General features: G+C 35.1%; 1 protein-coding gene across 39 annotated transcripts; it reads right to left on the bottom strand.

Moving 5' to 3' along the window:
• Positions 1-14,986: 14,986 nt before the first annotated feature.
• On the bottom strand, positions 14,987-71,442 carry LOC105420883 (E3 ubiquitin-protein ligase RDUF2-like). 39 transcript variants are annotated; one of them, XM_088871841.1, is made up of 11 exons: positions 71,305-71,442; positions 70,919-71,112; positions 55,499-55,757; positions 55,218-55,369; positions 54,931-54,993; positions 38,151-38,229; positions 37,182-37,255; positions 31,508-31,563; positions 22,860-23,009; positions 21,894-21,967; positions 14,987-16,859 (listed from the first exon to the last, which is right to left on the bottom strand). In XM_088871841.1, exon 11 carries the CDS (start codon positions 16,680-16,682, stop codon positions 15,804-15,806), a length of 879 nt encoding a protein of 292 aa, XP_088727967.1. In that variant the 5' UTR covers positions 16,683-16,859; positions 21,894-21,967; positions 22,860-23,009; positions 31,508-31,563; positions 37,182-37,255; positions 38,151-38,229; positions 54,931-54,993; positions 55,218-55,369; positions 55,499-55,757; positions 70,919-71,112; positions 71,305-71,442; the 3' UTR covers positions 14,987-15,803. The 39 variants fall into 39 exon arrangements, 24 of the variants coding, with proteins under 24 accessions (XP_088727967.1, XP_088727963.1, XP_088727965.1 ...); XM_088871837.1 differs by having other exon boundaries at positions 70,923-71,112; XM_088871839.1 differs by having other exon boundaries at positions 38,151-38,225; positions 70,923-71,112.
• Positions 71,443-72,089: the final 647 nt, after the last annotated feature.

Here is a 72,089-nt window from a genome sequence, read left to right as displayed (position 1 = left end):
TTTCAATGCATTTTTGAACAATTAATTTTCAAGATTTTCAAGTTTTCATAGATATGTCGATGTACACTATTTTTGAAGCTTTAAAATTTATAAATAAAGATGAAAATATATTTTAAGACTATCACAAAAATTTCCCGTATTGAAACTACATTTCACAATACTATTTGAAGATAGGATCTAATTTGATTGTTTAGACCTTGGGCTCTATACAAACCACACCCAAATTTGATAGAATCTATATTATCAGCATTCTTTGTAATCAAGTTGTGGTTATATATATATATATATATATATATATATATATATATATATATATATATATATATATATTGTGGTTCAAGTTGCGATGGGGGGTTCATTTAGGGTTAAGAGAAAAACGTAAATTTCTTTGTAATCAGATAGAACAAAGAGGCGTGAAGAAGAGAGCTATTGTAACCCTATTCTCCATGGCCAGTAAAGAAGCTCTCATCTCTCGTGGACGTAGGCATGTTGCCGAATTACGTATATCTTTGCATTGTGGTTGATTGTCTCTTTTTTTTGTGTTTGTGTATTCTTTCTTGTTTTCGTGGATTGCTTTTTGTTTCTACACTTGAGCTGGGCAGAGTAATTTGGTCTGTGTCCGAGTAACTCCGCTGGAGTTGTGCAAGTCCTAGCCCAAAAAAATGTGAAAAATATGTTTAAAGTAAAACTAAACAAAACACATCAAGTTAGATTAGAAGTAGTGAAACATAGAGTTTTAAAAATAATCCAAAGAAAGGAAAAAGTAATTATTCATGGCCCAAGCACTTCCAATCTTTGTCTAAACGATAGAAAACATTAAAAAAAAAATATTACAAATAATTTTTTTTAATTTTTTTTTTTAAGATTCCTCGACCACAAAAGTCGATAACCTGGCGAGAGTAGTCAATTACTAGTTACAGTTCTCTTTAGTCCAAATTTTTGCTGAATATATTTCTAAAAAATTAAAAGTGTTTTTCAAGAGAGAAATATTATTTTAAGGAAAAATTTTATATAAGGATGCGACCTTTTAATGTAGAACTACGGATGCCCTTTAAAAATCTATCGGAAAGGGTAATTTTAATGTTAAAAAACTCTTTGATTGATCATCTCGACATCGAGATGTATGACTATGACAAATAAAAAGATTTTAAGTCTCAAAAATAGTGCATTTTATAACATATTATCTACACCGTCCATTTTTAAGATTTTCATATGTTTATAGATCTACTTGATTTTAACCATTTTTTAAATTTAAAATTTTATTAGTAGATATAAAAATAGATTTTGAGATAATCTTAAGAACATTTTACATCGAAATTATATACCATGATAAAATTTGGAAGTGCACCTTACCTCTACATTCGTATGCCAACTGCACCCTTATTTTAATCCTCAAAGCGTCATAAACAAATACTAAAGCTGTCAATTTATCCCAATTACCCCTATTAATGTTTTTTTTAAAAAAAATATTACACTTAGGACCTCCTCAAAAAGTTTTATTTATTCATTGTTTTTTAAAAAGTTTCAAGTGTACCTTTATTTAAAGGTGAAAACCTTGAATTATAAGGGGGCATTTTGATAACTTAGCTCCACTTGAGTGGCCTAGATTAAATGACGTTCGTATGCATGGTTGACTCCTAAATGATGATAATACGACGAGTTTTGAGGGATAGCAACATGAACTTAACCCTTTTCTTTATAAGCCCATGTTTCGTTTCCTAACCAGATTAACTAAGGTTATTATTTCCACTTAAGAGTGACCAAATTACTGAAATGTCTATGGTTATTTAAGGTTCCTAACTATGAATTAAGGGACAATTTGGATGATTTTTTTGAAGAAAATTTTTAGCAGCCACTTGAGTGATAAAATCTCGATTCTATATCTGGCATACACTATAGGATCTCACTCTAAGATCACCATTCTTTCAGTCCAGTGTACACTCGATAGTCTCTATTGAAAGTTTCATTTTTTTTCTCTATAGTAAACTAAGTTTTTCGGTTAGACTCTAGAAAAAATGTAGATTCTCGGTATCTAAAAGCTGATAAATTCTTGGATGAATTTAAGGCAACATGATGTCTTAAATTTTATTTCTAAATAGGTTGGAGCTTTAGCGGTAGTACCTACGAGCTCTATGATGAAGTCTTTGACTCCATTCTCACCAAAAGAGTAGATGCCTAAATCCCCCTTCCCCCAAAAAAAATGAAAAAAGAAGAAAAAAAAACTAAAAAAAAATAGGGGGTCCTATTATACCCATAAAAGGAAAAAGAAAGAAAAAGCTAAAGGGTTCCTATTATACCCATAAAAGCAACCATCATGCACAATTGGGAGAAGAGAAAGGAGACCTTTATTTTGTTTCTTTCCAAAATGGACGGTCTAGATGTTTAGAACTACTTATCCAACCCTTTCTAATTTTTTTTGGTTTTCTATCCTTGTCTTTGGGTAGGTAAGCTTGAAGGATGAACTGGGGAGATGAATAGGGCCCTAACCTGGTCCATGTAAATCGGGCTTCATGACAATGAACCAAAGGTCACATTTGTGAAATAAATACGTGTCCTACCACTTGATCAAAGGCCAAATGAGAATAACGTGGTTTTCATAGAAAATATATATCACTAGTCATTGATAACACCCCATGAGCATTGTATAGTAAGCTCAAGAGGCATGGATCTATGAACATTAAAGGGCAGTTCCTTTCCATCATGAATTTAATGAAAAGTGTTAAGTACATTTTTTTTACTTTTTTTTTTTCATGGAGCCCACAATCACTTTTGGTCTTTGGATATGAAATTGGGCTAAAAAAAGTATTTGAATTTTGTAATTCACTGCAATTAGTTGGAAAAAAGCTTTGATGATGATGACTATGATGAGTTGCAATTCACGTGTGCTATGTAAGAGTGATTGTGACCATATACCAAAGGCAACGCTTGTATAGTTAAACAATGCCAATCATTAGAAGGCAATTGAACATGGCCTAGTGCTTTGGTGGTAGTATTACCAAGCCCCATGATGAGGTATTTGACTCCATTCTCACCAAATGGTAGGGCCCCAAATCCCTATTGACTTGCCACTTTTTTTGAGAATGGGGTTAAGGTCGTGGTAGTAGCATTACTTGTGCCCCAGTTAAGATCTAGATTTCCATTCTCACCTAACGTATTAAAACACCATTGACGATTTCAAAAACAGGTAGAGGACTCAACATCCGCACTGAATCACCCAAAAAAGAGAGTTAGTAAGTACTCAAGTCTTCTTAAATAATGGCAATACTCTTGTAATCTCTGTGGTTTAAGGAGATCCATATTGAAAAATTGTGATAGCTTGGATTTACAATCATTTGCTCCTTTGCACTTGAGTTCATGATTTAAAGAGTATAAAATATTTGGGTACAAAGCAGCATCTTGAGACTTGGCCGAGTAACTCTTATGGGTGAGGCGAGTTTTGGGCGAGTAGGTTGTTTGTACATCAAATTTTTTTTTTAGTTTAATTATATTAATACGTAAAATCTAAATCAAATGTGCTAAAATGTCATTTTGGTTAATACTAACACTTAAAAGTTCAACCTTGTCGGGGTTTGAATCCCATAATACAACACTTTGTCTTTATGTTAATTTTTGAAACTTTGGGCGAGTAGGTTGTACATCATTTTTTTTTAGTTTAATTATATTAATATCTAAAATCTAAATCAAATGTGCTAGAATGTCTTTTTGGTTAGTACGAACACTTAAAGTTCAACCTTATTAGGGCCTGAGTACTTTGAGTCGATTTTCTACACGATGGTATAAAAGCCTGGAATTTGAATAATGGGCAAGTTTGTAAATGGGTGTCTCAAGGTAGAGTGTTGTTTTTATTACCTTACAAGGAGATTATAGATCCAATTACCAAACAGAAAAGCAAGAGATTGGGTGGTAAGCTATTGACAGTTAGGTTGCTTGACATGTTCTTCATTTAAAAGTCCTAAAATCATGGTATGTTGTTGACAGTTTTCCGTTGGTTTACAATCATGTGGTATACATATATGTGTAGTGATCGATTGGTGAAAAATCAACAAGGGTTTATAATATTCAGAACTACTATGCACTCATATTAATATAAACAAGTAATATAAACTACACAATATCAAAGCAAGAGCATAAAATGAAAAATCTAGCAAAATACATCACAGAGCACCACAATTTAATATGGTTTGGTCACAAATTGGGACCTACATCTACGGGAAAATGACACGAGATTTTATTTACTGATTTGAGAAGATTACAAAGTGAAATTGAGCTCAAAACATGAATTTTCAGCAGCCATTTCTCACTCTTAACATGGCCCAAAAACAAGACACCAAGAACATACAAAAATGGGTTTTTTTTTACACTTTATCTCATTAAAACAAGGCACAATGAAAACCCACAATGGGCTCATGCTTTTACTCGCTTTCTCTCTCTAAAACATAGCATAGAACATCCCTCAAAAGAAAATCCAATTGCAACCCAATCTCCCAATCTTTTTTCTCTCTAAACAAAAGGGTTTTAATCTCTTTAAAAGAGTAAAATTTGGATTAGATGCAATCCAATGACCCAAAATAAAAGAGATAAAAATTAAATAAAACACCCACATATGTGATTTGTCTTCACACATGTAATACATATTTCACAAATAAATTTGAATTTATACCACATTCGCTAAAACCAAGAAATCTTTATCCCTCTTCACCACACTAAGATCATAAAACTTTTCTCTACTAGAGCAACTCCTCATTAAAACAGAACTTTAGTTCTGGCTAGCTTGAACAATGGATTAACATAAAATTTCGGCAACTCTTAGCAATAAAACCTAAGGAATAGAGTGCTTTTGGCATCTTTTTATTCGAAATTTCAAACATCCAAATGGTAACTAATGATAGAGTTATAATCAATCTCTAAGAACTTACTATATGCATTAGCAATATCTTTGAATACTCTCCAGGCTATAGGGTTTTTGGGAACCCTTAGCTTACGGAACCCGGATTCCAAATACCAAGATCCCACCCAAGATCTTGTACATGATTGGTTAAATGCGAAGTGGATTAATACAATTATAAATCGAGTGTAAGAAATAAAGCAAGCATAAAAATCACACCACAACAACACACAATTTATGTGGTTTACCCATTGGGCTACATCCACTGCTTCGGCAAGTCGAAATCCATTATCATAATGAAGATTACAGTTTTGGGTTACAAGAGATAATACCTATATCTAAACATCTGTAAAAGACCATCATCGATCTTCCTTCTAAACTCGCTCTCGTGACTGAGCAACACCATCGATCAATATCTTCTTTGCCACCGCGATACCGCTATCGAAAAGATAACCTCTAGAGCAACTAAGAGATTTTATTTCTCTAGAAGTGGAAGCCTTACCAATAAAAAACTAATGAAAATACCACCTCTTTCTCGGAAGCCATGTCTCTCTCTCTTGGAGACCAATTTTCATCTTTGGAGATCCGTTCCCATAATCCCCAAAGGGGTGACCCTTAAAATGATGATTATTATGTTTTATTTATCCATTTTTACAGTGATTACCTTGAGCTTCTTTCTTGCTCTTCAAGAAACCCATTATCTTTTTACCATACTACCTTTTGTCTTTTAATGAAATATAGTTATAGTAATTTTGACTATCCCTAAACCTAACAATATGATAATTCAAGAAAGGTATAAGAAAAAAAGATATATTATGCAATCCTAATATCCTTGTGGTATTTGAAGAGTCAAAGCAATGGGCTCTTGTTCTGGAGCCTCAACCTTAGCCTTTTTTATAGGCCTTTGTCAATCTGATGGGTGAATCATGCTGTATGGTTAAGGCAGCACGACGCAAATGGAGGTGCTAAAAAAGCTTTAGCCAATTGCTATGGCACTTCAAGGAGGCAATAGTAATATTGACAAGGTGGAGAAAATCATTTCATAAGAGAATGTCAAAGATATAATGAAGCCATGAGAGTAACACCTAAGGAACCTTGGAAGAACTGTTTTTCAGAGGTGGAATGTAGGGATAAAGGGTAGAGTAGATGGTAAATCAATTCGAATTGTTCAGGTGAAAGAGTCATCACCAAGCGTGGATGTCATCCTCTTTTGAATGTTTGTAGAATGGGAGATGATCGAAGGATCAAGATAACCTTCCTACTAGTTAGGCTCATGCTGAAAGAAAGACTAATGTGATCTTGTTAGGGAATATATTTTGTTTATTTTTTTTCTTTTCACCTTTTTTATTTTCTTTGGCAAAGATCACTTACAAGTAGTCTTATTACAATTACTCTTACTTCAAAGAAAATAAAACTAACAAATTCAATATCTTAAAAAAATTGATGTCATTAAACCAATTTTTTTTTTGACAAAAAAAAATATCCACAATTCTTTTGTTTGGGTACAAAGATAATATAATCAAATATGACAAGAAACAAAAAGAGAATGTTGGAGATTACCTCAATCGGGCTTAGTACACCTCACACCGAGTCTCCTCCTTCCGATGACGCTCAGGATCTATGATCGGTTTTTTGATTCTCCTACATATGACACAACCCTCTCAATGACATATGGATCTCGATCTAAAACCAACTACCTAAAGCTTTAATGTCTTAGTCTTGCTCAAGCCCCTTTGGCTTGATCTTTTGAAAGATGAGAGATACATCAAAGAGAGAGGGAGAGATCTACTAGTAGGGATCCTCCCCTTTGCTACCCAAAAATCAAACCACCACAAGCTAACCTTAGCTTGGGTGTGCCATCTAGAAACTACGAGAGAAAGATGACTTGAGCGTGCCCCCTTAGAAAACCTTGGGAGAGATAGATGATAAAACTTGGGATGTGCCTCAAAATTGAGGAGTGTCATTTTGAGGTGTGCCGCCCCTTTGGTAATCTAGAGAGAGAACTAGATTTGAGTAGGGAGAGAAAGAGAATTCTTAGAGAGAGAGGAGAGAATACGTACATAAGTTTATGAAGGGGGAGACCTCCTTTTATAGATTTTCTATACCTTAAGGTTTGCCTCATAGGGTTAAATATTGACCGTCGATCTAAGCAGACTTATGGGGTGAGAGATTTAAGCATCCATCTCTTTGATTCACCATCAAGATTCAAAGAGATGAACTAAAGTCTTATCCTCCATTTCCTATATCTATTCTCATCAAATCTTTAAATAAAAAAATTATATATCTTATTTTCTATTTTAGTATATCAAATCTTTATTTATTGGATCAAGCAATCTTGATTCAAATATTTATTAAATATTTCAAATATTCAACATTATCATATAAGTTGGCTATCCCCAAAAGATAAGCCAACAAAAAGGATAAACATCCACCTAATCCACATGTTTTTAAATTTTGGACCCTATATTTTATAGAGGTCCCATATATTTTTAGAAAATATTTTATTTCATATTTATCATTTTTAAATCTTATATTTTATTTAAAACATTGAAAAAATAATTTCTCTTAATTTATAAATCCAATTGACAAAAATAAAATATCATAAGATTTACGAAAAATCAAATAACCATTCTAAATATCATATATCATAAAATTAATTAAAACTAATTAATTTTGATGGGAATCAGATCCGTTAGATCTAGGAATTATCAATACATGGGAGCACTCCACCTTCAACTACGAATCACGATTCGCCTAGCTTTCTCAAATTGACCCAGCAGTTTCCATGACCCACAGTCCATTGCAGGGGCTCATGATTGGATCACCAAAGTCAGCCAATAAACTAGGGGACGCAATCCCAGTTTATGGATTCAAGTTCTCCCTTAGAGACAAAAAATCATGGTCCTCCAGACCATGATGCAACTATGATTATATGGTGCATAGGGGTAATCTCTCGTACATATACACGTTTTACCTTCATTGGCGAATATTCAAACGGTTATCTGTGTACACGCCGTGTGATGATATAACAATGAGGTTTTAGCCTTGTCTTTAAAGGCTATTCATCATACGCAACGGCCACACAGTCCCTCGGCCCTCATCTGGGCATTACTTCGACCTCATCAAGGGCTAACCCACTAAACCCTTTTCGGTAGATCCCTATTCCCAAGTACCTTGGGGTTTTCCAAACTCGGCTAGCCTAGCACATAGAGCCTAGTTCGAGTATCGGCAAATCGTATTTTCCTAGTATGGTCTACAAGAAAACCACACTCCCACTAAGTTTATGCTCATACAAGCTCTCATAAAGCTTTTAAAAGCTACATAAACCCAACACAGGCATCATGAACAGTTGCAGGAAATCAAACTCCTAAATCCAGATCTTCCAAGTGTTGTAAAATATAGATTCTTCTTCTAGAGGATTGTGAGTAATTTGGGATCTTTTCACTGTTAAATGATCAAATTTTGTTCTCATGGAAAAATCTCTATTTGCTGCTTAATTTCGAATAGCTGCCCTCGAAAGTGTATGGGTCGAACAATCCCTTTAATGGAAGTTTGTTCATTCAAGAATGATCAAATATGGTGAATGATGTGTGTATAACTTGGTGCGCCATGACGAATTTTAATACCATGCAATGGCTAGATGATTTAAGTAGTAAGATTCTTTCCACACCAATATGCTAGATTTTAATGATTTTATTATGAGAACTGATTAATATTCCTTTTTGTAGAAGCTAAGTTTAGTTGACAAATAAGTGTGCTCAATTCCCTATTTTTCTTAAACGTAGAAGGTTCTTGCTATCTAACAATGAAAAATGTCTTTCAACTGTGTTTCTTTCAAGGCCTTGCCTAAATTCTTTGGAACCCAGCCCTAGGTTTGATACTAATATATTGCACAATAAAGAAATAAACGATATTATTAATTGTTAAACATGCATGGTCTCTCGGGGCCCATTCCTAGACCTGTACCTTCCCAGGCCCACTCCTAGACCTGCACCTTCCTGGGCACGCTCTTAAACCTGCACCTTTCCGGGCCCGCACCTAGATCTGTACCCCTAGACTTGCACCTTTCCAGACCTGCACCTTCCCAGGCCCACTCTTAGACCTGCACATTCCCATGCCCACTCTTAAACCAGCACTTTCTCGGGCCTGCTCCTAGACCTGCACCTCCCCGGGCTCGTTCTTAAACCTGCACCTTCCCGAGCCCACTCTTAGACCTGCACATTCCCATGCCCACTCTTAGACCCGCACTTTCTCGGGCCCGCTCCTAGACCTGCACCTCCCCAAGCCCGCTCCTAGACCTACACCTCCCCTGACCCGCTCCTAGACTTGCCCCTTCTTGGACCCGCACCTAAAAGTGAGCGTAACTCCCTCTCTCTCTCTCTCTCTTGTCTCACCCCCATTCTTTTCATTCTAACTCTCCTTTTTGTTTTAATTCATGCCACTCTCATAATTCATTCCATAACTAGTTTTAAATCCCCATCTTTCCATGTGGTCGTGCACCATGTTAACATCCTCCTCGTGTTCTTATTTCTTTCGTGTTTTGTCTCATCCACCTATCTTATCTCTCATCATCACCTCATAACTACCTTACTATTACCTCATTTCCCTCATTTTTATAAACCCACTTCATGGGAGCTTTGCATCTCACCATGTGCACCAACCATCATGCCACATCATGCTCCTCATGATTTGTCTTAAAATGCACACCATCCCATGACACCTCATATACTCTCTTGTTTTGTCTCATTCATTTCACCTCAATTTTCACCATCGCCACAACTATTTCATGCATATATAGCTCATTCCGCACCATCTCTCCATCCCATCCTACTATTTTGTCCTATACTCATGAGATCCCGCATCATCAACCTTGTCTCATAACCCACCCTCATGAAACCTTCACTACTCATGCTTCCATAAATTTTACATCCACGTTGATTTTATACTATGCCAATCCATTTCACAATATTGTATTGGGCACAAATCGATTGTCTTTTCCCTCTCTCTTTTCTCGTTTAACTCTCTCTCGCTCCACTGTACTTAGGCTGTGGGTAATCTATCTGCCCCGAATACTTCACTCTCTCGTCCCGGTCATCCATCTCTATCCCTCTTTTTCCTGCTCTCTTTTACCCCTCTAACCTTTAGACTAGAGGAGATCTCAAAAGGTATACCCTGAAGGTCATTTTTAGTGTGTGGATTCGAGTGCTATGCAGTGAAGTGAGGGAACCAAATTCAAACTGTGTTGCAAGGACAGCCGGAGGGTTTTCGAAATGATCTAAGATGGCGAGTCGCTCGGACGTATCTCCTGAACCCAAAACGACATGGTAGGTGCTCGAGCGCTTCTTTGTTGATTAAAATATATCTCTTTATTGGTTCCTATCTATACTACAAGCACACACACGCATATAGGTGTGGGCCCCACAGTTGTTTGAGAGAGGATTCCTCCGACCGGATCACCCATATTCAGGCCTACTTGGGACAATGAGAAATCAAGCTTGACCAGTGCCTCCTGTAGATTGAGAGACTGGTTTCTTATAAAGAAGCAGTTCCCATGTAGATTTTAGGTGGCTGCCCTTTTAGTGAGAGAAAGTCTCGGTTACTCTCGAGGTTCTCCTCCTAGACAGTGGTTTAGCTGTGGATTGAAGATGGTCTCTTCCTGGATAGTGTTTTATTTAGGGAATAGAGATGAGAGATCGACAAGTCTTGTCAATCAGGAGAGCGAGTCTAAAAGATTTTACTCAACTGGATTTTGTCAAGGGTTATAGAGGTAACTCTGTCCCAAAATCTGTAATATAATTTTAATTGGTATCGGATCCTTAGGGTTATTTAAGATCCTTGTTAGGCATAAGGTTTGTGGCAGATCGTAGATCTTTAAAGATGGCTGGAGGAAGTTCAACCAGATTTGAAATTCTAAAATTTGATGGTTTAGATTTCTCAACTTGGAAATTAAAGATGCATATGGTGTTGGTAAAAGATGGTGTGTGTGTTTCATAATTTATTTCTCGTACTATGGCTCGTGCTCTCCTATTTTATTTATAGCTGGATGAGTACATGGTCTTGGTGGGAACCAACTTTTGGGATTCCTGTTTCCGCATCTGAGAGGGTTCCTAAATCATAACAAGTGGTGTTAGAGAAAATGGTTTAGTACAAGGCTAGTATTCATATATTTAGTTGTAGAAAAGCACATGGCAAATTATGTGAGTGTTTTATTTGCAGTAGAGAAATATGATGGCAAACACTATTTTTCAGCAAGAATGATGGAGATATTTATTTGGCAATAAATGAAAAATTCATAAAGTTATCCAATTGATGTTGGCACGGTGAGCAAGTGATTTTGATATCAATGTGGAAATTGTTGGATATGATGATATCCAAAATCACCCATATAAAGAAATCCCATATTATGTGGGATTGTGATTGGTATTGATAAGTTTTCCCTAAAAGAAATAGAAATCTAAAAATAATAGGACTCTGTGATATATCCCTTAGTTCTTGAGATATATGTAACACATATAGGAAGTTTCTTATTTGGTGTGGACTCGCCCTAACCTTATATATATGAGATGAAAGTATAAAGAATTTGTGTGCCCTATTTGGGTCACCAAATGGAAAATGTGGCTTCCTCTAGAGAGAGTCAGGGCCTCGTCAGCATCGGCAAGGCCTCCCCTTAGAGAGAAGAGTGCTTTCTATGGAAAGAAATGCCTCGATGTACCTCTTATAGATTGAGAGGCTAATTTTTTATAGAGAAACAGTTTCTATGCAGATTTTAGGTGGTTTCCCTTTTAGTGAGAAACAGTCTTAGTTGCTCTCAGGGTTCTCCTCTTGGCCAGTCGTTTAGCTGTAGATTGGAGATGGTCTTTTTTTGGATAGTAGTTTAACTGTGAAATAAAGATGAGAGATTGACAAATCTTGTTGATCTAGAGAGCGGGTCTAAAAGGATTTACTCGACTGAGTTTGTTGAGGGTTATAGAAGTAACTCTATGTCCCAAAATCTATAATGTAACTTAAATTAGTATTAGAGCTTTAGGGTTGTTTAAGATCCTTGTTGGGCATAAGGTTTGTGGTAGATGGCAGATCTTTGAAAATGGCTGGAGGAAGTTCAATCAGATATGAAATTCTAAAATTTAATGTTTTAGATTTCTCTACCTGGAAATTAAAGATGCATACGGTGTTGGTGAAAGATGGTGTGTGTGTGTTTGATGCTTTATGTTTTGTACTATGGTTCGTGCTCTCTTCTATTTTGTTTCTAGCTAGATAAAGACACTATCTTGGTGGGATCCAACTTTTGGGAGTCATGTTTCTGCATCTAAGAGGGTTCCTAAATCATAACAGTAGAGGCATTAGATTTGGCGTTGGCTCTCATCTTTTCACTTTTCTATCCTGATGATTTATGGCATCTTAAAAAGGGTTCTCTCAGTCATCTATAGGGTTGAGATAGGGGGATCTCCTATCTCCCTTTTTAGTTACTATCACTACTGGAATTTTAATATTACTTTGAAATGCTTTGAAATAGTTGGTCTTTCATTTGGATTGCCTATTTCAAATCAGGGGATGGCAATCTTGCATTTATGATGATACCCTTATTTTTAGTGATGCTTGTGAACATAAAATTCAAGATTTGAGTTATGTTTCAAGGTAATTTCAAGTCTTAAAATGAATTTGGAGAAAAAAGTCGGTGGGTATAACTTGCTTCAAAGAGGTGGTTTGCAATTTAGCTGGCATTTTGCATTATGGTCTTGATAACTTTGCAATGAGATACTTGTGTCTTCCATTAACTGAATCACAAATTACCCGAACTATCTAGATCCAGTGATTCAAAGATTTTCAATCAAATCAGTTTTGTGAAAGGCCAAATATTTATATGTTTACTGGAAGATTCACTTTGTTAAAGTCCACCTTGGCTTTATGTCATCGTTGCAACCTTAAACAATCCAATTAAGGCGCACCTTCAAATTTTATCATAACATATAATTTTGATGTAAAATATTTTTAAGATTATCTCAAAATCGATTTTTATATCTAATTATAAAATTTTAAATTCCAGAAATAGTTAAAATCAAGTATATCTATAAACATATGAAAACCTTGAAAATAGACGGCCTAAATAATGTGTTGTAAGATGCATTATTTATGGGACTCAGAATCCTTTTTTTTTTTTTGATCATAATCATACATCATCTTGATGTCGAGATGATCAATTAAATGGTTTTTCAACATTAGAACAACCTTTGAGGTGCATCTATAGTTCCAAATTTTAAGGTTGCAACCTTATATAAACTTTTTCCTATGTCATCATTTAGAAGGAAAACGTTTATATAACGATGCAACCTTATCATGTAGAACTATGGATGCCCCTCAAAAATCCATCAGAAAAGGTAATTTTAATGTTGAAAAACCTTTTGATTGATCATCTCGACATCGAGATGTGTGACTATGAAAAATAAAAAGAATTTAAATCTAAGAAATAATGCATTTTACAACATATTATTTACACGATCCATTTTCAAGATTTTCATATGTTTATAGATCTACTTGATTTTAACCATTTTTTAAATTTAAAATTTTATAATTAGATATAAAAATAGATTTCGGGATAATCCTAAGAACATTTTACATCAAAATTATATACCATATTAAAATTTGAAGGTGCATCTTACGTCTACACCTATGGATGCATCCGTATGCCAACTGCACCCCATTTAGAATGCTAAGTAATGTTGTGAAAAAAATTAGAAGAAATGACGAAGAATTTATCTTTTTCTTTTTCTTTTTTCGCCGGGGTCTCATAATATCATTTGATGTAGTGGGACAAAGTGTGCACACCGCTTTTATGACTAAATGGTGATGGAGAAGCACTAAGCCCGGGAACAATTCTTGAAGGCTTTGTTTATATGTAAATATGGTATGAAAATTTTTACTTATAGGTTTTGGTTCTTCTATCTCGAGGACCCCACCTTTGTGGAAGGGTAGTTTTAGTTAAATATGTGATCTACAAAAACATTATAATGTAGATTTCCAGGGGAGATTCAGTGTCATAGATACCTAAAGCTTCAATTTGATGACATATATCTAAAGCCAAAAATAAATATGCAAAGTTGGGTGATTTAATTGATGGCTCAGGGTATAATATAGTCTAGTCTACCTTGCAGATACAATAGACTCTTCAATGCGATCATCATCAACTTGAATCAAATCTATGCCATGTTTGCAGAAATTTTATTTTAAAGCCGGGGGCTGCAATGAAGTTATTTGGGAAGTTGAAGCTAATGGTTATTCCTAGTTAAATCATGATCCAAATGGATGGTTGGGAAAACTTTAGTTTTAATTAATGTCACACCAAACATTATTTTTTATTTTTTATAATTTATTTTGACATGAAATTAGATATGTCTGCACTCCTTGTGGGGGCATTTCGGAAAAACATTTTGATACAATAAAATGAACTAAATACCTGTGTAACTTATAGGGGTATTTTGGTTAGTTATTTTTCATATTTTTCATATTTTTATTAGATGAACCCCTTTGAGAAGTAGATAAGAACAAAGTTTCATGTGAATGATTTATAAAATAAAATAAAATAAAACGGTAAAATAAATATGATATACACTTTGAGCTATCTAATCCACATTAGAGCTATCTAACCCAGATGATTATTTTTAAAATAAAAACTTTAGAATTTAAGTTTTCTAATACTTGAATCTCACTTTCAAAAATTATATTAAAAAATTAAATTAAATTTAAGTTTTTTAACACTTATATCTTGCCTAAAAAATTAGAGGATCTCTATTCAATCTCAATACATAATTTTTTTGGAGTGCATAGAGTGTGATGGGAGACTTTTTTTTTTTTTGGTTAAATGAGGATATTAGATGGGTTAAAGATGCTACAACCCCAAACTTTTCGGTCTTAAAATCATCTTAAAATGATTTTTACTGAGGGGGTAAACCGACAGTCACGAAATCTTTTGGTTTGACGAATCAGTCGCTATAAACTAAAGTATGCCACTTTTGGAGATGGTGACACTCACTTTTGAGAGAGTGTAGGGTGAAACTAATAAAGAACAAGCTCAATAATGAAGAAACAATAAGAGAAAAAGAATCATAACACAAAGCAAAAAATTTACATTTATGCAGCTTTAAGTGTGGGGGATTGCAAGGCCACTCAAATTGCAAACCGGACAAAGCCCTAGAACACCAAACAGCCAAGTTAGATATCAGCCGGTTAAACTGTTTAGAGCCGGTTCAAGATTGTGCTCAACTCATTAGTTGAACCGGACCGCAAAAGTACCACGCGTTTTCATTGCTTACGACGTGCAACCCATCCAAACGTGCAACATTTGGATACCAAATTCAACGTCACATTGTAAACACATAGCAGAATAGCATATTTACAAAGGTAAAGTTCAGCTTCTTACAAAGCTACCACATAGCAGAAAAACATAAACTTGTAAGGGTACTACTGATCTTCAGTCGTGTGAGTCGACTACATTCCACTAGTCACCCCAAAATCCACTTGTGTCAGTCGATTACATTCAACTGATCACCCCAAGGTCCACTTTAAAACCACGACAGAAAAACACTCGACTTCCTCTTGGTACTCCGCAATGTCCGTATGCGCGTACCTTGCCCGCTCCGGTTTTCACATCACTGTTCCCAACAATCCAATTCCCATTTCTCGGCTCTCACACTAAAATAAATCGATCGCTTACCCCTCTCTCTGACATTACAGTCTCCACTTTCCACTTTCTCACTCTTCCAAAGTTACAATTTTCGTCCTTCAGAATAATTCACAGTAATGGATTGATCACAGTAATGGATTGATGTTCAAAAAGTACAGCCTTCCTGTATAAAGACATGCAATTCCAGTTACAGTGAATGAGCCATTAATCTACTCCCTCTCTCTAGAACACTTACCCGCTCTAAAAATCAGAAGGCCCTTCATCATCGCTCTCATAGCTCCGTCTCCCAAACCTCCTAGTCAATGCTACAAACCCCGACCTCCTCCTATGGGTCGGAATCTGTGTACTCGAACCTGAACCAGAACCCAAGCTCGGACTAAATGGCAACACCCTCGAAAGGAAGCCCCAAATCGAGTTCCCAATTCCAGAAGCCCGACTCTCTCTCGTCCCACCCCCACTGCCTCTATTGGCCGCCCTGTGATACACAACCGGCAATTCCCTCACTCTCTCCTCTCCACCTCTCGAAACTGTAAATGTACCTACTGCATAACCACCATTTGGCAGCCTCCTTATGGTCAAGCCCACTGGAAAACTGTTCTCTTCGGTTTGAGAACTGGTTTCTCTCACCTCAAACTCTCCCTCTTGGGCCAGGAAGTTGCCCACAGTGGGCAATTCACTTCGACAAACAGGGCATGAATTCCTGATATTAAGCCATGGAACAATGCACTCAGAATGGTAGAGGTGTTTACAAGACATCTCTCTAGCTTGGCCGCCGAGCTCGAAGGCCTCTTTGCACACTGCACAATGGAGCTCTAGAGAGATGTGAGCTTCTGTTAGAGAGATAACTGGGAGGGCCTCAATGGCCGTCTTTGAGGCTGGGGTGTGGTCGAAGCGAGAGGCTCGAGGGGGCTCGATGCGGGTGAGTTGCTCGATCAATCGATCAAAACCAGACGCCATCAAGAACTCAGCCATGGTTGGAGGGAGGGGTCCAAGGCCCGAACCGGAGCCGTCATCAAAGAAGACTTCAAAAGTGGGAGGTGGGTTTGGAGGGGTAGATGGAGGAAGCCATGGACGAGGGGGAGGGGGAGATGGAGAAGGTGGGGCTTGAGGCCTGTTCATGAAAAGTTGCAGAGCATTGGATAAACGGTTTCTGGGTCTTCTTCTTGTTGTGGGGTTTCTCGGTGGGCGTGGATGAATTTCTTCGAAGAAGCCACCCCTACAAACGGGGCAAGATACAGTCTCTCTCGCCCATATTCGGAAGAGGCGATGGCATCGATAGCACCAGAAGGAGGAGCCCTGCGTTGACGCCATGAGAGAGAGACGAGAAAAAGCAGACATGAGAGAGAGAAGATCTTAGAGAGAGAAAGGATGGAAGGGGGCAAGGAATTGACAATCAGGAACCAGAAGATGGTTTTGTGGCAGAGAAGGCCAGGGACCAAAACCCATGTCGGAAATGGGGAGAGAAAGCTGACTGAGAAAGAAATTAGAGAGAGAAGAACCGTAAATAATAGAGAACTGAATAGATGAGAGAGAAAGGATTAACAGATATAAAGAAGAACAAGAAGAGAGAGATTCGAAAGAGTGAGAGAGAAAGATATCAGTGAGAGAGAGAGAAGAGAGAGATTTGAAGGATGGGAGAGAGAGAAGAGAGGGGGAATTGATGGAGGAGGATTTTGGGTTTGAGGGCCGACCCGAAAACAGTGAGATCCGGAAAAAGTAGATTGCGTGCGGATAACTCGGTGGCCGTTACAATGGAAAACGACACCGAATCCAACCGAACTTCATTGCCTAAAAACACCTCTAAATTTACATCAAATATCATCTACGTACCAAATATATCTGAACCCTTATGGGCCCTTTTCTTTAATAAATGACCATTATAGACTCAACTATAGGCTATCCAGTCTTTGTGGTCTGAGTTTGAGCAGGCTTGGATTGGTACAAGGCAACCCTATGAAATTCTAATGACGCTATTTATCTTTTGTTTACAAGCGACAAACATTTTTTGGCTGATAGATCATTTTAAAGAAATTTTTTTGAATCATGTCTTATATTTTAAGTTGTCCAATTTGATATTTGATGACTAGAATGAGTTGTGTCCTCGTTATTCCAAATATAGATGGTCTTATAGTATATAACTCCAGCTCTTTTACAAAGCAGTATAGAATAAGACCGAATATCCTTGGAATAAGATTTTCAAAATCCCTCTTAATTAAGATGCGAAATTTGGCCGTAAGAGTTGTGCCATTGATTATTTTCAAAGTTCATAGAAATATTTCAAACATTCTAACATGTCACTAACAGCTTTAGTTGACATCCTATGATTAAAAGTGATTGTGATTTTTTATATCAAAATTAAATGATCATATAACATTTGATTCCTCCTTTTACTTCTTTTACGATGCATATGGAGACCATAAGTTCCTAAATGAAAATGGTACTACTTAAATATTATTTCTTAAAATGAAAGGGCTCTATTCTAGTTCATGACTGGATTTTTTCTTATTCAATTTAGAATCTTGTGAAGCATAGGATTTAGAGAAACCAAAACAAGATAGAGCTTGACTTGGTTTTTGGGACCATAACGGTAAACTTGGTTTTAGAAACCTCTATAAAAGAGAGAAAATAAAAAATCTTATATACAAGAATGAGATTTATCTCTCGATAGTTGTTGTGAGAGGAGTTGCATAATGTGCCAATTAGGCGTTGGAACAACCCTTCAGTGTGTTGATCCACAATAACAATTCTGGTCCAGATCAAGTGATTCTGTGAAGTTAAAAAATAACATGAAAATAAAATTTAAAAAAGCGTTTGGTTCACTTGGTCCGAGTAGGCAACTCTTGATACAAATTGACAAATCGTTTTCTATGCTAAAACAATAAATCGTTTTCAAATCAAGCCGATTCTCAATTTCGTAAAGGAATCAGCCCTGATACCTACCCATTCAAAGCAATTCTCACTGGGGTAGATTGTGGAACCCTGAGTTACCTATCTGAATGGCACAAAAACAAAGATCTCCCACTCAATCAAGGCTTCGAGCCTTGAACTCTCTCTCTATATACAAGAAAGGTTCATCCTATCAAGGATGAAGGAGACAATATTCGAAAAGATCTAAACAGATTGGTCTGAGTTGGTATTAAAGCGTAGGGTACTTTGGTCAATATGCTCGGAGTTTCAGTACAACAGCGGTTGCCGCGTTCCTGAGTTGGCTGCTTGTTGGGGAGAAGAAGCCCTGCGTTTGTGACACGCTTTATGGTTTCTATAAGGTTGTAACCTTAAACAATTCAATTAAGGATACGCATTTTTTCTGTCAAATGTTTTTAGGATTATTGAAAATTTATTTTTATATTTACTCATAAAATTTTAAACTCCAAAAATAGTTAAACTCCAGTAAATCTATAAATATATGAGAATCTTGAAAATAGACGATTTAGATAATGTGTTGCAAGATGCACTATTTCTTGCACTAAAAATCTTATTATTTTTTCATATTGTTTTATCTCGATATCGAGATGATCAATTAGAAGGTTTTTCAACATTAAAACAACATTTTTTGATGGATTTTGGAGGTAGATCCATAATTCTACCTTTTAAGGTTGCAACCTTATATGCGTCGGGAAGACTTTTCCATATATATATATATATATATATATATATATATATATGAAAAAGATGAGATTAGCGTACTAGCTCATATAAACAAATAAGCCCAACGGCCCAGATTGAATCGAGGTCGATCTGACGATCACAGATATCCGATAGTGCTTGAATTTTAGTTTATTTTTCTACATATCCCAATCACTTGAAATTGTATGTGTGTTCTTCTCATTAAGGCACACCTAATAAAAATATATAAAAAGTTATTTGTGAAAAAAAAAAATCAAAATACCCCTCAAAACTTTTTAGGGGTATTTTGATCAATTTATTTCATATAAAATATTTTTTTGATATTTTTCGAAGATTCATTTATTTTTTATGAACACACACCTCAAATTTCAAGTGATTTGGATATGTAGGAAAAAAAAAACACTAAAATTCAAACATTACTTGACATCTGTGATTGTCAGATCGGCCCAGAATCAATCTGGGATGTTGGGATCATATGTTCATATGAACTAATGGGCTAATCTCATCTTTTCTCTTATATATATATATATATATATATATATATATATATATATATATATATATACCTTATAAACCATTTGAATCCAATCAATGGAGTCAAAACTCGTGAGTATTATGAAGCCATTCTTATGGAAACATGATCCATCTCTGTTGTCCATTACTACCAGCAAAATACCAGAGTAATTGCAAATTCAAAAATACAGATCAAGAAATTGCTTTCTTATGATGAGTTGGGTTGCAATCCTTCTCAAGGCAAAAAATTTCATAATCCTGATTTTTCATACAAATATTACAAGTATGCCGAGTACATAGAAGCATGGCATAAAATGTTTTATTACCAAAATCCAAACAACACTCATAGTTGGTATATTCAGTTTCGTCTACCTATTTTCGAAAAATTCTCAAACTGGTTTAAAAATTGGTTTTTAGTTTGGGGATCAACTACTGCAATTTTACGTCCTGCTTTCCAAAAAGTGTAGGAACAATTCACTATATTCAATAATAGTGATGATAATACAGACAATCACCTATACTTTGTTGCACTATACCAACTCCCATGGATTATAAAATTCGAATATTCCATCTCTGTCAATAATACAGCCGACCATACTTATATCCCACGCTTGAGAAAAACCATCTCAATAAAATGGTGGGACATCTTCAATATGGATCTCACAACCACAGTTCCCAAACGCATACCTCCACAAAAACCTATACATAACCCCAGTCCAAGTGGGTATAATATAGCCAATATTTATTTTAACTTCCCCACATATTTAAGAAATATGCTCCAAACAAACCCTCATGCTTCCAAAGAAACCTTGGAACAACAAATGAATGAAATCTTTGCAGAAGCAAGAAGAAAGCCGGTCTCATCATATGAGACCGTACAGTCATCACCAACTCACAACAATAGATACTTTCCCCTGGACGAAACAGACCCTGAAAAAGAAGATGATCCAGACGAATTCAGTCAAAGACCATGACTCATTGCTGCCACTGCTGCCACTCACTCATATCATTGTGTAAAGATACTCTCCTCCGACATACGACAAACCACGATTGTGCCAAGATGCTCTCCACCAATAAACGACAAACCAAGACTGTGACAAAAAGCTCTCCACCGACATAAAAAGATAAAAGAAGACTATTCAAGGATAGCACACTGTAGCACCGACATAAAAGACAAAGTTGCATACTATTCACAGATGCCTTTTTGTTCATACGTGCCGACAAAGACAAAAGGCTTTTTCACCTTTTCTTTTCCATTTTGTTTTCTTCCGCCGACAGCATCTTCTTTCTGTCACATCCCTTTTTCTTTATACGTCTTGTCATCCTTCCTTCGAGACGAAGGCACTTCTTTTCCCCTCTATATAAGAGCCTCACATTCTTCAAAGGAGGCAGGTCACTCAAGAGCTCTTCCCCGGACGCTCTCCTCTCCTCTCATCTCTTCTCTTCTTCTTCTATGCACTTCTCTCATCTTTTCTCTGCATCTCTCTCTCTCTCTCTCTCAGAAGAGACTCTTCTGTCTTCTATCTGCTCCATCTCCTGCAAGAGCTATCCTGACCTCATAGCTCATGAATACCAGGTCACATAATTCACCTTAATTTCCAGGTTCTATCTTTTCCTCCTTTTCCATATTCCTAGCATGTGTGATTGTAATCTTCGCTCTCTCCCTTCCTATTGCCCTCAACACTGGAAACTCTTTTCCAGTTATTGCAAATGTAAACAGTAAGTTTGTTTTACAGTTTACAGTTTATTATTTTACAGTTTGTTTGTTTTACAGTTTGTTACCTGTTTACAGTTTGTATAAATTCTCTAATTCGATGTATTTGTACAAAGTTTTATAAGAATATGATGTGATGTTATGCAATTCAAAATAGTGTTTAGTATCAAAATAGGTAATCTCAACCACACACAGTGGTTAGTTATAGATAAATCAATCGTACCTTTTATTTTCATAATTCTATTATGTCTAAACTTTTACAGAATTTTACAAGAAATATTAAAATATAACAGCTTAATATTCACATACTTATTGTAAACAATATGAACATGTTTTTACTGTAGATCCCGACGCGTTTTGGTATCAAAGCCAAACAGTAAAAACAGTGAACTGTAGAAACCTATTTAAATTTACATCTAAGAAAGTTGGTCCGAGAGTTAAGGCAAGAGACGAAAGGAAAAGTCTAGGCAAAGCACCTGCCAAGGCCAGGAAGAGCCGCTTAGGGGAACACGCTGGACCCTTGATCGTCCAGATTGTCATTATCTGCAATCTACAGATGGCAAATTTAATTAGGAATCTTATACTGCAACTCAATCTCAAACCTTAAGAGTTAAAAATAAAGAAGAGATCATCATCAATGATATTGAACATCATATCCATAATTGGAATATTCTTAAAGTACCAATAAAGATATTTATCAGAAAGGATCATTCAAATTCAAATTAGGTTATGCTATAAAAACAGTAGAAGAAAGTCTATCAGTAACTCAAAACCAAGAAGACTTTCAACTATTATCAAGAAAAATTATTGAAAAACATAAAGAAAATAATTATAAACACATTGGATGAATACAAATAGCCATTAAACCTTTAACCCGTCTAAGGTTAAACACTTCAGTGCTTGTATGCCTAAGATATACAAGACACAATAAGTTCTCAGATTCACTCCTAGGCATGGTGGAATCCAGCCTATGTAGTGGACCCATATATTTTAATTGCTTTCCAAATTTTTCTGTTTCATTAACAGACCCAAATATATTAGATATATTAACTATAAATTTGAAAACTCATGGATTTAATATGACACATGGTTCTCATAATTTAGCAATAGTATACATAATTTATTATAAAGTAATGAATACTCTATGTCCTAATATTATGCAAGTTGATAAGAAGGATCAAACTATATTATTCCAAACTAATATAGAAAAATCAAATACGATTATACCAAAAACCATTACTTGGTCCGATATTATTCTACCTCAATCATGGGCATTGCAAAATGCAAACCAGCCCAGGGAAGTACCTGTGAATAATATTCCAAACCAAATAATAGAACATCAGGATGGAAATATTAAAATAAAATTTCAACAGCCTATAGTACAGGATGACATAGATATTAATAAGAATAGAAATAAAAAAACATTAATACCTGCTAGATACCTGCTAGAAAATCTTGTCATACTACTCCCGATGTTATAATACTTCCTTCTCCATTAATACCTACAACATCTTCAGACTTCCAATTACAAGGAGTCAAAAAAACAGCTGATCATGTAGTCATTCCCACGTATATATCTGAACCTGACATAGCTGAATTTCAAATACTTACATTACAAATAGATGAAGATATAAACTATGATGATGCATACTTAGAAGAATGGGATGATACATACCTAGCAGAATATTTGGCTGATAAATTAGAAAGGAAAAAGAGAAAAATTGATCTTACTTATATCAAACAAGATTATCTTTCTCCAAAAAATCAGGGTATTAGGGAATGGTATCTTAAAACCTTCCAACCCAAGTTAATCGAATTATTCTATAAAAAATATAATAAACACTTGAAAAAAGAAAGAGAAACAAACGGATTTTTTATATGGTTACAAGAAATATATACTCAATATAAAATAAACATTCTTCAATTTAATACTCTTCACACCATAGAAGAAAAAACATACATCAGTACGGATGGTACTACTACTGCTAGTACACACCCTCCTGAAAAAAGTATAATACTAAAAGGAGTAATAACTCCTTTAAGCAAAGGAGAACCACCACAATCCTTATATGATATTATTGCAACACCATATAAAGTTCTACCAAAAGAAATAGGTAAAAAACAAGAACTAATACCTCATATAGTGGAACAAAACAATTATACCAATTTATATATGCAATCATTAGGAAAACAAGCAGAACGTATAGAAAGATTAGTTACTCCTCAAACTAAAGGAATAACTCCTTCTATTCCTAAAACGGTTTTGTTTAAACCTCCTCCAGAACTCAATAAAAATAAATTCCATATTGGAGAAAATAATAAAACACTAATGGACCAGTTAATATCTAAATTAGCTCAATTAGATATCAAAGGAATCCCTTCTCCTAAACTTCGTATTCCTACACCAATACCTAGTATTCCTGTACCTTTACCAACTATCCCAAAATCTTTAGATAGGGGAAATACAAAAATACCAGAACATGAAACAATGATGCTCCAGAAAAGGAACCAGTTATAGAAGATACTATACAAAACCAAGAATCTGATTTTATGGATACTTCACCTATTGATTTAAATAGAATAGCATATGGTAAAACATGGAAACCAATCACAGCTTTACCATACTATAAGAGGCCTACATCTATTGATGTACAACTTGAAGAAGATGCCATACAACAAGCTGTTTCCTATTCAGGAAGATCAATAGTCAAGTGGACCATAGATGGTTTATTTGAATTAAAAATATTAGATGTCATGAGACATATGACAATGTTTGCATCAGCAAACAAAATGGCAGGCAATCCAGATCAAGAGGTTGCCAAAGCCATAGTAAATGGATTCACTGGCTGGTTAAGCGGCTGATGGGATTTCTATGTTGATGATGTAACCAAAAACAGAATCCTCACCAATACAAGACAATGGACCGCCAGAAATGAACAAAATCAAGAAATCATTTATACTGAAAGTGATGCAGTAAACACCTTAATATATACTATTACATTACATTTTGTAGGAAGTACAGCTCTATTAGCAGCAAGATCTGAAGATCTGCTATCCAACCTTCGCTGTACTACATTATCCCATTATAAATGGTACAAGGATGTCTTTTTCTCAAGATTATTAATACGTGAAGATTGTCAGTTAGACCATTGGAAAGAAAAATTTATTGCTGGTCTACCATACTTATTTGCAGAAAAAGTCAAAGAGAGACTAAGAAAGAAACATAATGGAGTTATAGTATACTCTGCATAAACACTTGGCGAATTATCAGCAGAAATATGTGCTGAAGGATTAGCTTTATGTACTGATCTTAAACTCAAAAGACAACTTGATAAACAATAAATTACCAAGCGTAAAGAACTTGGTGATTTTTGTGAGCAATTTGGTTACCATTTAAATAGAAATAATAAACTTGAAAATTTTATATAAGAAAAAGAAAAAACACAAAAAAGAAAAATATAGATCCAATAAAGTACATAAAAAATATAAAAAGTTTAAACAAAAATTTATAAACAAGTTTTTTCCAAATACTACAAATAAAAAGAAATTACCAGTATGTTATAAATGTGGAAAAGTTGGCCATTACAAATACCAATGCAAGTTAAAAAAGAAAATAGAAGCATTACACCTAGATGAATCAATCAAATCAAAATGATATAACATAATCAATTATGATACCACGACCGCAGATTCTACTGAATCACATATAGGAAATATTCAAGATGACGACCTATTATGGACAGAGTCATCTGATTCTTTAGATTCTTCTACTGATACAAAATCATCTCATCAAAAGGAAGAATCCAATTCCACTTGTCCTATACCCACACATGATCTTCATATGCTTACCCAAGAAGATAATTTATTCTTAGATCTCATCGAAAAAATTACAGATCCAAAAAAAAAAAGATAAATATGTGGAAGAACAAATACAGAATCCTTTGATCCAACAAAAGATTCAGTCCTTTCAAAAACAAATAGAAATCTCTATCTGTAGTGAGCATCCCAATGCTTTTTGGGAAAGGAAAAAACATAGTATTAGTCTACCATATGAACCTGGATTTGATGAAAAATAAATCCCTACTAAAGCTAGACCAATACAAATGAATACCACTTTATTAGGCATGTGTAGAAAAGAAATTACTGTCCTTCAAACAAAAAAGTTAATAAGACCAAGCGCATCACCAAAGAGTTGTGCAGCTTTTTATGTCAATAAAAATGTTGAAAAGGAACGAGGAGTTCCAAGATTAGTCATTAATTATAAACCTCTAAATAAAGTGTTACAATGGATTAGATATCCTATTCCCAATAAAAAAGATTTACTAGATAGAGTAGCCAATGCTTGTATATTTTCCAAATTTGACATGAAATCAAGATATTGGCAAATATAAATTCAAGAAAAAGATAAATGTAAAACAACATTTAATGTACCTTTTGGACAATACGAATAGAATGTAATGCCATTTGGCCTAAAAAAAGCTCCATCAGAATTTCAGAAAATAATGAATGATGTATTCAATGCTTACTATCAATTCATGATAGTTTATATCGATGATGTCTTAATTTTTTCTGAATCCATAGATGAACAGATTAAACATACTAATACTTTTATTCATCATTCTGGATTAGTTATTTAATTTCTTGTTTTAAAGTACAAAGAAATTTTTCTTTATTTTGTAATTGACTTTTGACATTATTGATTTCTTTTAATTTTGGTTTATGAATAAAATCAAAGTGTATTGGTATATTTTGATAATTAGAAGATATTCCTGTTTGATCTATTGATAAGAGATATAGTAATGTAAGAAATGAGACTCCAAGAATAATAGCTTGGCTTAATCCTTTGACCATGATAAATGGTGTGTTGATACATTGTTGATTATTACAAACAGAAGCATTGGATAACTTATAATTAATAAAGAGTCTACTGCCATCTGCAGTATTTAGGATTTGAGTTGTTTTGTCTAAATAAACCTCTAAATAAAGTGTTAGAATGGATTAGATATCCTATTCCCAATTTGGAGAATTATCAGCAGAAATATGTGCTGAAGGATTAGCTTTATGTACTGATCTTAAACTCAAAAGACAGCTTGATAAACAACAAATTACTAAGCATAAAGAACTTGGTGATTTTTGTGAGCAATTTGGTTATCATTTAGATAGAAAAAATAAACCTGAAAAATTATATAAGAAAAAAAAAAATACAAAAAAAGAAAAATATAGATCCAATAAAGTACATAAAAAATATAAAATTTCTAAACAAAAATTTATAAATAAGTTTTGTCCAAATAATAAAAAGAAATTACCAGTATGTTATAAATGTGGAAAAATCGACCATTACAAATACCAATGCAAGTTAAAAAAGAAAATATAAGCATTACACCTAGATGAATCAATCAAATCAAAATTATATAATATAATCAATTATGATACCACGACCTCAGATTCTACTGAATCACATATAGGAAACATTCAAGATGACGACCTATTATAGACATAGTCATCTAATTCTTCAGATTCTTCTACTGATACAGAATCATCTCATCAAAGGGAAAAATCCAATTGCACTTGTCCTATACCCACACATAATCTTCATATGCTTACCCAAGAAGATAATTTAATCTTAGACCTCATTGAAAAAATTACAGATCCAGAAGAAAAAAGATCTGTGATCACCAAATTTATTACTTTAGCTAAAACAAAAGCAAAAACACCTCCTATTAGTAAAACACCTGATGAATATAATTTTGCCTCTAATCTTAAGGTGTTTACTGTATCACTTTCAGTATAAATGATTTCTTGATTTTGTTCATTTCTAACGGTCCATTGTCTGGTATTGGTGAGGATTCTGTTTTTGGTTTCGTCATCAACAAAGAAGTCCCACTAGCCTCTTAACCAGCCAGTGAATCCATTTACTATGGCTTTGACAACCTCTTGATCTGAATTGCCTGCCATTTTGTTTGTTGATGCAAACATTGTCATATGTCTCATGACATCTAATATTTTTAATTCAGATAAACCATCTATGGTCCAGTTGACTATTGATCTTCCTGAATAGGAAACAGCTTATTGTATGACATCTTCTTCAAGTTGTACATCAACAGGTGTAGGCTACTTATAGTATGGTAAAGCTGTGATTGGTTTCCAAGTTTTACCATATGCTATTCTATTTAAATCAATAGGTGAAGTATCCATACAAGCAGATTCTTAGTTTTGTATAGTATCTTCTATAACTGGTTCCTCTTCTTGGAGCATCATTGTTTCATGTTCTAGTATTTTTGTTTTTCCTTTATCTGAAGATTATAAATATTTGCACATTGGATTAATACAAATAGCCATTAAACCTTTAACCCATCTAGGGTTAAACACTTCAGTGCTTGTATGCCTAAGATATACAAGACACAATAAGTTCTCAAATTCACTCCTAGGCATGGTGGAATCCAGCCTATGTAGTGGACCCATATATTTTAATTGCTTTCCAAATTTTTCTGTTTCATTAACAGACCCAAATATAATAGATATATTAATTATAAATTTGAAAACTCATGGATTTAATATGACACATGGTTCTCATAATTTAGCAATAGTATACAGAATTTATTATAAAGTAATGAATACTCTCTGTCCTAATATTATGCAAGTTGATAAGAAGGATCAAACTATATTATTCAGAACTAATATAGAAAAATCAAATACAATTATACCCAAAACCATTACTTGGTCCGATATTATTCTACCTCAATCATGGGCATTGCAAAATGCAAACCAGCCCAGAGAAGTACCTGTGAATAATATTCCAAACCAAATAATAGAACATCAGAATGGAAATATTGAAATAAAATTACAACAGCCTATAGTACAGGATGATATAGATCTTAATTATATCAAACAAGATTATCTTGCTCCAGAAAATCAGGGAATTAGGGAATGGTATCTTAAAACCTTCCAACCCAGGTTAATCGAATTATTCCATAAAAAATATAATAAATTCTTGAAAAAGAAAGAGAAACAAAACGAATTTTTATACGGTTACAAGAAATATGTACTCAACATAAAATAAACATTCCTCAATTTAATACTCCTCACACCATAGAAGAAAAAACATACATCAGTACGGATGGTACTACTACTGCTAGTATATACCCTCCTAAAAAAAGCATAATGCTAAAAGGAGTAATAACTCCTTTAAGCAAAGGAGAACCACCACAATCCTTATATGATATTATTGCAACACCATATAAGGTTCAACCAAAAGAAATAGGTTAAAACCAAGAATTAATGCCTCATATAGTGGAACAAAACAATTATACCAATTTATATATGCAATCTTTAAGAAAACAAGCGAAACGTATAAAAAGATTAGTTACTCCTCAAATTAAAGGAATAACTCCTTCTATTCTAAAGCAGTTTTGTTTAAACCTTCTCTAGAACTCAATAAAAATAAATTCCATATTGAAGAAAATAATAAAACACTAATGGACCAATTAATATCTAAATTAGCCCAATTAGATATCAAAGGAATCCTTTCTCCTAAACTTAGTATTCCTACACCAATACCCAGTATTCATGTACCTTTACTAACTATCCCAGAATCTTTAGATAGGGGAAAAACAAAAATACCAGAACATGAAGCAATGATGCTCCAAGAAGAGGAACCAGTTATAGAAGATACTATACAAATCAAGAATCTGATTTATGGATACTTCATCTATTGATTTAAATAGAATAGCATATGGTAAAATATGGAAACCAATCACAACTTTATTATACTATAAGAGGTCTACACCTGTTGATGTACAACTTGAAGAAGATGCCATACAACAAGCTGTTTCCTATTCAGGAAGATCAATAATCAACTGGACCATAGATGGTTTATCTGAATTAAAAATATTAGATGTCATGAGACATATGACAATGTTTGCATCAGCAAACCAAATGACAGGCAATCCAGATCAAGAGGTTGCCAAAGACATAGTAAATGGATTCACTAGCTAGTTAAGAGGCGAGTGGGATTTCTATGTTGATGACGAAACCAAAAACAGAATCCTCACCAATACAAAACAATGGACCACCAGAAATGAACAAAATCAAGAAATCATTTATACTGAAAGTGAAGTAGTAAACATATTAATATATACTATTACATTACATTTTGTAGGAAGTACAACCCTATTAGCAGCAAGATCTGAAGATCTGCTGTCTAACCTTCGCTGTCCTACATTATCCCATTATAAATGGTACAAGGATGTCTTTTTCTCAAGACTATTAATACGAGAAGATTGTCAATTAGACCATTGGAAAGAAAAATTTATTGCTGGTCTACTATACTTATTTGCAGAAAAAGTCAAAGAGAGACTAAGAAAGAAACATAATGGAGTTATAGTATACTCTGCATATACACTTGGAGAATTATCGGTAGAAATATGTGCTGAAGGATTAGCTTTATGTACTGATCTTAAACTCAAAAAACAACTTGATAAATAGCAAATTACCAAGCGTAAGGAACTTGGTGATTTTTGTGAGCAATTTGGTTATCATTTAAATAGAAAAAATAAACCTGAAAAATTATATAAGAAAAAGAAAAAATACAAAAAATAAAAATATAGATCCAATAAAGTACATAAAAAATATAAAAAGTCTAAACAAAAATTTATAAAGAAGTTTTCTCCAAATAATAAAAAGAAATTACCAGTATGTTATAAATGTGGAAAAGTTGGCCATTACAAATACCGATGCAAATTAAAAAAGAAAATAGAAGCATTACACCTAGATGAATCAATCAAATCAAAATTATATAATATAATCAATTATGATACCACGACCTCAGATTCTACTGAATCACATATAGGAAATAATCACGATGACGACTTATTATTGACAGAGTCATCTGATTCTTCAGATTCTTCTACTGATACAGAATCATCTTATCAAAGGGAAAAGAATCTTCATATGCTTACCAAAGAAGATAATTTAATCTTAGACCTCATCGAAAAAATTACAGATCCAGAAGAAAAAAGATCTGTGATCACCAAATTTATTACTTTAGCTAAAACAAAAGCAAAAACACTTTCTATTAGTAAAACACCTGATGAATATAATTTTGCCTTTATTATAAAAAGAGTTAGTGAACAACATATTGCTAAACAAAAAGAACCTTCTATTTAAAAACTTAATCATGAAATTAAAGAAGTTAAAAAAGAGGTTTATCAATTAAAAAAAAGAATTCAAACCCTAGAATTACAAAATTTATCTCATCAAAATTCAGATACAGATGAAATAGAATTCAATCATCTTGTCACAACCTATAGTCCTGATCCACCGGAAGATATACCAGAAACCTTAGAAGCAAAACCACTTCTGATCACAACTTTTTCTGTCAATCTGATAAATAAATTTATGATTCAAAAATGGTTTGTTCAAGTCACAATTATAGTAGCCGAAGATTATCGCTTTCAAACATCAACTTTAATAGACTCAGGTGCTAACCCTAATAGCATCAATGAAGGATTAGTACCAACAAAATATTTTGACAAAACAACTAAAATCCTAAATACTGCAGATGGCAGTAGACTCTTTATTAATTATAAGTTATCCAATGCTTCTGTTTGTAATAATCAACAATGTATCAACACACCATTTATCATGATCAAAGGACTAAGCCAAGCTGTTATTCTTCGAGTCTCATTTCTTACATTACTATATCCCTTATCAATAGATCAAACAGGAATATCTTATAATTATCAAAATGTACCAATACACTTTGATTTTATTCATAAACCAAAATTAAAAGAAATCAATAATGTCAAAAGTCAATTACAAAATAAAGAAAAATTTCTTTGTACTTTAAAACAAGAAATTAAATATAAATATGTGGAAGAACAAATACAGAATCCTTTTATCAGACAAAAGATTCTATCCATTCAAAAATAAATAGAAACCTCTATCTGTAGTGAGCATCCCAATGCTTTTTGGGAAAGGAAAAAACATAGTATTAGTCTACCATACGAACCTGGATTTGATCCTTACTAAAGCTAGACCAATACAAATGAATACTACTTTATTAGACATGTGTAGAAAAGAAATTACTAACCTTCGAACAAAAAAGTTAATAAGACCAAGCGCATCACCATGGAGTTGTGCAGCTTTCTATGTCAATAAAAATACAGAAAAGGAACGAGGAGTTCCAAGATTAGTCATTAATTATAAACCTCTAAATAAAGTGTTACAATGGATTAGATATCCTATTCCCAATAAAAAGGATTTACTAGAAAGAGTAGCCAATACTTGTATATTTTCCAAATTTGACATGAAATCAGGATATTGGCAAATACAAATTCAAGAAAAAGATAAATATAAAACAACATTTAATGTACCTTTTGGACAATACGAATAGAATGTAATGCCATTTGGCCTAGAAAATGCTCCATCAGAATTTCAGAAAATAATGAATGATGTATTCAATGCTTACTATCAATTCATGATAGTTTATATCGATGATGTCTTAATCTTTTCTGAATCCATAGATAAACATATTAAACATATTAATAATTTTATTCATGCAGTCCAGAATGCTGGATTAGTTGTATCTGCAAGAAAGATTACTTTATTCAAAACAAATATTAAGTTTCTAGGACACAATATCCATCATGGCACTATTATTCCTATAGATCGATCCATACAATTTGCTGATAAATTTTCTGATTAAATACTAGATAAAAAAAAACTTCAAAGGTTCTTAGGATGCTTAAATTATGTTAGTGATTTTTATCCCAATCTTGCTATAGATGCTAAGCCTTTACATAATAGATTAAAAAAGAATCCTCCACCTTGGACGGATATTCATACCAAAGCAATCCAACTAATTAAACAAAAAGTCAAAACCCTTGTTTGCCTTTCTCTTCCTCATCCTACTGCTTTCAAAATAATTGAATGTGACGCCTCAGAATTGGGATTAGGGGGTATCCTCAAACAACGCATCGATGGTCATTAACAACTACTCAACTATACCTCTAAAGCTTGGAATCCAACTCAACAAAATTATTCTATGGTCAAAAAGGAATTACTTGCAATAGTCCATTGTGTTACCAAATTTCAAAATGATATTCTTAATCAACAGTTTCTTATTCGAACTGATTGCAAAGCCGCTAAAGATATTGTACAAAAAGATGTTCAAAACCTTGTTGCCAAACTAATATTTGCTAGATGGCAGGCTATACTTTCTGCCTTTGATTTCACTATTGAACACCTTCCCGGGTCTTCTATTTCCCTTCCTGATTTTTTAACCCGTGAATTTTTGCAGGGGGCAACAATGACGTCAACGACGATATACCACTATCACTTGCACTTCAGCTCTTTGCTGCTAATAATAATAATACTCTGTCCAATCCACCAACTCCCATGGGCACCCGTAGCAATTCCTCTCGCAATGAGAAACGCCCTTTGACAGTAATACCCTTTGAAGGTGAGAACCCGCCATTGGCAACTTTTTCACCTTCCATTTCTCCAGTTCACCAAATTACTTATGTAGACACTAATACATCCACTCCCGCCTATACTCCAGCTCAATCAAAACCAAACCAAAGGTCTAATATTCCTCACTCTGCATATATTGAATGAGCATATCTTATGGATATTACAATAGATGACCACCATACTAGTATGGACCCTATCAAACTTGCTCCATTATACCTTATAAACCATTTAAATCCAACCAATGGAGTCAAAACTCGTGAGTATTATGAAGCCATTCTTATGAAAACAGGATCCATCTTTGTTGTCCATTACGACCAGCAAAATACCAGAGTAATTGTATATTCAAATATACAGATCAAGAAATTGTTTTCTTATGATGAGTGGGGTTGCAATCCTGCTCAAGGCAAAAAATTACATAATCCTGATTTTTCATACAAATATTACAAGTATGTCGAGTACATAGAAGCATGGCATAAAATGTTTTATTACCAAAATCCAAACAACACTTATAGTTGGTATATTCAGTTTCGTCTACCTATTTTCGAAAGATTCCCCAACTGATATAAAAATTGGTTTTTAGTTTGGGGATCAATTACTGTAATTTTATCTTCTGCTTTCTAAAAAGTGCAGGAACAATTCGTTATATTCAATAATAGTGATGATAATATAGACAATCACCTATACTTTGTTGCATTATACCAACTCCCATGGATTATAAAATGGGAATATTCCATCTCTGTCAATAATACAGCCGACCATACTTATATCCCACGCCTGGAAAAAACCACCTCAGTAAAATGGTGGGACATCTTCAATATGGATCCCATAACCATAGTTCCCAAACGCATAGCTTCAAAAAAACCTATATATAACCCCAGTCCAAGTGGACATAATACAACCAATACTTCTTTTGACTTCCCCACATATTTAAGAAATATGCTCCAAACAAACCATCATGCTTCCAAAGAAACCTTGGAACAACAAATGAAGGAAATCTTTGCAGAAGCAAGAAGAAAGCAGGTCTCATCAGATGAGACCGTACAGTCATCACCAACTCACAACAATAGATACTTTCCCCTGAACGAAACAGACCTTGAAGAAGAAGATGATCCAAACGAATTCAGTCAAAGACCATGACTCATTGCTGCCACTCACTCATATTACTGTGTAAAGATACTCTGTTCCGACATACGACAAACCACGATTGTGCCAAGATGCTCTCCACCAATAAACGACAAACCAAGGCTGTGACAAAAAGCTCTCCACCGACATAAAAAGACAAAAGAAGACTATTCAAGGATAGCATCACTGTAGCACCGACATAAAAGACAAAGTTGCATGCTATTCACGGATGCCTTTTTGTCCATATGTGCCGACAAAGACAAAAGGCTTTTTCACCTTTTCTTTTCCATTTTGTTTTCTTTCGCCGATAGCATCTACTTTCTGTCACATCCTTTTTTCTTTATACGTCTTGTCATCCTTCCTTAGAAATTGTTGATTAAGAAATTGTTGATTGAGAACTGACTGCAAAGCAGCCAAGGACATTCTGCAAAAAGATGTTCAAAATTTAATTCTAAACAAATATTTGCTCGCTGGCAGGCTATCCTGTCCGCCTTCGATTTTCAAATAGAACACCTTCCCGGGACTTCCAATTCTCTTCCTGATTTTCTCACCCGTGAATTTTAGCAGGGGGCAACACTGACGCCAACGACGAAGAATCACCACTGTCCTTGGCCCTACAGCTTTTCGAAGCCAATAAAAATAATAATATTACATTTTCAGCTTCACCTAACTCTATGGGTTCTCGTGGCAATTCTCGCAACGATAAACGCCCAATGAATATAATACCATTCGAATGTGACTTTCCGCCTTTGGCAACCCTTTCACCTTCAAATTCTCCTATACATCAGATAACCTACCCCGAAGCTCATACCTCAAATCCTATATGTACTCCAGCCCAATCAAAATCCACTTCAAGACCTACTATGCCCAAGTCCTCATATATTGAAAGAGCCTATTTGATGGACATCACTATTGATGAACATCATATCAATACAGACCCCATTAAACTTGCACCTTTATATTTGATCAACCATCTAAACCCAACCAATGGGGTTAAAACCCGAGAATATTATGAGGCTATCCTTATGGAAACAGGGTCCATCTCTGTTGTCCATTATTACCAGCAGAACACTCGAGTAATTGTTTACTCAAAAATCCAAATAAAGAAACTACTTTCTTATGATGAGTGGGGTAACAATCCCGCTCAAGGCAAGAAATTACACAACCCATATTTCTCATACAAATATTACAAATATGCCGAGTATATTGAAACCTGGCATAAATTCTTTTACTACCAAAATCCAAACAATACTCATAGCTGGTACATCTAGTTCCGGTTACCTGTTTTTGAAAGATTCCCCACATGGTTTAAAAACTGGTTTTTAGTATGGGGATCAACATCTTCAATTTTACTTCCTGCTTTCAAAACAGTGCAGAAACAATTCGTACAATACAACAATATTGATAATACTATTGACACTCACCTTTACTTTATGGCATTATACTAAATCTCATGGATCATGAAATGGGAATATACTATCTCTGTCAATAATACGGCTGACCATACTTATATTCCTAGATTGGGCAAAACCATCTCAGTCAAATGGTGGGACATATTTAACATGGATCCCACAACCATCACTCCTAAAAGAATACCCCAGAAAACACCTATACATCAACCAAGCCCAAATACAGCCAATACCTCTTTTGATTTCCCTACATATTTGAGAAACATGCTCCAATCCAATCCCAATGCTTCAAAAGAAATGTTAGAGCAACAAATGAAAGAAATATTTGCTGAGGCAGGACGAAAACCAGTGTCCTCAGAAGAAACTGTCCAGTCCTCCCCACTACACACCAATAGATACTTACAACTCAGTGAAGCAGATTCAGAAGAGGAAACCGATCCGGAAGAAGAAGATCCAGATGAATGTAGTCAAAGGTCATAAGCTTCACAATAGACAAAGCCCCACCAACAAAGCTCCAGAAAAGACAAAGCTCCACCGACAGAAAAAACAAAAAAGACTATTCCATGATGCTGTTCACTGTGCCCACTTCTATAAACGACAAGAAAGGCACTGTACATAAAGTGATCACTGTACATAAAGTGATCGCTGTAGCCACTTCCCCGACAACCGTCACTATGCAAGATGCTGCTACTGTAGCCACTGCATAAGAAACAAGAAAATTTACTGTACAAAGATGCTTTTTAAAGCATCCTTTTCTTTTATTTTTTGTCCTCTTTTATTTTTTGTTTGATTCTCTCCCTTTTAGTCTTGTCACCTTTCCCTCCTTTGCTTCGTTTCAAAGTAACCTCGCCTATATAAGGAGGCTCTCTCTTCTCTAATCGGCAGGTCGCTCAGTTCTCTCTTCTTTAAATCCCGAGGTTGCTACTCGACACCCTAGCTTAATCCCCATCAGAGATCTCAACTCTCTGAGTTCTGAACCTCTCTTCTAAGCACCACTTCCTCTGCTCCGCCTCTTCACTTCATTCATCTCTTCCTCTTCTCTATTACCTTTCTCTCTCTGGAGATACTGCATCATCCTCGTCATCAAGCTATCTTGACCTCATAGCTTCATAGCTTCATATCTATTCACCTACCAGGTTCTCTCTCCTCTTTTATTTTATATCAGCATGTGTGATTGCAATATAAATTCTCTGCCTTCCTCTTGCCCTCAACACTGGAAACTCTTTTCCAGTTATTGCATATGCACACAGTAAGTGTATTGATTTCAAGTTAAATTTCTCCTGTAATCTTTTTTCAATTCAACCTGTAATCCTGTAAACTGTTTGAAATAGTATGATTTATCTGTCTGTAAGACTTTACTATTGTCTAATACAATCTCAGTTTGCATAAATGATTGTTAACAAATATTATACAGTTCAAAATATTATTTAGTGTAAAAATAGGAGATTTCAACCACACACAGTGGTTAGTCATTGATATATCAGTAATACCTTTTATTTGCATAATTCTATTATGTCTCAATTTTTACAAAATTTTACAAGAAATAGTCAAATATAATAGCATGATATTCACATACTTACTCTAAACAATACCATAAGATTTTACTGTAGATCTTGGCGCGTTGTGGTATCAGAGCCAAACAGTAAAATTGTTAGAGTTAAACGTTACAAGATTACTGTAGAAACCCACTTAAATTTACATCTAAGAAACTTGGTTCGAGAGTTAAGGCAAGAGACGAAAGGACAAGTCTATGCAAAGTACCAGCCAAGGCCAGGAAGAGCCGCTTAGGGGAACACGCTGGACCCTTGATCGTCCAGATTGTCATTATCCGCAACCTACAGATGGCAAATTTAATTAGGAATCTTAAAAGTAATCATGCAACTACATCTCAAACACTAGGAGTTAAAAATAAGGAACATATTATTATCAATGATATTGAGGATCACATTCAAAATTGGAATATACCCAAAATACCAATAACATATATTTATCAAAAAGGATCATTCAAATTCAAACAAAGTTATGCTATAAAGACAGTAGAAGAAAGTTTGTCTGTAACTCAAAATCAATAAGACTTTCAACTACTATCAAGAAAAATTATTGAAAAACATAAAGAAAATAGTTATAAATATTTACATATTGGGCTTATTCAAATAGCCATTAAACCTTTAACCTGACTAGGGTTAAACACTTCTGTGCTTGTATGCCTAAGAGATACAAGACACAATAACTTCACAGATTCACTCCTAGGAATGGTTGAATCCAGCCTATGTAGTGGACCCACATATTTTAACTGTTTTTCAAATTTTTCGGTTTCTTTAACAGATCCAAATATCTTAGATATCCTATCAATAAATTTGAAAACTCATGGATTTAATATGACTCATGGTTCTCAAAATTTAGCAATAGTATACAAAATATATTATAAAGTAATGAATACTCTTTGTCCTAATATTATGCGAATGGATAAAAAAGACCAGACCATATTATTTCAAACAAATATGGAAAAATCACATACAATTATATGTAAAACAATTAATTGGTCAGATATTATTCTACCTCAGTCTTGGGCACTACAACATGCAAACCAACCCCAAGAAGTACCTAGAAATAATATTCCAAACCAAATAATTGAACATTCAGATGGAAATATTGAAATAAAATTTCAACAATCTAAAATCAAAGATGACATAGATATTAACAGGAAAAGAAATAAAAAAACATTCACACCTGCTAGAAAATCCTGTCATACTCCTGATGTTATCATACTTCCTCCTCCTCCTTCTTCCCAACCAACACCATCTTCTGACTTCCATTTACAAGGAGTAAGAAGAACAGTCAATCATATAATTCTTCCTACATACACTCCTGAACCAAGTATAGAAGAATTCCAAATACTTACATTACAAGTAGAAGATGATATAGAAGAAGAAATAGATATTCATAATACATATACAGATGAATATATAGCAGCTTATTTAGCCGCTAAAATAGAAAGAAAAAGGAAAAAAATTAATATTAACTATCTCAGACAAGATTATCTTTCTGAAGAAAACAAACAAATTCGAAATTGGTATCTTCAAACATTCCAGCCAAGATTAATAGAACTAATGGATGCAAAATACAATAAATTTCTCAAAAAAGGAAGAGAAACAAAATGATTTTTTATCTGGTTAAAAGAAATATGTATTCACTATAATATTAATATTCCCTCATTTGATACTATCCAAACTCTAGAAGAAAAAACCTATATCAGTACTGATGGTACAACCACTGCTAGTACATATCCTCCTGAAAAAAGTATAATACTAAAAGGAGTAACTCTATCAACCAAAGGAGAACCACCTCAATCATTATATGATATAATTGCAACACCATATAAAGTTTTACCCAAGGAATTAGGAAAAAAACAAGAATTGATTCCTCATATTGTAGAACAAAATAATTATACAAATTTATATATGCAGTCTTTAGGAAGACAAGCAGAAAGAATAGAAAGACTAGTTTCAAAGAAAGTAACACCTTCCCTTCCTAAAGCAGTCTTGTTTAAACCACCTCTAGAATTGAATAAGAATAAATTTCATATTGGAGAAAATAATAAAACCCTAATGGACCAGTTAATAGCTAAATTATCCCAATTAGATATAAAAGGCATTTCTTCACCCAAAATTAGTATTCCTACACCAATTATACCTAGCCCACTATCTGAATCTTCAGATAAAGGAAAAACCAAAATACCAGAGCATGAAACAATGATGCTCCAAGAAGAACCTATCATAGAAGATACTTTACAAAACCAAGAAAATGCTTTCATGGACACAACACCTATTGATCTGAATAGAATAGCTTATGGAAAAAATTGGAAACCTATTACAGCCTTACCATATCATAAAAAACCCACACCTGTTGACATTCAACTTGAAGAAGGTGCTATATAACAAGTTGTGTCATATTCAGGGAGATTAATAGTCAATTGGAAAATAGATGGTTTATCAGAATTAAAAATACTAGATGTCATGAGACATATGACAATGTTTGCTTCTGCAAACAAAATGGCAGGCAACCCAAATCAAGAAGTTGCCAAGGCAATAGTTAACGGGTTCACTGGCTGGTTAAGGGGCTGGTGGGATTTTTATGTAGATGATAAAACTAAAAACAGAATCCTTACCAATACAAGACAGTGGACAGCCAGAAATGAACAAAATCAAGAAATAATTTATACTGAAAGTGATGTCGTTAACACCTTAATATTTACCATTACACTCCATTTCGTAGGAAGCACAACATTATTAGCAGCCAGATCAGAAGATCTGCTCTCCAATCTTCGCTGTCTTACCTTATCTCATTATAAATAATACAAAGATGTATTTTTCTCACGATTATTAATACGAGAAGACTGTCAATTAGACCACTGGAAAGAAAAATTCATAGCCGGACTACCATATTTATTTGCTGAAAAAGTCAAAGATAGACTAAGAAAGAAACATAATGGAATCATAGTCTATTCAACTTATACACTAGGAGAACTCTCAGCAAAAATATGTGCTGAAGGCCTAGCCTTATGTACAGATATGAAACTCAAAAAACAATTGGATAAACAACAAATTACCAAGAGAAAAGAACTTGGTAACTTTTGTGAACAATTTGGATATTATCTTGATAGAAAAAATATGCCTGAAAAATTATATATATAAAAAAAAAAATATAAGAAAGACAAGTATAAATCCAAAACCAATAAAGTACATAAACAATACAAAAAATCTAAAAGAAAATTCATAAATAAATTCTCTCCAAATACAAAGAATAAAAAGAAACTTTCAGTATGTTATAAATGTGGAAAGGTTGGTCATTATAAACATCAATGTAAATTAAAAAAGAAAATAGAATCATTACATTTAGATGATACAATTAAATCAAAATTATATAATATAATTAATTATGATTCTACATCTTCCAATTCCACTGAATCACATATAGAAAATATTCAGGATGATGATCTTTTATGGGCTGAATCATCTGATTCTTCAAATTCTTCATCAAATACAGAATCATCCAATTCAATGAAAGATAATAGTTGTAGTTATCCTATACCTACACATAATCTTCATACACTCACCCAGGAAGATAATTTAATATTAGATATTATTGACAAAATTACAGATCCAGAAGAAAAAAGATATGTACTCATAAAATTTATTACATTAACAAAAACAAAAGCAATAACACCGCCAATAAGTAAATCACCTGATGAATACAATTTTGCTTCAATTATGAAAAGAGTCAGTGAACAACATACTTCTCAACAAAAAGAACCTTCAATTTCAGACTTAAAGCAAGAAATAAAGAAATAAAAAAAGAAGTATATCAATTAAAAAATAGAGTTAAAACTTTAGAATTACAACAATTATCTCAACCAGAAACTGATACAGATGAAATAGAATTTGATCAACTTATGCGATATGAGCCAAATCCACCAGAAGATATACCAGAAACTTCAGAAGCTAAACCTCATCTAGTAACCATTCCTTCTGTTAATTTAATAGATAAAATTATGATTCAAAAATGGTTTGTTCAAATCAAAATAGTTGTAGCAAAAGATTATAGTTTCGAAACCGCAACGTTAATAGATTCAGGGGCTGACCTTAATTGCATCAATGAAGGCCTAGTACTTTCCAAATATTTTGATAAAACAACTCAAATATTAAATACAGCAGATGGCAATAGACTATTTATCAATTATAAATTATCTAATGCTTATGTCTGTAACAATCATCAATGTCTTAATACACCATTTATTATGGTCAAAAGACTAAGCCAAGCAGTTATACTTGGAGTCCCATTTCTTACACTTCTATATCCTTTATCAATAGATCAAACAGGAATATCTTCAAACTATCAAAATGTACCAATACATTTTGACTTTATTCATAAACCAAAGTTAAAGGAGATTAATAATGTTAAAGATCAATTACAGAATAAAGAAAGATTTCTTTGTACTCTAAAACAAGAGCTTAAATATAAGCATATAGAAGAACAAATACAAAATCCTTTGATCCAACAAAAGATTCAATCAATACAACAACAAATAGAAACTTCTATATGCAGTGAGCATCCCAATGCTTTTTGGGAAAGGAAAAAACATAGTATTTCTTTACCGTATGAACAAGGATTTGATGAAAAACAAATACCTACAAAAACTAGACCAATACAAATGAATACTACCTTACTAGAAATGTGTCGTAAAGAAATCAGTGATCTCCAATCAAAGAACTTAATACGACCAAACTCCTCACCTTGGAGCTGTACAGCTTTTTATGTAAATAAAAATGCTGAAAAAGAAAGAGGGGTTCCTAGATTAGTTATAAATTATAAACCTCTTAATAAAGTCTTAAGATGGAATCGCTATCCTATCCCAAATAAAAAAGATTTATTAGAAAGAGTCGCAAATGCTTGTATCTTTTCTAAATTCGATATGAAGTCTGGATATTGGCAGATACAAATACAAGAACAAGATAAATACAAAACAGTATTTAATGTACCATTTGGTCAGTATGAATGGAATGTAATGCCATTCGGTTTAAAAAATGCGCCATCAGAGATTCAAAAAATAATGAATGATGTTTTTAATGCTTATTACCAATTCATGATAGTATATATTGATGATGTTTTAATTTTCTCTGAATCTATAGATCAACATATCAAACATATTACTACTTTTCTTCATGCAATCCAGAATGTTGGATTAGTAGTGTCCGCTAAAAAGATTACCTTATTTAAAACCAATATTCGATTTTTAGGACATGATAAATCATGGCACTATTATTCCAATAGATAGATCTATACAATTTGCTGATAAATTTCCTGATCAAATACTTGACAAAAAAGAACTCCAACGATTCTTAGGATGTTTAAATTATGTTAGTGATTTTTATCCTAATTTGGCTATTGATGCTAAACCTTTACATGATAGACTCAAAAAGAATCCTCCACCATGGACAACTATCCATACCCATGCAGTCCAAATAATCAAACAAAAGGGAAAAACCCTTGTTTGCCTTTCCCTTCCTCATCCTACTGCTTTCAAAATTATAGAATGCGATGCTTCGGATATAGGCTTGGGTGGTATTCTCAAGCAACGTATTGATACCCAAGAACAATTACTCAGGTATACTTCTAAAGCCTAGAATCCAACCTAGAAAAACTATTCCATGGTTAAAAAAAAATTATTAGCCATTGTTCATTGTGTTACCAAATTCCAAAATGATATTCACATACTTACTCTAAACAATACCATAAGATTTTACTGTAGATCTTGGCGCGTTGTAGTATATATATATATATATATATATATATATATATATATATATATATATATATATATATATATATATATATATATATATATATGGGTGTGGTTTGTGCAGAGCCTAGGCTCTAAACAATCAAATTAGAGCCTACCTTCAAATAGTATTGAGAAATGAGGTTTCATTATTAGAAATATTTGTGACAGCCTTAAAATATATTTTCATGTTTATTTATAAAATTTAAAGCTTCAAAAATAGTGTAGATCGATAGATTTATGAAAACTTGAAAATTGATGATCCAAAATTGTGTTACAAAATACACTATTTCCAAAACTTGAAATCCATTTTCTCATGTCCATGCATCTTGATATCGAGATGATCAATTTAAAGATATTTGAGCATCAAAACAACCTCTTCTAGTGAAAATTTTGAGGTAGGCTCAAATTTGATTGTTTAGAGCCTTGGCTCTATATGAACTTTTCCATATATATATATATATATATATATATATATAGGGTTTTTATGAGTCAGCTGACTCATATGTACATATGTGACCCCTCACTAAAATTCATTTTAGATGTGTTTTTTTTTAATTTATTTTTATAGATTCATCATCTGGGCCAAGAATATCATAAATATGAAAAGAAAAAGAAACTTTTACAATTAAAAACATAATTTTAGTTTGCTTATGCACCTCCATATTTATTTATGGACAGTACTCTTTTTAGATAACTTCCATCTTTAGGATGGACGTTTGTAAGTCAGAGGTGACTCATGAAACAATTTTCCATTTTTGTTTCATGCTATTAATTTGGTTGCTTAAAATGGGGAGCACGAGTACTGTACACTAATTATAAACGTGGGAATCCATGTTTGGAGATTAAAGGAAAGATATCTTCCTAACTTCACATTATTCTCCTATATTCTCAAATCAAGCAACCCACAAAAGTATCCCCACTCATCATACTTCATGAGTCATTCAAATTCTTGTCATATCTCTCTCTACTTTTTTGAAAAAAAACAAAAAAGTAGGGAGAGATGGCAAAAAAATTTATCATGATGATATTCTCTTGTATTAGCTCAACTAAGTGTTTAATTTCTGATAGTTTACATTGACATTGACAGAAGAGCACATATACTATGTTTCCGCCCAAGCATATATTATATCTCCACTCTCTTAGTCAAAAGACCTACTTGACGACAGAGAGGAGAGTGAAAGGACTCTATTTCCATGGCTTCTTTACCAGAGGGAAAGCTTATAGGAAAGTTTTAGAAGAGAAATAAGAACCTAGGAGAGGGAGGACACGCTTATCCAAGCAAAAATAATTAAATGCCAAAAAATACTTGAGTCTAACTCTTTTTTTTTTTTTGATGGGGGTTTTGAGTTTGCAGTGAGATTTTTTTTGGATGAAGAGGTAATTTCTATGATGTTATCCAAACTGTCACTACGTACTATTTTAATCTTTTTTTCTTCACATCCAATAAATTTTGAAACTTAGGTGCATCCAATCCGTACATAGATGATTATTTTCAAAGAATTTTTTTTTTTTTGAATTTTGAGTTTTTTTATGCTTAGAATTTGCCCTTCAAAAGTGAAGATCTCTGGTTAATCTCAAGACAAGTTCAATTCAGATTTTTTTTTTTTTTTTGGGACTGAAGTTAATCTATAGATTGTAGAAGTTACATCCCAAAACTTTGAAGTATACCCTTATTAAAAAAAAATTTGATCCACGTACAAAACAAGAGTATATAAGTATCCAAAATTTTTTAATACAATGATAATTTATTGTATACCGTGAGCACCCTAATATAACCCATTTGAAAAAAGAAAATACTTCACTTCTTCGCATCATAACTTACATGAGAAGGATTTAAGGTACTTTTTATGTTAGGATTGTCAACAAAGAGACAATTTATCTTTTGTACATAGAAGTCACAATCATTCATGTCCCTTAAATTTCAAAATGAGTGATTGTGAGAGTGTTATTGAATAAATACAAAGTTCCAAAAGAAATTTTTCAGACTTCATGACTTACCCCAAGCCATCCAATTGACATCTAATAAGTAAGAATGATTGGGACCTCCATGTATAAAAGATAAATAGTCTCTTTGTAGACTTTCCCTTTTATATTTTGTTACAAAATCTTTGGAAGTGCAGAGTCAATAACTGCATCAACTTATAATGCAAACACACTTCTAGAAAACCGTGTTTGTGGTATTTGTATGATCCAAAATTTTAGGCACACACTCTCTACATCTCAATAATCAATCTAAAGAAAAAAAAAACCAATTCACACCTTATATAAGGTCAAAATGAATCCCCTCCAGCAATGAATCTAAACCGTCTATTTGATGAATTTCAAGATCTAGGCTTTATGAATTTAAAATTATTTTTTTTACTTTTTTTAATATTGTTAATATAATGATAATAAAGTTATCTAAAAAATTTGGACAGAAAAAAGATCATTCTAAGGTCTAGAACTAAGTATCTCACCAAAATAGACAGCCTATGTTAATTGGGCTAAAAAAAATGCTTTTTAGGTTACTTTTTCAAAGTTTTCTTTTTTGTGATTGTTCATTAGAATGAAAGGAGTGTATATTTTAAAATTTGGATCAAACAAATGGCCCTAATATGATTTTTGAAGATCATTGCATTATATTCCTATACAACCGTTGCATGAAATCACTCTCCTAACTTGTAAAGTGCAACCATTACTCGAAGATGATCAAATCACCTTGTCACTTTTCACATACAACTTTTATACATGATTATTGACTAAATTAGTATAAATATTTTAATCAAATATATACAATAAGACTATTTATTTTTTATACAAGTTAGATCGTATATATATATATATATATATATATATATATATATATATATATATATATATATATATATATATATATATATATATATATATATATATATATATATATATATATGTGGGTTGCATCATATATCTCATAAAAACTACCACCCATATAAGATTGCCTACAATCCCACAAAAATAGGAAAGTTCTAATAACATTGAGTTAGATAATGAAACAAAAAGTATTTGAAAATGGCTTCACGTATCTATCATTCTCCCACTTGAAAACATTTTTTCATTCTGAATAGTCCGCACCAAGAAATTATTGCCCACCAGTTACTAATCATCAAGTAACCATAAGTCCCAAGGAAGTCTTGCATTAAGTGAATTTCCCTTTCCCTATGAGCTTAGTCAACATATCCGTTCGATTGTTATCAGTATGAATTTTTTGCAATAAAATTTTGTCATCTTTTACCACATCATAAATAAAGTGATATTGAACATCAATATGTTTAGTCATGTCATGGAAGGCTAGATTCCTTGCTAAAAACAAGGTACTCTGATTATTATAATGAAACGGTATACCTTCTTGTATAACTAAGAATTCATCAAGTAACCTGTTTAGCCAAATTGCTTCTTTAGATACATGAGTAATTAACATATACTCAGCCTCTGTAGAAGACAAAGCTACCCTAGATTGCAATAGTGATAACCAACTGATTGCACCACCTCCCAAAGAAAAAAATACTTTGTAGTAGACATTCTTTTATCCAAGTCACCTGCAAAATCTACATCAACATAACCAATGACTTTCAAATCCATTCCACTGTAACAAATACTAACATTATAAGTTCCCTTCAAATAGTGAAGGATCCACTTCACAGCAATCAAGTGATCATGGCCAGGAGTCATTTATCTGCACACAACTTCCACTGCTTCTGCTAAGGCTAGTGCTAACCATAGCAAACATGAGGCTCCCTATAACAAATACCAATATTGTAAGTTCCCTTCAAATACCGTAGGATCCACTTCATAATTGATCATGGCCAGATTTGCCATATATTTGCTCACAACTCCCACTATTTATGCTATGTCAACTTTGGTGCTAACCATAACAACTATGACGCTCCCTACGGCTGATGAATATGATATTCAAGATATCTATGTCTTCTCTACTTCGATGCTAAAACATTATTTCAAAGACAACTGTAATATTTTGTTTTTATTTTTTTATTTTTTTGCTTATTTAATTTTTATTTTCTTATGTGGGGCAAGGCATATGTGGTCATCATATAATCCCATCAATTTAGACCACTTTGTAGCCCAATATATGTCATCAGTAGAAACCATATCAAAGAACTAAGTGGGCCATCCCAAGGAGAAAACAAGCTCTGCCATCAGTAAGTGCATATTGTAGCAAAAGTCAAGAGAATATAAACCCTTAAGAGTAATGGTGATGAAGCCCTTAAAGGTCTGACTAAGTTCTAGGGCATTTGATAGAACAAAACAGCAGAACAATATTCATATAGCAGACCCAAATAGTTGGGATAAAGCTTGGATGATGATAAATATGAAGCCCCTAAGGATATAACAAGACAAGGGAAAGTTTACTATGTCGTCCAATGGGGTTATCATATCTAAGTAATCAATTCTAATGAAAAGGAATACATGGCCATTAGATTAGGACATAAGTGAATCAAATGATGGGGCCCACCCCTTCTTCAGGACTATCTTCTTGTGGACAATGATAACCAAATTTCCATAGCCTTTAGGATCATAGATCTCAATAACCCACAATAGACTACATGCATGTGGGGCATTAATGCTTTAGAGTTTGTACTCGGGTTAAATCTTTGCCAGGGTCTTGAGGTCAAGTTAAAACAGCTCAGCCAAGTCGGACAGCCCAATTCAACGAGTCTTATAAAAAACGAATAAGAATCATAAACACAAGTTAGACTCACCCTATCACTAGAGTTATACATCTGCAGGCACCCTAACAGGTCTGAGTGACCCAGGTGAGTCCATGCCCATGTCGATACTCTTTTGAGCATTGGGGAGTACTGTACTTGCATACAGTATTAACCCTCAGTAGGTGCCTAGATTTTGATTATTTTTCTCACCAAAGCTCAAAGTAAGCACGCCACTTAAAGAAGTATTTCCAACAATTTGAGAGGGTTTGAGGGTTGGGGCTCGGGGCTTGCTCATGCTTAATTTATCTGAGCATAGCAAGCGCATCTAATGAAGATTACCTTTAGGGTTTAAGGGTTGGGGCTTGGGGCTTGCTCATGCCTATTGATCCGAGCATAGCATGCACATCTAATGAAGATTATCTTTATGTTGAATAGTGGAATACAATAAGTTCCAACATCTAATAAAGATTATCTTTATGTTGAATTGTGGAATTCAATAAGTTCCAATATCTAATGAACATTATCTTTATGTTGAATTGTGGAATTCAACAAGTTCCAAATTCCAAATCATTTGTTTCTACATAGGATTTTCAAGGAAACAATTGGAGTCTCTTTCATCATCGTCAGAGCCTTATCCCAACTATTTAGAGTTATCTATACGAATCTTGTTCTGTCATTCTACTCTATTAAGGGTCATATCTACAATCATGACCTTAAATCACCATATATCTTCTCACAACTTTCATCCATGTCCTTTTGGGCCTTCCTCTTGCCTTTTTAGAGCAAATTGAATCTCTTTGTTTCGAACAAGATACTATATACAAGAAAAGAAATACCAATAACAATATACACCATATGAAATTACACGCAGTTTACAACTCTTTATCATCAATTTGGTAACAAGTACGCCATGACAGAGATCAACCATTTTATATTTTAAACTAGATTGGAAGACAATAGTTTGAAGGACAGGGCTCATGGTTTCAAACCTCCAGGTCTCTCTCTCTCTCTTTCTCAGACAATCACACACATTTTAACTAACACTTCTCTCTTTCTCAGACACATATTTTTAACTAACACTTGAATTGGTTTTATGAGATGTGGCAGGATAAAAGAATGGATGTGGCATGATAAAAGAATGGGTTCCAAATAACAGCACAAGAAAATCTCAAACTCTTTAGATCTGGATCATTTGTTGTGCGCGGAAGCTCTAAACCCGATAGGCTAATATTTGGCAAATAAAGTATGAGAAATAAAACCTGAAACACATAACTACAAGAACACAAGTTTTACATGGTTCACCCTAGAAGGGCTGCATTCATGTACACGACAAACTGAAATCCACTATACCAATGAAAATTACATCAAAGATTTTGGAACAAACCTCAACAAAAACACAGTCGAGCAAATCTTTTTAAACCACTCTCCTTTCTTTCTCTTGACTTCTGGCAACTATTACCGACAACACCAGATAGAGATGCAAGAGCAATGAGGAACTGACTTTCTCTCTAACTAAAAGAAGAAGTAATCTAAAATCTCTATGAGAGCCGCTTCTCTATAAGAAACCAACATCTCATTTTGTAAGAGTCTTCAAGAGGCACCCTCAATGTTTCTCTTCATAAGAAGCTATCTTCTCTAAGAGGAAATTGCATCTCATGCACAAGAGACTTTGCCTCCCTCTCTCTCTAGATGAGCCACCATTCCTATATGGTGACTCAAATTAGGTACACAAATTCTCTATACTTTCATCCCATATGTATAAGATTAGAAGTCCACACTAAATAGGAAACTTCTATAGATGTTACATATATCTCAAAAGACCAAGAGATATATTCAAGAGTCCTAATCTTTTTTGGATTTCTACTTCTCTTAATAAACTTATCAAATATCAATATCAATCTCACATAATAAGGAAATATCTCAATGCCACATAATATGAGATTTCCTTATGAGGGTGATTTTGGATGGACCGAAGTCCAACAATCTCCACCTTGATATCAAAATCACTTGTTCACCATGCCAACATCCATTAGATAGCTTCATAAGTTCATCATCTTTTGCCAAATAATTTTATTCACCATTTTTGCTGAAAAATAATGTTTGCCATCAAATTTCTCTACCTCAAATTTTGCATTCGAAATTTTTACCGTCATACTGAAAACCCCAAACCAGGCTCTGATACCACTTATTGTGCGCAAAAGCTCTAAACCCGATAGTTTAATATTTGGCAAATAAAGTATGAGACATAAAACATGAAATACATAACTACAAGAACACAAGTTTTACATGGTTCACCTTAGAAGGGCTACATCCACGGGCACGACAAACTAAAATCCATTATACCAATGAAAGTTATATCAAAGATTTTGAAACAAACCTCGACAAAAACAGAGTCGAGCAAACCCTTTTAAACCACTCTCCCTTCTTTCTCTTTACTTTTGGCAACCATTACCAACAACACTAGATAGAGATGTGAGAGCAATGAGGAACTGACTTTCTCTCTAACTAAAAGGGGAAACGACCCAAAATCTCTATGAGAACCGCTTCTCTACAAAAAACCAGCGTCTAACTCTGCAGGAGTCTTCAGGAGGCACCATCAATATTTATCTTCATAGGAAGCTCTATTTTCTAAGAAGAAATTGCATCTTATGCATAGAAGACCATGCCTCCCTTTCTCTCTAGAGGAACTACCATTCTCATATGGTGACCCAAATTGGACACACAAATTCTCTGCACTTTCATTCAATATATATAAGATTAGAAGTCTACACTAAATATAAAACTTTTTATAGATGTTCCGTATATCTCAAAAGACCAAGAGATATCTCTAAGATTCTTAATCTTTTTTGAATTTTTATTTTTATTTCAATCCCACATAATATGAGATTTCCTTATGATGATGATTTTGGATAGCACCAAATCTAACATCATCCACAGCAAGGTCCCTTAAGGAACATGGCAATTATCCTCATGCTGATGCATCAATTTACCATGTCAATTTGCTAAAACATCTAACAGGCAGTCACGAAATGGATCCCATCACTGCGATGTCCTTTGCTTATTGGACACACCCACATTAACATATTTTGGCCTAGCACCTAGGTATATGATACACGAAGCACAATCAAAATGAATGAATAGCATCCATAACAAAAACCATAACTGCAAAGAATGCAAAAAAGAAACTTATAAATACCAAGTTGAGATTCTTGCAAACACTAAGGAGGTAGATTTGCCAACCCAAAAGATGGTCAATCACCAAGCACAATGAAATTACGATTACCCCACAAAATACCTGACAAAAAATTGCGCATTGAGAAAAACAATAAACACAACTTAACAACATCTGAAAAACGCTACCTTTCTGCTCCAGATCACCTTGTCATTTTCATGAATCTCAAGAACAAAACCCAAGCTACTGGGTCTTAACATCCTCTTTTTAAAGTTCGAACTAAGTTATTTTGTCATAGATTAATTAATGACTAATCATTGCTTATTTTTTGTTTCTTACTTGCACTTTTCGTGCATTTTATGATTTATCTTCAGTTCTATATAACATGTATTTGTTGGGTGAGTGTGGCCATTAAAGACCTATGAGTGCTTGTAAAAGAATTATATAGTGGAACATAAACTCAGTGGGAGATGTTTGCTGATACTGGACTGTGCTTAACATGCTAGGTCAATCTGGTTGGGAAAAACCCATGTTACTTGGGCATAAAGAAACAAACCGATGACGGTTAAATGGGTTATCCCTTGATGAAGTCGGAGTATTCCCAGAAGAGTGAGTCGGGGGATTGTGTGACTCTTGTGTGTAATGAAGGACTTTAGAGACGGGGCCAATGCCTCATCATTTGTTCCATCACACGGCATGCACATTGATAGCCATTTTTGGGAAAGTAAACCACATTTCACGGTGAAACATGTATATGTGTAAGAGATACCCCATGTGCACCATCAAGCAATGGATTGCATCAGGTCAATATGACATTAGTTTCGTCGCCAAAAGGGGACCTGAAATCCATACATTGGGACTACGACCCTTTACCTATTGGCTAGATTTTGGTGGCCCACTAATGATCCCTTGCATGGACTGTGGGTCATGGGCAACGCTAGGTTGGTTTGAGAAAGCATGTGTACTTCGTAGTTTGCAGTTGGACATGGAGTGCCCTAATGGATATTTACTCTAGACCATATGGATCATTTTTCCACTAAAGTATATAATTTAGTTTATTTTAATAATATATCATTTTTAGAATTGTTATTTGAACTTTTTTGAATCTCTGAATATTTTATTTATCAAATTTGGATTTACAAAAAACATATATATTCATTTTATAATAATTTTAAATATTCTAATAATGATTTTATATTTTTCTAAAAATAAATAATAATATAATTGCATGGGAGGTCTAATAGGACTTTTGAGCCCACCATAGCAAATTGGGTGGGGCCTATTATGTGCCACAATGGGTGGCACGCCCCACCTAGGACACTTTCTATTTTTTGTAATCAAGCTCTAAAGCTTGAGCGATAAGTTTATATTGTTTTAAGAAAAAATAAGCTTTGAAGAAATTTTGAATGATATTTTGATATGTATGAGAAGGCTTATGTATAAAATAAGAAAGGATAGTATTATCATATATTAAATTTTATTTAAATTAATTGATGAGAAAATGGTTTAGGAAGTGAGGGATAATGGTTCTAGCACTTGAATAAATATGAATGTAAATCAAATAGGAGTGTTATTTACATGTACATATATGTAAACACATACTATGATGTGGATTGATCAATATCAATCCCATATTTTGATAAATGGATAGTACGGTAGAAAGATTCATATAGCTCTTTTTACTGTACTATCTTCGCTATCCATATTCCACTGATTCAATGTAATCCATTCATTGAAGACTTTCTGGTCGATATATGGAATAGAGAGCTTATATCTTTCACCCCACAAGTCACCCAAGATCAATGCTGCATATTCAATCTCACATAAGTGGCAAGCTTAAGTAAAATATTAGAAAACCCTAAATTTGTTCAAGCACTATAAAAAGGTGAATACCATACCTAAATCTCTACACCATATCTCTTACACCTAAAATCTCTCTTCTCTCTCCCATATACAATAAGAGAGACATACCCCTAGTAGAGGAATTCTTTGTGTCTCTCTTACGAAAATTAGGAGGCACACCCCACCAAGAAATAAACTTTTCTCTCATCTTGGAAACTCTCTCTCCTCCCAAAAAAAACCCTAAAGGGGCAAGCCTCACTCTATCTCTCTCATAGTTGCTCTCTTGTCTCCCATCATCTCTCATCTCACAATAGGGCTCAGTATATAAGGTGTGGTAGAAAGAGAAAAGTATATAGGGTGTGAAAGAAAGAGAAGCATCTCTCTCAAACTAGGTTATCAAGGACGGTTCACCTAACTATTGAATTTATGATCAAAGAAGTTCGTGTTCCATTATTGTGTCTTGTCTAAACGTGTTTTTCCGGTTGAGATTGAAAGTTGACCATTAGATCCCACGCCATCAAAAGGTGGTGACTCAGTGTGGGATATAAGAAGCCCAGTTGAGGTACTGTCCGACACCTTCTTTTGTTTCTTGCTTATTTGTTTATTGTTTTCTTCATTCCCAAGCCTAGGTTGCATCTTTTTTTTATTAATGAAAATCATTATTTTGAATGGCTTCAAGTTTTTGAGATCTTATTGTATTCTTTTATTTTATTTTATTTGAAGTTATTATATTGTAAAAGGACTACTTATGAGTGATATAAGCCGTGAAAAAAAGAAAAATAATTGAAAAAAAGAAAAGAAAAAAAGTATTATATACTCCGACCAGATCACATGAGTCCTTCTTTCAATATTGTGATATATTAAGAAGACCGAGTTGAATTCAAGTCCCAAACTTCGTAACCTTTATTGTGGAGTTCAGAATGTCTAGTACAATTAAGTTTTTTAATTCATTTCAAGTAATAAAGAAGATTTTGGTTATTTATAGACTTTAAATCTTGAATAAGACTCATGAATTATTCACGTGACTACCATTTCTTTTCTCCTCTTTCCGTACACAATATTCTCTAAAAGGGACCCAAGCACTTCAGTTATCTTCAATACCTCACCTCCATTGCCAACAGAAACTTGCTTAGTATAGAAGAATGACAAATATCTAGAAAATTAAAATAAATACGTCACAGTTTTATGAATATGTAACATCGTCATACATGGTGTAACCTAATACTTTCTGAAATTTATTTCAGAATGTGAGAGAGATAATGAACTGAAGATAAGACACCCATGATCTCATTCCTGCAATATCTTAGTATCTCAGTATATCTACATGGCCTCATTGTATACCTAATTTTCTCTTTGGTCCTTTTTCTTTTTCATTATACCATTGCTTCAAATCACATTTTTATGAAATTCTTTTCTAGAAATCCATATACATGTCTATGTGTGTGTTCAAACTCACTGTTGAACAAGGATGAATTTTTTCTTCCGAATGCATGAAAAGTTACTTACATAAAAGCAAATTATTTTTACAACTTTTAAGTCAGCCTAATTGCAAATGAAGGCCATTCGATTATGTAACAGGGAATATGTACTTGCTATGCCAGAATACAAGACAAAAGACAACGAAAGGCGTATAGTTTCCATGACGCACACAGTTATTTATCCAGATAATGTGATGGTCCTGTATGCAACATGTCACGGTTATAGATAAATGAAAAATTTTATTAAGAGAAATGGAAAGGAAGAGGTACCCAATAAAATATTCTACATAGCCTATCCAGAAATCTACATAAATTTTTAAAACTAGAATGACTAATCTCATGAAAAGAAATGGGAAAAATTCTGGAAATATAAAAATGTCAGACCATTCTCAGCACAAACGTCTTAATAAAAAGGAAAAATTGCATATACAACCCTAATTTCTCATATTATTTCATGATAGACCCTTTTTCCGTTTTTCTTTCGAGCGGCATATAAAAATCTTTAAGGATTTCACTGTACCCCCTCATCTCTTATCTCTCTTTTTTATTAACTTTTGAACATAAAAATTAGCTCCAAAAAATCGTTTTATACCATTTTATCCCAAGAACTTTTTTAACCCTCTTTTTCTCTTTCCATCCATTAACAAAATTTTTGGGTTGAAATGGTATAAAAAGATTTGTTGGACCTAATTTTATGATCAAAAGTTAATTAAAAAAAGAGATAAGATATGAGGGGCGATGGTGAAATCTTTAGAAGTTTTCTTATGCCGCTTGAAAGAAAAACGGAAAGAAAGTCTACCATGAAATAATATGAGAAATTAGGATTCTATACGAAATATTCCCTAATAAAAATCCATTTTTATTAAGACAAAGGGAAAGGAAGACGCACATAATAAAAAATTATATAGAAAAATATTCTATAGAACTAGAGTAACCAATCTCAAGAAAAGAAATCAGAAATATCCGGAAATATAAAGATGTCACAGACCATTCCCAGCGCACACCTCCTGCAGTGGTTGCATCATTTCTCACAATACCTTTTATGTGTACCCTGTCGACATTAAGTGTAAATTTCAGCCTTGGACGTGCATAAAATCTCAGAAGTACGATAGAAAAAAAGGCTCCAGTGATGTAAAAATGGACTACCATACATCAAAACATATTATTTAAAGCTTAAAAACATGATACAAGAGTGATTGAGGATCACTATACAAGAAAAAGATCCATCTAGATTAGGAGAACTGAGAGTCTGAGCTAATTGATTAAATCACAGACCATGGCTAAATACGTGAAGTTCCAAGTCATTCAGTAGTCCATTCATATGATATTTTCAGCAGGAAATTCGTGATATGGTACAAGTTCAACCATTCAAGCTGAATGAAATCTCTGTGATTTCTTTGAGGGCTGCTTTTCACAGGGAAGCCCACCTGTGCAAGAGTGTTAGGTAAGTAGGAATTAACCCAAATTTGAAGGACATTAAGATATGGAATGTGCTGCAACCTTAGAATTGAAAGAACGTTTACGGCATGCTCCTGCAGGAGCACATGTAAACTTACTTCTCCATGCGAAAGAGTTACTTAGGACGACTACTTCGATCTGAAATTTTGGGATCCCCAATATTTTTGAGATCCTTTTTCCTTTTTAAGGTCCTTTTTCCTTTTTAAGGTCGGTCAGAGTGTCCAAAAAACGCAGGGGCCCGCCTAGGCATTTTCGTGCCTGGCTGCCGCTCGCCTAGGCGCTTGATTAGGAAGAGGGTATTCTCACAATCCTCACAAAAATTGAATCCCCTCCTCGCAAAAAAAATCAATCTTCTACCTACGGACATAAATACACCGTAAATGAACAAAAAAGTTAAAAAAAAAACACATGATTCACAACATAATATATTATAGCAAAATAAAATCAAAACCCTCTTTCAAATATGATAATACTTTAAAAATATCAAAATCCAATTGATGTCAGTACAAACCTCATATATTGGATCGCCAAATATCCATAAAATCAACTACTTTAAGCTCCAAATGCACCTACTAACTATTGTCTTTGTTTTGAGAAGAAATAAAAAAAAAAAAAAAAAATTATCGATCTTTCGATAAATCTCGAAAGAGTGGTTTTTAAGGAGTTTTCTCACTCTCCCAAAAAATCATGGTTTTTGTTTTGGGGGTTTAGAATATCCCCCAAAACCCTTTTCCCCAATTTTTATGGGGAAAAAATTATATTTTTTGACTTCACCAAAACCCATTTTCTGGCCTTTCGCAACTTGTCACGAGGCAGCGCCTAGACTATAGAACCTAGGTGGCGCCTTGCCCGCCTAGTCGGGCATCTAGACGCAGGATGCCTAATGACCCTGACTTGTCATTGCCTAGTCATTTTTTGAATTTTTCCGCCTGGAGAGTCGGGCGGGCGAATTTTCGAACATTGGTTGGTCACTAGGTTGAAGAGGTCATATCCAAAAATCTTAGTCCTATAAATACTCCCAGATTGGGCTTTAATCTAGGAAGTGAACGGAGAAAATGTTCCTAAGGGAATCTTTTGACCGTAGAAAAAAGGAAATGTTCATTCTTTATACAAGGGAAAGAGAATGAGACCACTGCACGAATCACCTATGGCAATGGAAGTGGAATACCCGATCTTCCTTTCATGCGGAGGGAGAATGAGGTGCCCCATCTTCATTGAGACAAAGGCTTAATATGCAAGTATGCGAACCAAATCCCACAAACAGGACAGGGGTGGTAAGTTCAAGGCAACCTAGTATTCATAGAGTGTTTTTTTGTTTCTTCAGTAATTATTGTGATACTTTTCAAGTTGCTATTTCTGGAGATCGAGAGAAATCATTTAAAATTTTATATTAAAAAAGGAACCTCCAAAAAATTCATAAAAATGAAAAGAAAATGGCCCTCGAAGGAGAAGCTGCTTAATGTGAACATGCACATGCAGAATTGTGGTTCACTTAAAGAGGGCCACCACCTGAACCAGAGAGATGATATCACAATGGATGATGCAACTGATCATGACATGCATGAAGGAAAAGAGAAAAATGAGTGCAGGTCCACATGTTTCATTAGGACAAAATATATCGCCCATCAATGCAGAAGGATTTTTCTCAAACAAATATGCCAAGGTGGCATGTGACATGAGAACCTTTACTGATATTATCCTATCTTTCTACATGGGATGATCTTTTTTTTTTTGGTGGGGGAGCAAGGGTAATGATTTCTACAAGTGGCGATCAATAAGAGGATTTCCTATGACCTCATCTCTCATGTTTTGAGTTAGCCCCCCCTTACTAGGTGTAAGCCCTCTCCACTACAATGCGCCAATAGTGGGCACTAATTGTGCTGGCCAGAAGCGCTTCATCCTCATTTCAAACTGGGACGGACTTCTTAATATTATCTTGAAGCAAAAAGGCATGTCATTCACAATTCACCTAATTCATTTTAATGATGGGAGGTTTCTACTTTTTTCTTGAATCTACTTTTTGATAGCCTCTGGTCTTTAATTGCTTCAGTTTCTGTTGCAATTAGTTGTAGAAATACATTCTATGCAGAACCGACTGCTGACAAAAACAGAAGGGAATGGATGGGGAGAAAGACAGATCCAAGAACAGTACTTTTAGCTCTCTAATTTATCAAGTACATATTTGTACTTCATGCTTACAGATCTTTAAATCGGGCGTCACTTGCAAGTCACAGTCACTAAGCCCGTGTGAGCTCAGGTGTATGGTACGATATTGGTATATATTGGTGCTCCTAGATCAAAGGCTGCATCTTGGCCTATTTCTCAGTTTCATAAATTGCGGTCCTATGGCTACATCTTGGCAAGGGGAACTGTGGTCATCCTCTTTGTTTGCTATTATGTCTGAAACTTTCAGCTGCTCCATTGAAAATTCTGTATGCCAAACGGCTTTTCAAAGGGTTCAAATCCTTTATAAATGGCCCCTTCGGTGAAACCTGTCTTTTGTGATTCCAATCCACAGCAATTTGGGACAGATTTCAGTCGCGGCACACTAGATCAACGTAATGACGTGGAACCGATGAACTATCAAGCACAAACAAAAATGAGCAGAGAGATCGAATCAGGGAGAAATCTGAAAAAAGATTGGCATCATGAAAGTGCTGATTCCTCCCATTTGGCTGGAACATATCCTTAATAAAGGTGACATTATCGAGTATCCTGATCTTCCATATGTTGTTATTTCACATGACAGTGTTTATGGTCAGAAAATTGTAGTGTCTAACGACACATTTCCACTGAGCGGCCTGAAATGCAAATTTTACTTGGCCAGTCAAAGAAAAGGTGGTTTGAGTATGAGGCACCTCAAAGTGACAAAAATTACACTGGAGATGGTTGTGATGGTTTGCTTGCCACTAAGACCATCTCTGGTGCCCAATTATCTAGCATCAATATTAGCCATGCAAAATATTATTGGCTTTGCAGTAAAAAGTGGGGAGTGGATCACGTTTCAGACACCTTTGGATAGGCTCGTTGAACTCAACTTTCCGAGCTATTCTGAGTAGCCACTGGCCAGGGTTCCTGGTTGCTAAATTCTTTGAAAGACGGTGGTAAACAGGTCAAAATCCCTTGTTTCAATGCAGTCTCAATGACAGGCTCTTCTAAAACTGATGAAGCTCTAAAATCTTGCTTTATTGTCGGATGTGGTGCCAACAGAAAGTATGGACCCCATCAACATCAAGCACCATTTCAGTCAACTCTTTCTAGACCATCTTAACCCCCCCAAAACCAGACCCCACCACTGCGCACATTGTGAGGACCATACCAGCCCAAAGTGACCTCAGTCCCCAAATTCCACAAGCACACATGGTGAATGGAGCGAGGCAAACATACAAGGCACTCAAAAAGTACAGAAAAGGGCCATAACTTACTCTTATTAGCTCCATAAGCTTGGTCTTCTGCAACCATAGATGTCCCTCAAGGTTCCAGGCAAGGCGTTATATAGCAATAAGTATGTACCCATATACCTTTTAGTTACACAGCCATTAAGGCCTGTACCACTATCACTGCTCAATAGTTACATCGAAAAGGCTTTATTCGCTTTGTGGTAAGCACTGGGGAGTGGTTCAAGTTTTGGAAACACCTTTGAATATGCCGCTTGAACTTACCTTTCTGAGCTATTCTGCAAAGCCACTGACCAGGCTCTCTGGTTGCTAGATTGTTTGAAAGAAAGGGTTGTAACTGGGTCAAAACCCCTCTGTCTCAATGCAGTCACAATAACAAAGAGGCTTCAGATCTTTCAGCACTGATGGATGAAGAAAACTTTAGAGAGAGAAAGGAACTTTTTCTGAAAAATAATTGTACCCACACACAAATGTTGTGGTGGTGCTTTCATGGTATATATAATGGTAATACAATGATGTAATATACACTTTCCTATCTTGTTACATTCTCCTCTCAAAAGGAAAGTGCAATACACATTTTCTTATCTTGTTACAAGTTTCTATTACTGCCCCTCAAACTCGGCTGGGGAGGCATCTGAAACCCGAGTTTGAAACAAAGATCTCGAAAAACATCTCGTGGTAAAGGCTTGGTGAAGATATCAACTACTTAATTGCAAGAGGAAACAAAACGAGGGAATAGCAATCCAAGAGCAACCTTTTCACGTACAAAATGATAATCTAACTCAATGTGCCTTGTCCGTGCATGAAAAACGGGATTTAATTGTCATGTAGAGAGCACTAATATTGTCACAAAAAAGTGTTAGTGGCTGACAAAGTGGTAACCCTATGTCTCGAAGAATAAAAGAAAGCCATGTCAATTCTGTAGCAGTGGATGCCATAGATCGGTATTCCGCTTCGGCACTGGAACGAGCCATAGTCAATTGTTTTTTAGCACTCCAAGATATGCAGCTGAAACTAAGATAGGTGCAGAAACCAGTGGTGGAATGATGACTGGTTGGACATCGAGCCCACTCTGTATCAAAGAAGGCATATAACTCAAGGGAACTAGCAGATAAGATTCTTATTCCACAGGATTGTGTACCATTGAGATAACGAAGAATCCACTTAACTGCCTGAAAATGTGCAATAGTAGGGGCATGCATAAATTGACACACTGTATTAACACTATGGGAAAGGTCTGGTCGTGTTATGGTAATGTATTGGAGTGCCCCAACAATGCTCTGATAAAGAGATAGATCGGGAAATGGATAAGAATTCCCATGAATATTATTCTTCATTGCCATTGGTATTGAAACATGTTTGGAACCACGCATCTGAGCATGATCAAGAAGGTCCCAGACATATTTGTTTTGTGATAGAAAAATCCCATCTAAAAACTAAGATACCTCTATGCCAAGAAAATAGTGAAGAGGTCCAAGATCTTTCATTGCAAATTCCCTTCCAAGTTGGGTAATGAACAATTCTTGAAGATCTGAATTATCACCAGTAACAGTAATATTATCAACATAAAGAATAAGGATAATAGTTCCTTGAGTAATGCGGGAAACAAATAGAGATTAATCAACTACATTGCAATAAAACCCCAATGATAATTAATAGGCACTGAATCAATCAAACCAGGCCCAAGGTGTTTGCTTGAGACCATATAAAAATATTTTTAATTTGCAGATATGATTTGGAATTTTGGATATTTTGAGCTCACAAATCCAAGAGGTTGTTTCATAAATACAGGTTCCTTAAGAAATCCATGCAAGAAAGCATTTTTCACATCAAGCTGTTTAATAGGCTAGTGTCACATAATAGCTATGGTGAGCACAATCTGAATACTAGTAGGCTTAATAATAGGACTGAATGTTTCAGAAAAATCAATTCCGGAAACCAGATTGTATCCGTTAACAACTAGTGTGGCCTTAAATCTATCTAGATTGCCATCAGAATTTAATATAGTCTCATAAACCCAACGACAATCAACAACATTCATACCTAAAAGACGTGGAACTAGCTCCCAAGTTGAATTAACATATAGGCCTTCAATTTCCTCTTCTATTGATGATACCAACACGGATGACCCAAGGCAAGCCTAATGGTTTAGGTTTAGCAGGGATACCTTCAAAAGTAGGAGCACTTGATATTGCTGCATAAATGGGAGAATTCAAGGTCTTCGAATACCATTTTGATATCTTGTGACCATGTGATGATGAGGATGCTCAAAGGCTAGTAAAAAATTAGATTGGTTGGTTTCTTGAGTGGAAACATGTTCATCACCATGGGTGTGTTTTGCATCATCCTAAGCATCTTGGATTGGTGTTGCAGTGGTGACATCTTCCTCTATAAGAGAAGTTTGAGTGCTATCAGTGGTGATGGGAAAGTAGGACTTGAGGGACCAAATACATCAAGGGCATCCTGTATAGGTGGTTCATGTGGAGGTGATAAATCAGAAGAGGAAAGAGTCCGTATGTCAGGCTCATAACACTCTGACCATTCTGTATAAGAGCACAGCTCCCCCTGAACCTGAGCACTATCAAACAAAGAATTGGGGTTAGCATAAGGATATATATTTTCATCAAATACATGTTTAGAGATATAGACTCGGCCTGTGGGTGGATGTAAACATCTGTAGACCTTATGTTGGATATTATAGCCCAAGAATACACATGGAAGAGAATGTGGACTAAATTTGTTTGTAGCATAATCTGGAAGATATGGAAAACACTGACAACCAAATACTCGAAATGAGGAGTAGTCCAGTAAGCGTCCAAATAATAATGACTATGGTGAATCCATTTTTAAATTGGTTGAGGGAAATCTATTGATAACAAATACTGCAGTATGAAAGACTTCAACCAAAAAAACATTTAGGGATTCCTGCATGAAATATCATTGTAAGGCCCAATTCTACAAAATTTCTATGTTTCCTTTCAGCTATTCCATTTTGCTCAGGGGTTCCCGGACATGATAATTGTTGCATGATTCCATTGGCATTAAGATGATCAATAAATGCTTTCTTGGCAAATTCACCACCTCCATCATATTGAAAAACTCAAATTCTTCTATCAAACCTCATTTCAACCATACGATGAAATTTCATAAAGGCAGCGAAAAAATTAGACTTTCGTTTCAAAGGATAAATCCAAGTAAAACGAGTATAATCATCAACAAACACCACATAAAATCGATAACTCTGATTAGATAAAATTGGAGCGGGGCCCCATAAATCTAAATGAATCTTAAAGGGAGGTTCAGTAGAGGTTTTGTCAACACCACTAAAAGGAAGCTTACAACTTTGTCCCATCTTACAACTAGCACGAATAGAATGAGATTTATTCCATGCATCAACATTAATCAACTGTTTATATTCTAAGTAATGAACAACTTTATTTTGAGGATGTCAAAGACGTTGATGCCACACATCTTCTGATGTTCTTTTATTTCGATTAGAAAATAAAGCTTGTTTCACTTCTTCAAGTGAATACAATTCTCCCTTTCTACTCCCACTGACCAGAGTTCTCCCTGTGCTCTTTTCTTTAATTAGAAAACCATTTGATGAAAACTCAAAAATGCAAGGGAAATCTGTTGTAAATTGACTAACAAATAATAGGTTCTTTTTCATTTCAGACACCAAAAGAACATTAGAAACATTGAATTTTTCAGAGCCAATATCAATATTTGTATTACCAACATGTGAAATAGTTAATTGTTCACCATTTCCAACCATGACTGTATTTGTTCTTCTATATGGACAAAGATTTTACAACTTACCTAGATCTCCTGTCATATGAGTCGAGGCACCTGTGTCCGGGAACCATTCTGAGTCTTGTGAATCGGCTATAGTCATTGCAGAAAGGGCCTGAGGAATATCTTTTGCTTGGTATGGTGTTTGAATCGATGCCAACACCTCAATGCAGTATGTCCAACTTTCTCACAAATTTGCCATTTTTTTCGAGATGTCTGGGTTGACTGTTATATCCAAGAATCTTGTTGGAAGCTTTGATCCATGCATCGCTTAGGAAGTGTACCACCACTTTCTTAATTTTACTTGGGCACCCCACAACTATTACTGATCTGGCTAGTTTGAACAACCCACGTCCTCGAGAGTTGAAGAAATGTTGTCCACCAAAGTTATTCCTCCCTCTACCTCTATAATTTTGGTTACCTCTATTGGGTCCAAAACAATTTTGTTGTCCAACAAAGGCCATATTGTGCTCTTTAGAGATATAGGGCTGATTTCTAATCTCATGGCTTTGAATAAGAGATTCAATTTCAGAATATGAAGGAATCAGAGAAGTATACTTGTAGCAAAACTCTCATATTTTGGACCAAGTCCATTAAGAAGCAAAAAACCCTTACTTTCATCTGGTACAGGTTTTTCAATAGCCTCCAAATTATCACAAATATTTGCATATGTATTCTGATAGGGTTGAATTCCCTTTCTTGCAAAGTTGGAGTTGCTGGGTAAGTTGGAACTCCCTAGCTTGAGAATTACCTGAATAGGCATTCTTCAACCATTTCCAAACTTTTACAGAAGTCTTGAGACCAGCAACAAGCCTAAACACTCCTCTAATAATGTCCCTGTGATCCATGCTTTAAGAAGCCAATCGGACTTTAGCCATGATTTATAGTCTAGGTTTTCGATTTCACTCTTACCATTAGGAGAGGAAATATTTTGACTTGGTGTAGGGTAATCACCATTAATGAATTCAAAAAGTTCCTGACTCTCAATGAGAGAGAGCATTTGAGTTTCCCATAATAGATAGTTGTCATGTTTCAACTTAATAGACACAAAGTGTCCCACATTAAGGGTGGAGGGATAGGGATACATGGTCATTTGAGGAAAGTGAAATATACACTTTCTTATCTTGTTACAATTTTCTATTAATGGAAGGTCTAAGATCATGACTCTAGACACTGCATACAGAGTAAGAACCATCAGCCCCTTCAAAAGTGAATAAAGGCCAGCCTTCACAAGCACACATGAGGAATGGAGTGGGACAAACACACAAGGCCCTCAAGAAGTATAGAAAAAGGCCTCAGCCCACTGTTATTAGCTCTGTACATGTGGTCTTATACAACCATAAATGTCCCTCAAGTGTCCAGGTAAGGGCTATATACAGCATCGAGTGTATACCAGCACAACCGCCTATCAGTTACATGGTCGTTAAGGCCTTCACCACCATTATTGCCCACCACCTTGTGTGGCGGTTACAAGCCCACGCCCCACCATCAATGGCCCACTACTCATGGCTCATTGGTTAATGGTGTTAAGCCACTTAACAGGTCATTACTGCACATTCACGTCAATTAGTACATGTAAGGTCATTATACGGCTATTAATACCAACATAGACCACAACAACCTCTCTCACATGGCATATGGCTGCTAAACAACCCCAAGTTTGGGCTAATACACAATTCCGATTCAGATTTCACACTTGATCATTATTAGTCAACATAATTCCCCAGCCCAAGTGCATGGTCAGCCAAGCTTCTTGCACATGGGTCATACTCATGTCCCATTAGGCCTTGCTGCCATGGTTTGACCATCCACGCCTCAACTTGTTAGTCTTGATTGTCCCCAAAATCCCATCAACTTGGCCATTCATCAAGACCACTTTCCCAATGCCTCACACCCAGCCCACATGTGCGTGTGTTTTTGTGTCCCACATCACATGAGTCTTGCTTTCCCACAAATGTGGTAAAGCCGAAGAAAAAGCTAATTCATCCGAAGTAGCACATCTGTAAAGAACTTGTGGGTCATTCCACTTTGTTCAATTGTCAAGGAGGTTCGGTGCGCCTCACTAAGAGGGGATCACTCAAACCACCCCTAACTTAACTCCAACAGCCTCATTGGACACTTGTCCTGCACATAGGTCCCCATAAACCTCGGATTTGCCCAAGGCTTACACATGCTTGGATGAAACCTCGTACTAAGTCACCAATGGTTAGATCCACGACTTCCACCAAGTCTCTTCGCTTGCGCAAATATGTTAGTTCCTTTGCTGCCACTGTGTGAATATCTAGTTGCATAGTCAAGTCTGCTGATGCCACCATAACCAGTTCCTTCTCATGCAACGCTCAAGAGGAAGGCCCACCTCCAAGCTAAGCACCAATCCCCAACTCCATGTAGCAGGTAATCCAGGCCAAGCCGCCCTCACCGCTGATGGCCTTCTTTTTAGAGCCATCACTTATCCTGCTCGCTAGAAAGAAACCTTTTGCCATGGGTCTCTAGTACCATCGTCTTTGCAATCCTTGGTTAAGAGCTCCTCCCAAGCCCACACACCGGTCTCCCAGCTGCATCATGTTTAATAATTGCCCCGTATCCTATAGTACCTTAGAATGTCACAGCTCACACTTCGAGACTCTAGGCCATTCAGGGTGCTGCACATGGCCATCTCATGTCTTCTTGCAAAGCCACTAGATTCACCTTTGCGGCTTTAAGGTCCCTCTCATATGAACATCACAGATACCACATTGCTCCTATATGTAAGTCTCTAAGACAACTATCCGAGATTCCAAGGTAGTGAAGCCTTTCCCCGACCCACCGTCTTTGACCCCTTGCATCACGACTTGCTCCAAATGCACCTCTAGGTGAGTGAGAAGTTGCTACAATTCAGCTAAGACACTGCCAGCCATGGTCCCAAACCATGGCTCTAATACCAACTGTCAGGAGGCTAATTTTTCACCAAGCCGACCAGTGTGATGCCAAGCAAAAGTTGAACCCGGACAAAGGCAAGGTTAGCCTTCTACAAGAACAACCCACAAACCCCATCAATTATTAGTTCTTATTAGCTCTATACATTTGGTCATCATGGATGCCCCTCAAGGGTTCTGGCAAGGGGTATATATAGCTTCGACCAAGTACCCACAAACCCCATCAATTACATGATCATTAAGGCATGCACTCCTATTGCTATCCACCACTTGGTATGGCCATGACAAACCCATGCGCCACCATCAATGCCCTTCCACTCTTGGCATATCGAGGGGTTGGCTCAGTGACCTTGTCAACCCACTCCATGGATCATTACCGCCCATGTATGCATCTCAAAGAGAAATTGTAGTAACACGGCCATAAACTCCCACAAAGGCCCATTATATGTTCCTCAACTTCTCTCATGTGACTTATTGCTGTTACACAAGCCCATGTCCAGGGCAGTTACATAATCCAAAATCAAACCCTATACTTAACTGATTTTGGTCAATACACCTACCCAAACCAGGTTATGGTCATTCATGCCCATGTCCTTTCAGGGCAGGGTTTGACCATCCACGCTTCACAAGTTGGTCCTGGTGGTTCGCCAAGTCCCACGAACTTAGCAATCCATTCACACCACTTGCCCAAGGTCTCTCACCAAGGGGCTTTATTACTAACCTGTGAATGTGCGCATGTTCGTGCCCCGCATGGCACCAACTCTGCATCCCACCAAAAGTCAGTCAAGGCAGAGGTAGTCCCTCATATAAGCATGTCAATCTAAAGAACTAGCCCACTAGGCAAGAGTTAAGTCCCCAAAGTAGCAGAAGCCCATCCAGGACTTGTGGTTCATATTGGCTTTGTTACATCATCAAGGAGGTTTAGCCCACATGCATGATGCTAGAAGGGGATTTGATGGTAATCGCTTAGGCTCTAGCCCAAAAATGGTGTTTTGGCTACTCAAGCTTGGACTTGGTAAGCAGCCCAAGAAATGGGAGATTTGTTGTATGGATACCACAAGTACATGGAGTAATCAAACTAAAATTTAACAGCTGATCTTTGTGTAATCTAGAGGCAGCAGGAACTGGCAGGGGATTCAAAAACCATCTTGGGAACATCCTTCTCTCCGTCTCAGGGTCCATTGGCCATGCTAGATGCTCCTCTTACTGAGAACTTGCACTCCAGACTGGTCTACAGAAGTTGGAGCTCACAATTGCTCAAGGAAGGTGATTCTCAAAATGCCATTACATGGACTAGCAGAGCCTTGCCCCGTCCTTAGAGGCTTGACCAATTGCAAAATTGTGCTCCCCATTTTGTTGTCCTTAAATTATAGTTCGACAGATGTTAATCATGTCCCTTGGCTAAGGAAGGTGTATCTCACTCCAGCTTGCTTGTGATAAGACTAGAGGATACCCCACCTTGACACTTTCCCTCCTTTCGTACATATCAGATGATTTTGCAACTATGTTCCAAATTTTTCCCTATCCATTAACACCACAAAATTTTGTAATAGCATAGACATTTTTTTGTTTTATACTGTTAACATTGCATTAATGGAAAGGATATACAACATACAAAACCCCAATGAAGAGGTGGACACCACCCACCAGTATTCAAAAAACAAAGGAAACTAGACAAAAAAGAACAAGTCCATAAACTAGAACCACAAATCAAAATTCCTAACAACATTGGGTCCCATTTGAAGCTGCTCCTTGTTTAGCTAGTGCGACGGCTACTTGGTTGGCCTCCCTACAAGTATGAGTCTAAGAGACCTGCATAAGCCTGCAAATTGCGAAAATTTCATCAAAGAAGGGAAAAAGCGCCCACGGTGGTGTGGCCTCTCGAGAGGCACAAGAAATTACATTCCTTGAGTCCCCTTCAACCACCAGAGTTGTGCTCCAAGAATGATTGAAATTTTTAAGGCCTTCTAGCAGAGCTCGGGCTTCCGCAGTAGTGGAGACTGAGGTTCTGATGGGGTAGGTGAACGAGAGAAGGGTGGCTCCCTCCGGATTCCTAAAGATGCCCCCTATGCCCAACGGGCCAGGATTAGATAAGAAGAGTTTCTATAATTTGTGTTGCACATTAGGATTACTTATAGAAGAGAGATAGCCTGAACTAATGATATGCCCCAAATTCTCTTACAATTGATTTCATAAAAGTTTTGCAAAGGTAGGCACGTGAGCTAATACAGTTCAAACTTGGGGCCCGATGAACAATTGCTTCAGGTCCTAATGAGATATTAGAACAGTAAACGCAGTAACTATGGTATGCGTCATGCCATACACATGTTTGAAGTTGATAGCATAAGGTTGAGCATTCAAATGCAGGCAAATTTAATTCTAAATCTTCGGATACTGCATTAAAGCTACTGCAAGACTCAGAGGTTGTCAAAAGCACTGATACGTTTTGGTGACCGACCATACACGAAGCACCATCCCTGGTCTTCAAACAACCCATCAAAGCTCTAACAGGACATGGAGGTTGTCATGAATTATGAGATGGTTTGCTCACACCATTAGCTACAACATGGTCAATTTGCATTCATTAAACACAGTACTTGTTCTTCAAATACTACATCAAAATTTTCATGGGCTCGGAAGTCATCATAAGCTCCATAATGGTACTTCGCCCCATTGAGTAAGCATAGAAATTAAACACCATACTTGTTCTTCAAATAACACGTCAAAGTTTTTTATGGGCCTCGAAGTCATCATAAGCTCGGTAATGGTACTTGGCCCCATTGAGTAAGCATAGAAAAATCCTAATCCTACCAACTTTTCTACTAAAAACTTCCGATTCTCTTTTCTTATGAACTTCACAAAATTGTGTGTAGCCCCTTAAACTTTGGAGTACCAGAACATTGCTCCCAAATCCTTGGAATTACAGGAAGAATGGGTTCCCAGCCAATTGTGTTGCACAGAAACTGTATAAATCAGAAACAAAGAAAAAGTCTTCTAGACAAGATGCGGTGTGAATCTTTAATGTGTACCAGTGATGGATAATTCAGTTAGTGGAAGTGAAATGGATAGGGCGATAACCAGAGTTTGTGGTCTTTATGTGTTCTATGGTGTTTGTTGAGAGACATAGAAATTATGTATATGGATTTGTTTTGTTGTGCTCTCTCTCTCTCTCTCTCTCTCTCTCTCTCTCTCTCTCTCTCTCTCTCTCTCTCTCTCTCTCTCTCTATTGAACCAGTCCACTCCCCGGAGGAATGGGGAGGTTTGTGGGTGTGTTCTTTTCTCTCTCTTCATCCAATCTTCTCGCCACCTTCCTCCTCTCCTTTTCTTTAGGCCACATCAAGTATGAGATCGCCTTATGCCTTTCAAAACACTATGCAAAAGAACAAATGCAGAACATTAAGTTAAACTAATCTTCCCCAATTCAACCTAAACATTCTTCTGATTGTCCGCACAAGCTCCCTCTATCCTTTATTTCCAGATGATGGTGAGGATAAAGTTCTTGATTTCAGCCAGAAAGGAGGTAACTGTAGAGGAAGGAAGTTCCTAGAAATGGTAAATTGCAGACATTTTGGGTTCAAGACTAATCAAGTATTACTTTCTTTTATGGAGTGGAGGAGCTGGATTCCAGCATGGGGTGAAGATTTAGATGTCCAACATCCTAACCCTTTAACTAGGTGGCCTAATCCTGATTTGGCTCTGGTATCAACAGCTATCAATAATTTGACAAACTTATTGTCTATGACTAAAGTTCCATATGGGCAAAAGGTGACAAGTACTTATATTTTGGTCAGGAATTTTTTGGTTTTGACTCAACATATCAAGAAGAGTCTAATGCAAATTGTGTTACCTAATTTCACTAGACTGAGAGACACTTAATATTCTTCTACACACCTAATAATCTTCTATCTTACTAGTCTCCATACATCTATCTTAATATTCTACAATTGTAACCCTGTGCTTCTTGGCTCTCTCCTAGAATGTTTGTGAGGATAGAACCATATGTCAAGGAGCATTGAAAAGCTCTTTGGTTTCACCATCTGCTGGCACCTCTGAAAGAGAATTCCTTTAACGTTGGGAAATGAAACATCTTGTGTTAAATCCTAATCTTCCATTCATAACTAAAATGTTTTTTGGAATGTTTAGGGAGCCTTTTTTATTTTCTTTTTTTATCTTTGGAAATTCTATGGCCCACTGGCTACTATGAAAAACCTTCATTTCAAAATGGATTACAGTTCTTTTATTTCATATTAACTCTGCCGGTATGTGTGAGGTTAGAATGAATCCCATCATTTTTATTAAAAAAAGAAAAGAAAAGAAGTTATACTTTCAAATTCTTGATAGAAGGTCTAAGATTTATAAGTCTTACCATGAAAACCCTACTCGAGCCCTAAAATTTCATGCGGGCAAAAGGAATAATTCTGTGGGTATGCAGCATGAAATGTTCATTTATGAAAGAGATATGGGAGACTAACCTTAATGTTGAATTGTAGATCACATAAAGATAACCCCTAATTATCTCTAGGAAAATAATGGTGAGTTGGATTAAGAGGACAGGAGTTAATTGTGTAGAATGATCCATAATATTTATTTTGAGTTGAACTGCTAGTAGTAAGGTAATTTAGGATCTCGTGACATGGCTTTGTTGATCCCAGCAGCCTGAGATGATGCTCTGATTGATATGGCTGAGCCAATGATGGTGTCAAGAAAAATCATCAGGGGAAGAGACCTCCTTAGAAGACATCTGTCAGTCTTAGCAAATCTGTTGGGCTAGAACAATCCTCCATATGAAAATTTGTGAGAGAGACTACACATATGGGCTATTTTACAGACAGGAATATACATGTGTCTGGCATGAATGCAGGTACGAGAACTGCCGGCCTAAAAAAGCTTTCACGAAACATCAGTACATAATTTAAAAGAGAGGGAAGGTGAGATTTTAAGTGAGACAAAGTACTTTTATAGAAACATTTCAACAAAAAATATATCAAGTTATCAATTAACCCAAAAAAAAAAGTTATCCATGGCATGTGTATCTAAGTTACATAGTATATGGCAGGGGATTAACCAATTCCATTTCTAAAGATTCATGTGGCGAGAAAAGGAACCAATAGGGATGCCAGTTGACTTTTTATGACAGGATTTCGTGTAGTAACACCTGAATTGCAAAATAAATCTTGTCTCCATTGACTAATGGGCAGAAGAAGAGAGCGAAAATTTGCAAGGATTGGGAATATGTAGGAAGGAGGAGCAATGCTATCTACAGAGTGGAATAATGTTCAACATTAGAATGTCCGTAACTCCAAATATATATATATATATATATATATATATATATATATATATATATATATATATATATATATATATATATATATATATATATATATCAGAGAAGGAAAAGCGACAGGAATACCTACTATCTTTGGTTCTTCCTGTACTCGAGCAGATTGACTTAGAACAGATTCTGGAATTCTAAAATATCCATTTTTTGACACAAGCCACTCAAGTGCAGCAGATCGGAGGCGCCATCAGAGATGACCTGAAATTTTGCCACACATCTTAAAGTTGCTTGAGATGGAAACCAGAAGAACTAACTTCTTACCATGCCTGTACAACAAATAGAATTGGCGTGATGTAAAATACATGAATAACAAGAGAGAGAGAGAGAGAAGGAGACTGAGAAAGAGGCAGAGATATGATTGTAGAGAGAGAAAGCGAGAGAGAGGAAACTGAGAAAAGGATAGAGAGAGAAGGAGACTGAAAAAGAGAGAAAGAGAGGGCTGTAGAGAGAGAGGAAACCTGTCTGGTCTCCTTATTGGTACAATGGACGTTTGGGAGTGGGGCAAGAAGAACGGGGAGAGAGAAAGGGGAGGAGTGGGGAAGAGGAGACGGAAAGTACAGTGAGTGAAGAATGAAAATATTGAAAAGGGTAAACGGAAATTAAATTCAAATTTTGAGATGACTTTTAAAATTTAGTACGAGATGAATAGTTTCATAAAATATTTAGCCGTTGGATTCAAAATGTTAGGGTTAGGATTGCGCCAATACACCTTTGCATTATACTATAATACAATACTAGCTTGAAATCAAAAAAAAAATTATATATATATATATATAGTTAACAACCTCTCAAAATGTGAAGGTTCAAATTAGAAGGTATTGTGATATATATATTTATCAAAAAGATTATTATTTTTAATTTAAAAAATTATTTTAATAGATAACTTTATCATCATACAATGATAAATTTGAAATTTTCACAAAAGTACAATAACATTTTTAAAGTTAATGTCTTAAATTTATTTAAAAAATTATTTTAATAGGTAATTTCACCATCACATATTGACAAATTTGAAATTTTCATAAAAGTACAATCGTATTTTGGGAGTTAGTATCCTAAAACTTTATTTGTAGAGTGTCATTGTTATTTTGTTAACATTTCAATTTTACCCCTTATAAAGATGACAAAAGTATATTTTATTTTGTAGTAAGATTTACAAAATTACCCCACAAAAGTAACTTGTTTTAAAAAATAGAATACAAATTTAAAACCCACCCTATACAACTCTCTTTATCTTGAACTT

The sequence above is a fragment of the Amborella trichopoda genome, chromosome 7, assembly GCF_054954075.1.
Source record: "Amborella trichopoda isolate Santa Cruz 75 chromosome 7, AtrichopodaSantaCruz75HAP2 v2.0, whole genome shotgun sequence".
Classification (NCBI taxonomy): Eukaryota; Viridiplantae; Streptophyta; class Magnoliopsida; order Amborellales; family Amborellaceae; genus Amborella; species Amborella trichopoda.
Note: the sequence above shows the minus strand (reverse complement) of the source record. Positions and strands in the feature narration are given on the sequence as shown.

Bases quoted from the DNA above. Each gene is read 5' to 3' on its own strand.
- LOC105420883 (XM_088871841.1), bottom strand. From the start codon at position 16,682: ATGAACAGGCCTCAAGCCCCACCTTCTCCATCTCCCCCTCCCCCTCGT.